This window comes from Amphiura filiformis, chromosome 2 (genome assembly GCF_039555335.1).
Source record: "Amphiura filiformis chromosome 2, Afil_fr2py, whole genome shotgun sequence".
Classification (NCBI taxonomy): domain Eukaryota; kingdom Metazoa; phylum Echinodermata; class Ophiuroidea; order Amphilepidida; family Amphiuridae; genus Amphiura; species Amphiura filiformis.
In genome coordinates this window covers 63885552-63955635 of record NC_092629.1, presented here as the reverse complement: position 1 = coordinate 63955635, position 70084 = coordinate 63885552, and the positions used below count along the sequence as shown (strand labels likewise).

General features: G+C 38.3%; 2 protein-coding genes across 2 annotated transcripts; one reads left to right on the top strand and one right to left on the bottom strand.

Annotated features, from left to right (window-relative positions):
* Positions 1-10089: 10089 nt before the first annotated feature.
* LOC140142078 (uncharacterized) lies at positions 10090-10506 on the bottom strand. Its single transcript, XM_072164032.1, has one exon. It carries the CDS (start codon positions 10504-10506, stop codon positions 10090-10092), a length of 417 nt encoding a protein of 138 aa, XP_072020133.1.
* A 21240-nt stretch (positions 10507-31746) lies between these two features.
* On the top strand, positions 31747-69309 carry LOC140142068 (uncharacterized). Its single transcript, XM_072164024.1, has 8 exons — positions 31747-31816; positions 38786-38911; positions 42278-42391; positions 42732-42845; positions 43873-43992; positions 46258-46371; positions 47713-47826; positions 69230-69309. The coding sequence occupies exons 1-8, from the start codon at positions 31747-31749 to the stop codon at positions 69307-69309; spliced, it is 852 nt and encodes a 283-aa protein (XP_072020125.1).
* The last annotated feature ends 775 nt before the right edge of the window (positions 69310-70084 follow it).

The following is a 70084-nucleotide window of genomic DNA, read 5'->3' as shown; positions in this document are numbered from 1 at the left end:
AAATCCATACATCAGGGGTTGTCATTATGGCCATACCTGATGAAGATTTGTATTGTTTGAATTGAATGACCACAGGAAGGATTAGATTCACCATGGTTGAAAAGAAATGTATATAAATTGGGGTCACAACATTGGATAGTGGCCAGTTCATAATATTTTGGCTGTTTCAGCAACTGCCTTGCCCCAAATGTAACAGTTTTCACAAAAATGCAATTTTCTGGAAAGCGGGTTAACATTTTTACAATTTTCTTTAGCATTTATTTTAAGGACATTACTCACACTATGATCAAATATATTTGGCACAATCAGGGAAAATTAACATGGCTTTTTTGTGTTGTAAAGAAAATGGCTCATAAATCCCATTGACTTTGTACAAAAGTTCATTGACCGGTAGCACCCCCTAACCTTTTTTTTTTTTTTTTCATATTTTGCAGGTATGATTTTATTATCAAAATGAACAAAATGAGGGGGTGTCCCGTTGAAAAATACCAATTTCATTTTTTGTGAATCACCCTAATGGGCGGACATAAAGTCATAATTTCTTGATTTATGACTTTATGTCAAACTTTGCTCTGTTTACCTACAAACACAACAAATTTGGCTGATTCCATTTAGGTGCAAGTTGTGACATGTGTAAACATTACAAATATGCCAAAAAATCAGGTTTGAAAAAAATTAACCAAATTCATATTATAAGATCGTACATTATGACTTTAATCTCCACCTGGCTGCCCAAAATTTTATAAAAATACTCCCCTGTATTAATCACTTAGGGAACAATCCAAAAGTTAGATGATGTCCTATAGATGAGGTGACCGGTGGCGTCACATATTTACATTCAGAGCGCCTCTGTTGAGTCCCACCTGTAGGGCAAAATAATACACAGTATCTTTGGCAAAATGTTTCCAAAACCGAACTTCCAAGAATTTAATTTAATTTTGTGATATTATATAGCTTGTGGTACCTGTAAGCACATTTTTACAAAAGTAAACTTTTTCCATGCTAACTATTTAGAAAATAATAGAATCAGATTTTTCATATTTGACATTTTAGTCAATGATGGAGGTTAAATAGATACCTATAACATGTAATTAATTGCATGAGGCTTTTTGTTAAGTACTATTCATTTAGTCTTCCTTTGTCATTTTTCTCATTGAGAATTTTGTAAACTTATTTATCCTTTATTCTTACAAGAAAGAATCGCTTGCCTTGTACAAGTCAATGGATTTAATTTGGCTATTTCTTTTGAAATCTATACACCCTTGTAGAAGACATGACCTTAATCTCCCTCACAGGGGGTGTAGATTTCAAGTGGAGATTTCAAATTCAGGGAACCCCATTTGAAATTCACACTCCCTGTGTGGGAGATTAATGTCATGTCTTCAATAGAGGGTGTATGGATTTCAGCTGGAATAGCCCATTACTTTGCTAAATAAAATTGCCCTAAAATATATGGGAGTTGGAATCACTGATCCATTTTATATTAGTAGAATTACAATGAAAGGTAGGAATGTGATTTTGTTTTGTTTTGTTTTGTTTTTAATTTGACCTTAAAATTTTAAAAAGAAAACTTGTTCTGTAAAAGAAAATCAGACCCACGTTTGATGTGGGTATTTTTTTTTTATCTCATTCGCCATTTCTTTTATCTCATTCACCATTTTGCCAGGAATGGACTACATGCTGTACTGGTTACTATTGCAAAACTAGATTACTCCCTATTCCAGAAAAATACAGTGCTCGCTAATTTTTTTGGATTAAAAAAATATTATCGGGTTTTGCCAAATAAAACATGGCTAAATCCGAATCCTTTACGTAGTCCTAACTGGCAATATACGACTAATTTTAATGTTTGGTTAATTTTTGGAAATAAGGGCCAAAAACATGCATTTTTAGGGTGTTTTTCGTATTCTGTGACAATGGCCCAAAGACTTGAACAAAGAATAATTTCAAGTTATTAATTCTAATTTTTGGAAAACACATTTTCCCAATCTTTTTCATAACAATTAAGCAAAAATAACATATATACAGTAATGTTCAAATTATGAGCTATAACTCTTAGCCTATACTCAAGATTTTGAATGCTTAGACTTGTGCCAAGTCTCACAATTTTGTCACTACAATTGTAAGAAAACATGCACAACTGCACATGTTTTTGGACCATTTTACCTCATTGCAAAAATATTAAAATTAATTTTTTTTAAATTGTCTTTTATTGCCAGTTAGGACTAACTAAAGGTTTAGGATTTAGCAATGTTTCATTTGGCAAAACAGGATTACAGTATTTTTTTAATTCCAAAAAATTAGTGCTGTATTTTCTGGAATAGGGAGTAGATTCAACATTTGCGTGAATCTCCCCTGGGAATCTCCATTGATTTGGTTATAGGAGGTTCAATATTGCAAAACCGAGAGCAATAATGTGTTCTTTTTTTGTTGGATGATGACTGGATTATTTTGCCCCAAACCTGCTGGTGTTTTTATCTCACTTATTTTGGGTTATACAGGGTGTCCCAGAAAAAATTACCGAGTGAATAAAATTGAACGTAAGTCGAGAAATAGATATCTGAATCAAAAAATTTAAAATGTAGCGCATAGCCTATTTTATTGTACATTACATACGAACATTTTATTTGATTCGGTTGACTAATTGCGAAGAAATTAACGATTAAATAATGCGTATCAATCCAGTTCATACCAAGTTTGATGAACAGGCACTTTTTCATACTCGCTCATCGCTTTCTAAAGTTTGTGTATCTCATTAAATTTAGTCAACATTATCTATTTTATAATCCGACTGTGTTATGTTTTTCATGCTTTCACTAATATAAATAACTGTTTGTCCGAGAAAACTTTGATTTCTGCAATTGGAAGCTTTCCAACTTTAATTCTTTAGGATGTGCAAATATGTTATATTTCAACATTCGAGCCAAGAATGACAATGATCAAGTGCTTCCAGTTTTAATGTGTGTGAGAATTTTTTAAGCCAGCTGGAATTCTTTTTACAATAATTCTTCATGCAACATTTATATCAACATTAACGAAAAAAATATATCTACAAGTACCGAGCATCATCTTACATGCAAGCTTTCATTTTCAATATCGTGCAGGTTTTCAAATTTGAACAAACCATAATTGGATGTTTTGAAAGAAACAGATTGTTTAAAAAGAACGAAAAGGATTTCACCGAACAAAATATGAAGCCCATTGACAGTTAACCACTAGTGCGCATTGTGTTGAATGATCTTTCTTTCAAACTTGGAATGAAGTGAATTGAGGCATGCGTTATGTAATCGCTCATTTCTTCGCAATCAGTCAACTGATTCCAGTAAAATTAGCTACAAGATACAGAATAAGATGGGCTACACGCCGATTTTTAGATTTTTGGATTCTGATGTCTATTTCTTGACTTACGTCCAAATTCATTCGCCCGGTAATTTTTTCTGGGACATCCTGTATTCCAGCAAGTGTTAACTTTTGGTGCTGTCCCCAAAGTAAGTTTTTTATTGTTGTATTTTTTGTTAATAGCATAATACTTGAACTAATTTATGTTTTGTTAAGGGGGTACTACACCCCTGTCCAATTTTGTGCCTATTTTTGCATTTTTCTCAAAAATTGTAGCACATTGGTAACAAAGTAAGATATGTATATTATAGGGGCAAGGACTACAACTACTGTACTGAAAATTCAGCAACTCAAAGCAAGTAGTTATTGATTTATTGATCAAATATTGGTTTTCCCTCATTTTTGACTGTAACTCCACAACTGTTGTCTGTGCTGAAAGTCATTGTCCCCTATAATATACATATCTTACTTGTCCCCAATGCGCTATAATTTTTGAGAAAAATGCAAAATGGGCAATAAAATTGGGCAGGGTGTAGTACCCCTTAACTTGACCTTATTTGAACTTGAACTAATTTTTTGTTATATTTGACTCTATTTAAACCCTGGATTTGAACTAGTTTTTTGTTAATTTTGCCCTGTTTGTATCAAACGTAAAATGAAAAGAAAATTGCACTATAGATGATACTTATTGGACCCAGTTGAGTGAACATGGTCAAGACAAGCAAAGGTATATAATAAATCTTGTCGAAAAAGCTATTGTTTCACAGATATTGGTCGTAGCTAAACTAATGCAAAGTTCACTTATAGCATGTATAGCGGAGTGTAGATAGACAGGAAATTTGGCATCACACCTACATTTTTGCATAGTTAGAGACTAGCATGGTGACATATCATATTGAAAAGCTAGGTTTTGCATTCATATGAATCCTTGTTGCTTTGGTTAGGAGGAGAAGGTCTTTAAACCAGGAGCAATATGTGTATTTTTCTTTTTCGGATGATGACTGGATTATTTTGCCCCAAATCTACTGGTGTTTTTATCGCACTGATTTTGGTTTGGACAAGTCTGCCAAGTGTTTACTCTTGTGAGTAAGATACAGATTTATGTGTTTTTTGTTTTTGTGTGCTTGGGGTGTATCCATTTGTATGTTCAGTCTGCAGGTTGCTACAACCGTAATCCCCAGCCTGTTAAGGGGACTCGATCTTTTGTGCGTAATTATATAGGGCCAGGGGATTCACGCTATCATTAAAAAAAATATGTGAAGAAGTCAAAGAGCCCTAGGAATAAAAACTGTAGTGTAATTCACACCAGATACAATTTCTTTATACGACAAAAAGTAATTTTTGTAATCGATTAAAAAACTATCGTTTTATATCAATTTTAAATTTAGCCTGAATCCGTAAATATGGTACCTCTCGCCCTTTTTTCGCTCAGGTACACCTGAGTGAATATATACATCCAGTTTAGACCTTGACCTTTGAACCTAAGTAGCTCCAAGTCAGGCTTCTTCTGCAAATGCTTTTGCTTTGTCTTCACTAGAAATATTTTATAGTATAATATTTGATAGGACAATGCCTTGTAATGGAAATACAGACTATAAATGCTAGCTACTAAATTAACCTCACTCCCTATGACATAGTTCATAATATATATGCAGCAATGAGATATCTAACTTGAGGTGGGCATAGAATATTAGCCTCATTTCCCACAAAATGATTTATAAAACTGTGTTATGTAGCCCATAGTGGAGGGGTTTTTTACCTGGGGATGATATTAGTTTCAATAATCATAGGTGTTGACAGATTGATAGCGGTCTGGAAGTTCAAGTTAGTAAATTACATACTGCTCATGAACTTATCAGATTTTGTTTGCCAGCTAGGTCAGTATGCATGACCAATACAATACCAAATATTAAATACCCATGAACTTTTTGCATTGAGAGGTATTAAAGAAGGCTTGCTCTGACCAGGGTATGGATTTGATATAATCAGCCCAGCATTTAACAACATTATTAACAACACTGAATTTTAAGGCCAAATGTTTATATCGTCTCCATTACATTCATACATTGCACACAGTATTTTGATGCACTACCTGAATAAGTTTAGTTTCATATTACCTTCAACTTTTACTCTCTAGTTGAAAGTAAGTGGCACTAATGAGGTTCTCAGCATTTTAATAGATCCAGTTTTAAACCTTTAACTTTTACCTCATATCCCTACTTTACCCTCTTTCAAGTTGAAGTCCAGTGCATAATGAATATCATCAAAATGTTGTTTCCCTGTTTATTCTTCTAGATATTATATTCATACATATTCTAAGCTAACTGTAGGGGAAGGTGGGGCATAACGGAACACTTAACTTCGAGGATGCTCTGTGACGTCACCATAAGTAATATGACTGTAAAAAGTATATGTTCAGTTGAAGTTTGTATTTACCTTTAATATACAATTAACCAATATAACTTGAATCTTACAATTTTTTATAAAAATGAAGAAATATTTTCAAAAAATAAATCCGTTTTGCCCCACTATCGGGCAAAACGGAACCCCTATGGGGCAAAACGGCACCCTGGTGTAAACTTATATCAGTAGTTCCATCGGTAGGCCCTAGGCCTAGTTATATGTAGGCCTATATTCAGTTACATTAAGTGGGCCTACCATCTCTGTGGAGTGAGTGGTTAACTTTTATAGACCTAGTAGGCCTATAATATGTATGACCAATATTTGATTAGAAAGAAATATTAAGTAGGCCTACCCATCTCTGTGGAGTAAGTTAACTTTTAATCATTAATTCTATCTGTAGGCCTAGTTTAATATGCCTATGTTTCAGCGAAGTGTTTACCATGCTCGAGTAGGCCCCTAGATAACGCCTACATTTCCTTGAGTGAATACGTATTATGTCCAATTGGGGCAAAACGGAACCCATCTGTGGGGCAAAACGCCGGGGCAAAACGGAACCCTGTTCCGTTATGCCCCTACACTAGGGGTTCCGCTTTTGCCCCATACCTGATTTTTTAGGAATAGGTTGCATGCATAATACATTGTAGCATATAGGCCATGCAGTTCATACAGCTCAAAGCTAGTACCTTAGTGTTTACAATATACACAATTATTTGGGAATCGATATTAATGAAGTAAAATTTCCCGCATTAAACATCTACATATCTTACGTCAGACAGGTTGTAATTTTTTGACTCGATCTTGCTCGGATGTCAGTAGATTGTTTCAGATCAAATTTTTGTTGTAAATCTGTGTTGCCATACTTGTGTTCCTCAATATAATTTGCATAGACGGCAGTATTGCCAAGGCCTATTTTTCCGTTGGGTCCGTTTTGCCCCGGGGGTCCGTTATGCCCCACCTTCCCCTATTCTAATTCAGTATTTTCTAAAATAACACATTGCCTTTTGAGTTATTCTAAAGACTATGGTAAGTTCTGATGTTAAAGCCACAATGTACCATCTTATACATGTAATATGAAATTGGTTAATATTTTTCAAACTTGATTTTTTTTGGCATATTTGTAATGTGTACACATGTCCCAAGTTGCACCTAAATGGAATCAGCCAAATTGGTTGTGTTTGTAGGTCAACAGAACAAAGTTTGTCATAATGTCATTTATATAATTCAAAGAATTGTGACACTATGTCCTCCTATAGAACTGCGTGTTAAATGGCCAAAATAACTAACCAGCAGGGTTTCTTTCATTTTACCTTGTTATTTCAGCTCAAATGGACAGAAACCCTTCCCGATAATTATTACTAGCATTATTTCAGCATTTTGAGTATAAAACAAATTTAAAATTTGAAGGAAATGATCTTTATATAATTAAAGCCTTGTTGTTTTCATACAATTTTAATTGAGTTTGTATTAAATTATACAAGTTTTTGGTTATTTCATGATCCCCTCCAGCTTCATCATATTTTGCACTTCCCTACCAAAAACAAAACAAAAATAACAAAACCAGACAAAATGGGATATTCTTATCATTTTGGACAATGCTATAATCAGCCTTCTGGAACGTTAAAATGTTACTGTATTTCCTAAAACTATTTATGAATCATCCAAATCATAAGAAACCTTATCATTATCTATCACACATCATATCCTATATAGGCCTATACATATCCCAACAGACTCTGTAGATATGCAGTCTCTAAATATTGAAGAGCTAATCACCCAGTGGAACGTTATATTTACCCTTTTAATCAAAATGCTTAAGGATCTTCACAATCTGATATCTCAATCTTATGTAGGCCTACATATAAAACAGTATCATTAGCCCTAATTATAAGAAACACGACCTTATTCAACACCAACGACCTACATTGCACAACCATGTGTTCCAATCATGCCTGAGCACTCCCTTTTAAAGGGGTTTTTATTTAGGTCAAGGCTATTTTTACCATTATGCAGCGAACCATTGTTGAAGCTATTTCACATACATGTACAAAACATTCTAGAGAGAGAATGAGGACATATAGTGTTGAAATATCTTTTATTGATTTCGAATGATAATGTCATGAAGTCGTAAATTTTAAGGTCAAATTCCTAAAACCAAAACAAAACATTGCGACGCAGATAATTCCCGACTTACGCAATTTCATCATCACATCAGTGTCTTTATTATTTGTTTGAAACCTTTCCCAAACGTTCGTGCTATTTATGCATAAAACGGCTAATCTATCTTTACAAAACGCGTCTTTTTTAGTAAATAAAAGGCTAAAGATGGCATTATGAGATTTATCTTTTATCATTACACACATCCGTTCAACTGCCACGGTGGCCGAGCGGTAACATGGGTAAAGCGCTAGACGCGCAATCGAAGGAAGTTTAGAATCGCTGGTTCGAGTCCCAACGAAGCCTGTGGAAACTTTGTTTTCTTCAAAATTCATGATCGCATTCCGAAATGAGTCACTTATCGGTAAATCATGTATCGTATCCTTAAAAAGCACATTAATACGTAAATGACCTGATCCTTTGACATATTTCACTGACGCTGGCAGACCCAGTGCAGTAAACAACCCATTTTGGGGGTTAAATTAAGGAATCGGATAGCAACGTTTGCACAGTATTTTCGGTAGGATCTGCACAGAGCACATCTGACGCACCAAATTTTATTCTGAATATGAGGAATGTTATCAGATAAATAATAATTTTGATTTTTGAAATTCGCGATACAAATTTCGTGGCAAACTATTAAAAATCGATTTATTTTTTTTTATTATTTTTTTTATTTAACAGTCCTCAAGTAAACTTTATATGTACTTGAAGTGTATGTAGCTGGGGGGATATAATAAGAGGAAGCTTCTGGAAAACCCCCTATGATGGCAATAACATCATTTATCAAGACTATTATGTCAAGGGGAAAATCCCCTGAGATCAGTATGTTGCAATAATGAAAACTAATGGCAATGTCTATTATTAGAACATTGGGAAAATCCCAGATGGTTTGCTATAAAACACAATGTTAACTAGACATGGCTGTGGTCTAATACCACAAACACAGCCGTGAGGCGACCCCTTAATGACGTTTGACCACAAAATCTCGGAACAATCCATATAGACATTGGCTAATGTCAATGCACGTGGCCACTCTGTTATTTGTGCCAGAAAAGGCATTTTGAAGGAATTTCGTTTCGGACCGGAAGTGACCCCTTAATGACATTTGACCCCAAATAAAAATAACACATAAACATTGGGTAACAACAATTACTGTGTTACCATACTGTTATAATCCTATGTTTTTCCTGGGTAATAAAAATTATTGACGGTATTTCGTTCTATACCAGAAGTGGCACCTTAATGGCCTTTGACCCCATATAAAATACCACGCATAGGCTAAGTAACAGTAATTCATGTGTGAACATACCATCTCTCTGCTATGTTTTTCTTGGTTAATAAAAATTTTGTGAAGGTTATTTTGTTTTATACCAGAAGTGACCCCTTAAAGGGCATATCTATTGCAAAAACAAGTTTAACTCCATTCGAACACATTAAAACAACGAAAGATAGAATAAACCATACCAATATCAAGAGTGGGATTACCCGCCGTTCCCTATGTTCACGATAACACATATGAGCCTAGTGCTCTTTTCATGTTCATTCATGTATAAATGCGCGGCCTTCAATGGTGGACAAAAGGTTAGCTACCGGGCCATTGAAATTGTTTATTTGCATAATAAATACCATATCGATCACACCCAAGTTCTAAGCTCAAAATATTTTTTGATTTTTTAGTCATGATGTTGATATACATATGAATTTTAAGTGAAATTCCATAGCCGTAGAGTGGCTGCTTCCTGGCTTTATCTGCTATCGACGTTTTTTAAGGACGTGTACAGATGAAGCAAGTTGTTGTTTGATGTATCAAGCCCAGGTAGACATATTATAAATCCTGTTCCATCAATCTAATATTCTGCTGCACTGCCCCTGACTTGGGACGGGCGGTGGTGGGTTGAGCGCTTTGTTCCCGGGAACCCTCCCTCTCCAGTGCAGCAACTGTTGACATCAGGGAATCACATTACAGTAGTGGCTACTCCTTTCTTTCAGACCAGGAACTGTCGGTATAAGGTGTTGAAACCAACGTGCCAAACTTAACCCCCAATACCAAGCAAATCCTTTGTCATGGGTCTGCAGGGCAGGACTTGCACTGCTGGAACATCTTGATGTGTGCAAGTTCCATTAGAGGTTAGGCTGGTCACAGGATCCTGGTCCTATGTAGGGAAGTAGAGCTTGGTCATTTATTCAACTTCAAGTAGGTCGAGTGGTGGCATATACGGACGGTTCACCAATTCCCAGTTTCCAAAGTGTCTTGTTGTTGCGTGCAAGCCATTGAGTGTATGTTGCTCTTAATGCTGTTCTCGCCACAGTATCCAGTGCCTGTTTGGTTTCTTTGTTTGTGAGGCCAAAGAACTTGAAGCAGGTTCGAAGTGTGTTGTTTATGAATCCTCTTGATCCCACCTCTACTGGGAAGTATTTCAGTTCCCATCCTGCTGCTTGTCCTTCCTGGATTAGATCTTCATACTTCATTTTCTTTCTGAGGTTGGCCTGTGCTAAGTTCTCCTCAGCAGGTACTGTGAGTTCAATTATGATGCCTTGCTTGTCTGATGGCGAGTAGACAGTTATGTCTGGCCTTTTCGATGTTGTCACTATCTCTGGAGGGAACATAGCTGGGCGATTGTCTTCATCCCACACTACTTGCCAGTCCTCACAGCTTTGGATGATGTTGTCTTTCTTTGTTCTGTGCCATGCTACATTTCTGTATTTCGTTCCAGTCTCAGTTCTGAATGAAATGCCGGTGACTTTCTGTTAATGTCCGTCGCCTACTGCCCCAAATCTAGCTTTCAAAACAGCAGGGACTAGTTGGTGGACTATCTCTCGGAGTACCATGTCATGTCTCCAGTTGTAACGGCCTGTTTTAAGAGAGTACTGGCAGCAGTTGAATATATGTGCAGCATTGTGCAGCAGTTGTAGCCACAGAGAGTACACTGACCTAGTGGGTGTTTGTTCCAGGTCTTCCAGTTGGCAGGTGAGGGTAGTGTGTCTTGGACTGAGTTGAGGTAAAATTTCAGCATCTCAGGTGACCAGGAGTAGAGGAGACTATTCCATCTTGTGTCCATGTGCATGGCTGTTTCCCATCCGAGGAAGCGACCTTGTTTTGCCATTCCATATAAGGAGACAATTAAGTAGGTGCTCTTCTGAGACATCTTTGGTAATGGATGATAGCGTGTTCCTTTGCTCTTGCTTAGACATCTGCTCTTGGCGCTTCTGACCCTTGATGAAGCCCAGGCCCTGGCGACCATGTTGCCCTCTGCATAGCTCGTTGATAGAAAGATTTCTTTCTCTTTCATGCAGCTCTTTCACACCATTCCACTGTTTCTTTCCTCTCTGTCTCTGCTCTATGTGACCATAGATGAACTATGTCTCCTCGTCCACAGAGTATTTCATGATGTGGCACTTCGCCAACTGCATAAATTTGAAATGCGTTGTTAAAGCTTTCAGTTGAGGGCCCTTGTTAACTCTCTTTCTGTAGAGAATAGAGGTGTTGGCGCATTTCGGCAGGCCTGCCCATCTCTTGAGGTAGCGTGTAGCCACAGCTTGAAGATTTTGGGCAAATGACACTGGGAAGCAGTAGATGATGAATTCCCAAGATATCCTGCTCACAATGTGGTTTTCATATATCCACATCTTAGCGATACTGTTGACTTGGTCATTGTTTACTCTCTCTCTCTCTAGGAGAGTCTTCAGTTTGGACTCGACACCATATCGTTCAGATCCTTGAATATCTCTTGCCCGAGAATTCTCATGGATGATTGGTGGATAAACGGGATGTCCTTCCCACTGATGTGAAGTTGTGGGTCATATGGTGCATAGGTTGTTGATGTCCTTCCATTTGTCCTGACAGTGTTTGACTTCTTCATGGTCAGACTTCTACATTTAGTAGGTTTAGCTTCCATCGTTCTGGTCCACTTCAGGAAGGTTTCAACCAGGGTGAGAAGTTCTCTACATCCATCAACACTTCCTGCTATAATTATTGTCAGGTCATCTGCGTATGCTTTCTGGGACTGTGTAGCCATTTTTTTGTCATATAGGACAACAGGTGATTTGCAAGCACTTGGAAGACCATCTTCCCGCTAACCATTGTCAAAGTTATGTTTCTAAACAGTTCTGGCCTTGATGTATCATCCTCTTTTGGTATCAGAACTGCTTCTCCAATTCTCCATGACAGGTGGATTTTGCCCTTCTTCCAAACTCTTCTTAGGATACCATGCAACATTTCGTTGACGGGTCCTTAAAGCGAGGGTGATTAATTTTGTTTCACTGGTTTCATTTTCTGATATTGGATTTCATAATTTGATCTTATATACCTCGATACCTGCTGATGTTTGACCTTTTGCATGTCAACACATTCCTGGTGCTCTGGAGGTCAGCTGGGCAGGGGAGTGAGTTTCAGGGCTGGAATTGCCAGAGGGAATATAGTATGGTGACCCAAGTGAAGTCCAGCTGGTTAGGATGACAGATTGACCACTGTGTTCTTAAGACTAACTTTCATGCTCATGGCAATTGCCATGGCGACTGGCTGTCAAAGCTGAAAACATTTGAAGAAAGCATGGATTCAAAAGGATATGTACATGAAATGATACTGAAAGGACTTTTGGACATTTCTTGTACACCAGGTATGAGATGGCATTAGTTCCTGGAGCGGATTTATTCCTCTTTCTCAGTATTGCTTCCTCAAGTTCTGCCATGGATGGCGGATCTTCCGATAGTTGAGTTGGTGCGTTTGTAAATAGGGAGTGATTCTAATGCTTCTGACAGTTCACTATCTAACTCATTCCATGCCCTTTTGTCACCAGCTTTGGGTAGATTTAATCTTGGTGTAGATTCCATCTTGCCACAGACTTTCTTGATGTCCAGCTGGTTCTTCTTCTGATGTAGGAAGTAATCATCCTTTAGGTTGGCTCTGTGGTTATGTACCTGCCCATTTCCTGATTGATTCGTCACAGTTTACTAAATATATAAAAAAGAATTTTATTGATTTTATCCAAATGTTTAAAACCATTAAATTTGTAATACTTGATTCGGAGTTTTTTTCTGAGAACAACAACAGTATATGCTCTGTGCATTGAGAGTGTTTAAAGTCCATTCTTTCAAAGCCGGCACATCTCATTTCATGACATCAAACTTTTTCTAGGTCAAATCTGTCTCGTTCGAAGTAGCTCACCGCTTACAGTTGGTTTTTGCGGAACATAAATTTTAAATGTCTTTTTTCTCAAAAAGGAGTCATTTTCATTGTCCTCATAATATTAGCTTGCCAATGATATGATGTAGTCCGAGCAATTTATAATTTTTTATGCCCTTTAATAACCTTTGATCCCAAATTTAGAATACTCCCTATAGACATTGGATAAAAATAATGCATGTGTGCAAGTGGCGTCACCGTCTTACATAATTTGTGGGAGAAGAAGCATTTTAAACGTATTTCGTTTTATACCGGAAGTGTCCCCTTAATGACCTTTGACCCAAAATAATAAATACCACATATATATTGGGTAACTACATTGCGAATATACCGTTACTGTCCTAACTTTTTCTTAGCTGATAAAAAACTTTTGAAAGTATTTCGTTTTAGACCGGAAGTGACCCCAAATCTTTGTACATCATATAAACACTGGGTAATAACAATGCATGTGTGCAAATGGCATCACTGTCCTACGTAATTTGTCACAGTGAAAGAAGCAGCATTTTAAAGGTATTTTGTTTTATACCGGAAGTGACCCCTTAATGACCTTTGACCCCAAGTCTGTGTACACCCTATAGACACTGGGTAATAACAATGCATGTGTGCATATAGCGTCACTGCCGTACGTAATTAGTAGAAGAAGATGCATTTTAAAGTTATTTCGTTTTATACCGGAAATGACCCCTTAATGACCTTTGACTCAAAATAAACCCATGGTAGCTTATCGGAGAAGTGCTAACATCAAGGACATGATTGTACGTTCATCCCTACCTCCAGCCCAACCTCCTCCTAGAGGCTCGATTGCATGTGGCTCATGTACTTTATGTAATCATGAGATCCACTCTAACGCTAAATGGGGTGGTGGCTCACCAGTCGCACACACCAAGAAAGGGTCGTCTTTCACTAGTTCTTCCACAGGTGAAAGTCATGTCATCCACAAACACCTCAGTTGTCAGAGTGAGAATGTGATCTATCTTATCACATGTGCTAGTTGTCAAGTGCAGTATGTGAGCTTATGTGGGAGGGACTGGTCGTAGCCTGGAAACCAGACTGACTGAGTATTGTGCTGATGCTCTTCTTAACAGAAATACACCAGTAGCTAAACATTTCAACCTCCCAGGACATTCTGCAAATCACATTACTGTCATGTGTATTGACAAACCCCCAAAGACTGACACTTTCATGCGAAAGAAACTTGAGAAAGACTGGATCTCTAAACTTCAGACAACCCAACCACTTGGCTTAAATGTTAAAGATTAACATGCCAGTGTATCTTTAGGCCTATGGATCTTGTTAGCATTTATTACTGGACCTACATGTAGGCCTATATGTTTGATGTATCAATTCACATTTGGCTTTCTTATTGTAGGCCTCCTTGCTTGCTAATATTTTCCAGCTTTTAGCAGTCCCTGTATCACTACCTATTTTGGCATATTTCATGTCAATTTGCAACAGTATTTCACTGTGCTTTGGTTTTAGTGATTTTGGCTTTATCACTTTCATCCGCAGGCCTATATCTGTACATGCACGGAAATTTAATTTTATCATGCATGGACCACATGCTTTCCCACTTTCTCTGTTTTTCTACCTCCCCTTCTTTTCAGTATGCATATTAGGCCTACACTTTAATATTTGAGACCTTCATTGACTTGTGTTTTATCCAGCAATTTTGGCTTATTTTTCACTTTTCTTGATACAAGTATTATGTAGGTCTATAAACATTATTTGTTCTTTATTTAATATGCATTACTTTTCTCATAATATTGAAGTTTGAGTGACATTTCTCCACTTATCTTATCTATTCATTCTCTACAACCTCTATTGATTGCGACCCCACTTGACATTTACTTCCTGTCAATTAGGACAATACCCTATTGTCCTGTGGTGGTGCTTATTTACATATTGCTTCCCAGTCTAACTTTGTAGTGAATTCAGTTCGGGGGCACTGCTAATTCAAAGACGTCTCTGATATCAAAGACTCTTCAGTGCCGAGTCACCTGACAGTATCATAATTCAAAGACGTCTCATAAATCACATACTCCCTAGTCTCAAAACCCAGCCGCAAACGATATTGTGAACGTGAACTGGCGCAACGGGAATAATTTTGCGAGTAGGCCTAATCAGCATGATCAGGGTTGTAGCTAGCCCAAGTGCCTGCTAGCTCATGCTAATTTTACTATCCAATTTATGAATTAAATCGCGGGCTCGGGATACACTCTTTCTAGTGAACGTGAGAATCGGAGAATGCTAAAAAAATGTTGCTCTTTTTCATAATTGAGCTTAAATGCTGCAGAATAACTTTGCTCCCTCGACGACATTTTGCAGACTTTCAATTCTCCGGACACATCAAAACTGTTTATTGGTTATTTTCGGAGCATATATTTTTTTAAAGATTTCCAACTGAGCCGCGAATTTTAGTTTTAGGCCTATATGAACACTCGTGCTCAATAATTCCTCCAATTCAGCGTAAGTTTAGGCTTTTCTGTTTTGCTCGAGGGGGATGTGCTATAATAGGCCTATAGTCATTATATCTATGAAAGATAGGCCTATAATTCCTAACAAATGTCCTGCGGACCTGACTTCTGCATGGGTATGAACCTGCTCAATTAGGCCTGTATGGATAAATGCAAGTTAGCCTTTTTTTTTTGACGGAGAAGGGTGCCTGAGGGGATGTGCTCCCTCAGAAGTTGGAAAATTATTTTCAAAAAGTTGTGAAAGGCACAATAAAGTCATTTGGTGTAAAAGTTTACACTTATTATTCGTATTATTTTGGGCATAACAGATTTCAACGGACCCGACTTGTGAGGGGGATATTATCCTCAAACTAAAAGCCAATTGGTGCATCATTTTGCATTAGGCCCCTATTATTAACTTATTTTTCCAACCATCATGATTAAGCATAGCCTATAGGCCATATAACCATGTCATGATAATGCATAAAATGTATTTTAGAATGGATTTCCAGTGGATGCGACTTCCGTGTCACAAATTTCAAGCATGAACATAATTATGATGCGCAATGACTCAGAACGTACTCTTCCTCGTTTCTTCTTGTTTTCTTCCTTGTTTTCTTTCCACTTTTCCCCTTTCGTTTGCCTAAAATCCCCGGATATTGAAATGAGCCTGGGTGGCTGTGGCACTAAATTTTCAACCCACTTTTGCTAATATTTTGTCCTGATTTTTGTAACATTTTCGTCCCGGTATTGGCAATTATTTTATATATGTTTTCAGTTGTCGGGATATTTCTTTCAATTTTTGGGAAATCAGACCGAAAAAGTAGACATTTTCCTTTTCCCTCCCTTTTCCGCCCTTCAATTTTTTAGAGGGCACTATACTGCCCCACTGGCTATGCCCAGGCCCGTACGCAGAGTGGGGCCGTGCGGTGGGGCAAAAGTCCTCAAAAAAAGGTCCAAAGTTTGTGAAGAAGGTCCACTTTTTACAAAATCGCCACCTGGAAAAAAGAACCACTTTTTCAAAATCAGCACCCCCCCTCCAAAAAAACAGGCCTGGCTATGCCACTGCTCTGTCACTCCCCTTCCTCTCCCTTCTCTCTTTCTCTCTTTCTCTCTCTGTCTCCCTCATTTTTTTTAAGACCCGGGGCTGCAGGCCCCAAAGCCCCACTCCCTGGGCAGTGGGCACACGGCTGGTTTACCGTAATTTGTTGATCTATTTTGAGCCACCTAATCATAACATAACCCTACCCCTATCAATAAAATACAAGTGTCCATATTTCTCCGAATTCATCCCATGCACGTGTGCAAGAGTCAGGCCACGAGGTTAGGCCTGAACGTCTCCTTAGGGGCCTACCAATTTTCAAGTCATTTTTGAATATATTTTTGAAAAGTTGCCGCCACAATGCGTGCCAAAAATCGCTCCCCTCCCCCTTCGTTGACTGGCCAAAAATTCATTGTTCCATCCTTTTTTGCCTTGCCAAAATATTCACTCCCCCGTGACTTGGGATTTTTGTTACTTCAAAACGTTGGATATGGCTCGATTTTGCCAATCTAAGTGTTTTCTGGGACCATTTGTCAGAATTTGCACAGATAGATATGATGTTTGCACAGGCAGATATTTGCTAAATATAGGAAAGCATATTCCGATACAGTCACCTTCTTTCCGATGTGCTGCATCTAGTCCCAAACTGTAAAAAAAGCACGACGTATGTGATATCACAGACCCCCGTATGTGAAATCACTGACCCGTCTTTGATATCAGAGACGTCTTTGAATTAGCAGTGCCCCCGAACTGAATTTGCTCTCAATGAGAGAAGACACAACTTATTTTGCTCTGAGTTTGCTGTCTTTGTTTGCTACTTATTTCAATTTGAACTTGCCTTCAATTTTTGACTTGAATTTGTTTTTAAACTACAGCATGTAGTTCTTGTTGTTTGCTTTATATTTTGTTGTCTGTCCCTGAAGAAGAGCAGTTTATCTGCTCGAAACGTCGGTTGTTTTTTGTCCGTTTAGTGTTTGACTGCTATGTACACAGGGATTTTCATCACTTCTAGTGTACTGTTTTCCTAACACTTTTGTGGGCTCTGGAATTGGCCATTTTTGGCCATCGAACTTTGCCTGTTTTGTGCCTACTCTGGCTGGATGTTTGGTTTAGCGTGTCTGTTTATATGCACAGTGATTTTCATCACTTGTTCTAGTGCAGTTTTGTATTACCATTGATCCTTGTTATTTTTGCAGGTTCAGCACTTACTTCTGTGGGCCTTTGAAGTGGTAATTTTTGGCTATCGAACTTTGCCTACTTCTTCATACTTTGTATACTATCTAGTCTGCATTTTACTTGTTTCCCCACATCAAGTTGGTGTACCTTGCTTTTTTTCTTTCCTGTTGTTATTATTCAAGGTATCCTCTTGTATCATTTATTGATCCTTGATGTGTTTTGTGTCCTCGTCCGTTGGATTCACCATTACCCACTTTTTCTGATTTTGCTGGTGATCCCCTGCAGCCGTCATGGTTCCGGACCTAGGACTCCTCTCGTTTGTCTCTCGTCTACATCCCCAAATCCGTCTTGTCTTCAATCAGCTTCGAAAATCAGCTTCATGATTTTCTTACTACCCTCAGATCCACCAAGCTCATCCCTAAAGGATTGTCAATTAGAGGCCACATCAATACAACAAGTAGGTTTTGTTCTGACCTTGTTGATGAAACTTTTCTTTCTACATCCAGCAAGCTTCTTGATATTCTCATTATAGATTCTGTCAATGCTGTTCAACAACAGTCTACTGAATTCTTGTCTCTTGTCGTGTTTTATCTTCTCTGGTTAACCCCGATATCTTTTCAGCCATCCTTATGAAACTCAAAGAAATGAGTTACCTCGACGCCAACAATCTCTATGGGCACGCGATGAGCAAGCGCTTGCCGACAGGAGGATTCAAGTGGATGAGCACCGACGAGCTGCAAAACTGGGGACTCTGGCCTTGTATTGTAGAGGTTGACCTCGAGTATCCGAACGAGCTGCACGATCTTCAAAACGACTACCCCCTCGCACCGGAGAGAGTTGCTACAAACAATGTCGAAAAGCTGATCCCAAATCTGCGGGACAAAAAAAGTATGTGATTCACTACACAACTCTGAAGCAGTCTCTCAAACTAGGCCTTCGGCTCAAAAAAATTCATCGTGGCGTCAGGTTTGAGGAAAGGGCGTTCATGAAGTAGTACATTGACTTGAACACTCGACTTCGCACGATTGCCGCGAACGATTTTGAGAAGGACTTCTTCAAGCTCATGAACAACTTTGTGTTTGGTAAGACGATGGAAAACATCCGGAAGAGGGTCGACATTCACCTGGTAAACTCAGTGAAAAGGGCTAAAAAGCTCGCGGCGAAGCCAAACTTTGAGCGGTGCACGATTTTGGACAAAAACTTGGTGGCCATTCACATGAAGAGGGCCAAGATAGTTTTTAACAAGCCGATCTACCTAGGCATGTGCATTCTCGACATTTCCAAGACGACGATGTACGATGTACGGCTACAGGGCGAAATTTTTGACGGACTCTTTAGCGTATGAAATTCAAACTGAAGACTTTTACCGAGACATTGCCCCGGATCTTGACGCTCAATTCGATACTTCGAACTACTCAGCTAACCATTTGTCCGGGATTCGAACCGGATTGAACAAGAAAGTGTTGGGTAAGTTTAAGGACGAGGCTGGTGGCAAGCAGTTTGTTGGTCTTCGAGCAAAGCTGTATGCCTATATGATGCATGAGGGCTCGGAAGAAAAAAATGCAAAGGTGTGAAGAAGGCCGTCATCAAAAAGAAAATTACTTTTGGCGATTACAAAAAAAGCCTCTTCAGTGGTGAGCCTCAGATGAGAAGAATGAACGTGATTCGAAGCTACGCCCACGAGGTTTACACAAGATCGCGCTCGCTGCGAATGATGATAAGAAGATCGTCCTGCCGGACAAAATCTGCACACTTGCGCACGGTCATTACAGAGAGCGAGAATAAGGGTGAGAAGGATGAGGAGAATGAAAACCAAAGCAAAAACAAGGGCTAGAGCAAGAATGCTGGAAAAAAACAAGGGTAAGGACCAGGGCAAGAGGAAGCAGCTGGAGGTCTTGGGGTACCCAGACAATATGTTCAATACCCCCTGTCATAACACCGAATCCGGAGGCAGCTGAGTACCTGGAGGAACAATTAATAATTCCTGTCGAACAAACCCTCTTTTTGGCGCTCCCTCGGATAAATAATACAGGATGGGGTCGTCAGGCGTTTCGACAACGCTGTCGATCCCGTACGTCTCGAGAGACCATATGGGATCAGTAGCTCTCCTTCGCTCTCCCCTCGAGCTCACCTGGCCTAAACAGGTACCTTACTTTTTACGTTAGATGGAACCCGGACTTCATTTTTCCAACGCTGCGGTGCTGAGTGCAAAGCCCAGATTTTTTTCCCCGATCGCGTCTGACGGTTTCATTTCGATGAGGCGCGTTTTTTCGTTGCTCGTATAACTTCTGGCAGCCTAGCTACACACTCTGTACTTCTTACATTCTTCCCATTTCGAGCTTCTATCAAGATTTCCTGAGCATATTGGTGTCCGAACAATCTTTCAGACAGAGTTCGATTGAATCTTTCTACGATGGCTTGAGCCCTATGCTGACCAGGCTCTCCTCTTCGCACGCTCACGTTATGCTTTTTCATGAGTTCGTTTTACTTTTCCCATGAACTCCTTTCCTAGATCGACTTGTAAAAGGGTTGGCCATTTGCCTCTTGTGTAAATTTTTTCGAAAGCTTTGACAACCTCCCCGACTCCTTCGAGCTCAGCGGTTCAGCCTCTTTGTACCTGCTTGCAACGCCCACCACAGTCAGAGCGTATTTGTAAAACTTAGTAGCTTACGTCCTTTACCTGGCCTGTCGTGAGGCAAAAAAGCAGGTCGGCCTGGTGAACCTCGTTGGGAGTGCTCACGCTGAATTTTGCCCTAGGGATGTAATTTGGAGGTGGAAGGTAGATTTGCCAGATAGTCTGCTTTTTCAAAAAGTCCGCAGCTTTTACTTTTGTCACCCCAGCTTCTTTTGCCAACTTGTCTATTGCTGAGACACCTTTCCAGTATCCTTTTGGACTGTAATAGATTTTTGAAGTTTGTCGTCCATTTTCTTTATTTTCACATTAGTTCACGAAATTTTTTTAGTAGTCCAAATTTGTTGACGTATTCTTCCAGCGCGTTCATATCTCGCTGATCGACCGAGTTTTTTTGAAGAAAATCGATCGTTTTTTCAAGAATCTGAATTTTTTCCGTTCTTTCTGGGATGATCCAAGGTGGTCTCAAGCACAGTCTCATTTTGTACTGATCCTTATACCACGCGGCAAAGCACAGTAGCAAGGCGTGCGCCTGAAATCTCACCTTACTTCCATTGTACCCGCTCGCGGCAACGAACAGGTTTCGAGACTCGTTCCGTTCCACTTGAAAAATCTCCCCGGATGTATCTTGAAGCTGTTCGAATATTTCATCATCAACCAGCTCAAAAGAAATTGAATCTGCCATTTTGTTGGTTTTATTTTAACTGTTGAAAAATAAACAACAATGTTAGTTACATTTTGGTTATACGCGGCGTGTTTTCTGGACACCCCAGAAAGGAGAATTAGGATGGAAGCTAGGCGCATAGCCGAAGCGCTGGAAAAGTACAACCTAGCCCGCGAGGCGAAAAAAAAATAGTTTATGAATTTTGTAAAATTGAGCAAAAAATAAAATGGATCCTGCAAAATTCAATAAACTGCGCGAGGAGCAAAAATCGACCATCCTGAAATGGCGAGGTTTGGAACAAGGCGAAATTTTTGAAATCAAGGACTTCAAATACATTGCAACCAAGTTCAACAAATTTACGTGTGTTATTGAGCTCGCGGATGGCCGTGAATTTTGGGCGCCGTCTACGCTGCAGAAAGAACTTGAAAAAAGTGGGGTAAATTTTCGGCATTTGCGTTGCTATATGAAGGCGAACGAACTTGTTATGTCACAAAAAAAATCAGGGCATACGTATTTTTCGGTTGACATTGTCTGGGAACCTATAGAAGAATATGAAAAATATAGAGCTGACTTTGGATCTGAAGAAGAAAATGCCTGAAAAACCAGATCTTCGTTGGTGCGATTGTGACATTTGTAAGAAGAGAAAAAAAACAGAGCAAAAAAACAGAGCCAAGCTGAACACTTGCTTAAGAGTCAAGCCTACAATGGAATTCAACGTCTGTTTGAGGAACTGTGCGCTTGCGATATTTGTAACAGAAAAAACAGAGCCAAAAAACGGAGCCAGGCTTGGAACTTGTTTAAGAGTCCAGCCTGCGATGGAATTCAACGTCTGTTTGAGGAACTACCAACAAAAATTCCCTCGAGTGCCGAGGGGGTTTTTTTTACGTAAAAAACGCCATTATGTGTAAGGGCTGCGTTTGTGCGAATCGAAACGACTGTTCGCTTTGTCGTAAATTGCGCATGGCGACCCTTCGTTTTGCGATTTTGAGAGAGATGGAGCGCCTTTGAAAAAATTCTATAAGCTCGCGTACGATCTTTTGAGCCAGGAGTGCTCCTTGAATGCGGAAAAATACCACCAGCTCGCGTACGCTCTTTCGAGCCCCTCAAAAGTTTGCAAAGACTGCGGCAGCTCGAGCAGCATTGTTCTTGTTGATGACCTGCCTACATGTCTGGACTGCGGTGTCCTTCAATCGGAATTATATTTTACGAAGGAGCCTTGATGGCTAAAATAAAAAAATCATTCGCACTTACGCGAAGGGTTTTTTTTATTACACAAAGTTATACGCGAGAACTCCAGTCGCGACCATGCCCACTCCGACCAAGGCCAATTCTCCATTTTTGATAGACTCAGTCTGCTCCTCGTCGAGATAATCGTATAAATGCGGCTCGAGTGGTAGGGGATCCAAGAGCGCCCCAGTGAGCTTGTAATATTGTCGCATCGCGTCGTCGACGTCCTCGAAAGTTTTTTCCGCGTGGCCCTGCCGTTTTAGTTGCTGGTTGATAAAGTCAATTCTTTGAAGACGAGACTGATTCCACGAATCTCGATCATGTTGGAGCTTCTCGGTGGCGAGGTTGTGCCTTTTTCTTTCCTCAGAGTTTGAGAGCGAGCTGAAGAGAAAGTTTGATCCGCTGAAGGCGAGGGCATTAACGACTGCTCCGCCAAAAAGCATTGCTAAAGATGCCATTTCTTTATTTAACCCATGACGATATTTTCTGGCAATATCCCTTGCTTGACTAGAAGGTCTCTCGCGTAGGTCTCCAACCCGACTGAGAGTGTGAGCTTTACAACATCTTCCACGTCGAGCTGTCCCAGAGTCGCGGGCTTGAATTTGAAGAATTTCTTCGCGGTCCAGCAGTTTGCTGTCATGAGTGCGCTTATCGTCAGCGCGTGATATGCGCTGTTGACTAACATGTCAACGTTTGTATTATTATTTTCCATTTTATTATATCCGTTTGCTCGTATATTTAATTCGTCATAATTTTTTTTTTTAAGCGGACGGTGATGCTGGCGCTGGTGTCTGGGGTGGAGATCACCGTCGATGCTGGCGCTGGTGCTTGGAGGGTTCGGGGGTAAGACCCCATGATGCGCCTACCCAGTACGCGACCCCTAAAAGACCCCTCCTCCGACGATAATTGGCCAGTTGGATTGTGATTGCTGCGGTTGCTGCACCTGTGGAGCTGCCTGCTCTGTCTTGTTGGGTTGTGGAAGGGACGCTTGTTGTTCTTCAAAAGCTTTTAATTTTGCCCTATTGTTTATCTCCGCCGCTTTTTTACGGCGGCAACCTTTTGGGTTTTTAACCCAGTACTCAGATCGAGCAGTTAAAGTGTCTTCCGGAAAAGTCAACTCCGAGAGCATCTGCCTTTTTTGTTATGGATTTGTCGGCGCTACAATCGTCGATCAAAAAAAGTACCTGCCCCTCTTGAGACATTTTTTCTTTATTTTCAAAGAAATTTTTTTATTCGTCATTCATCGGATCTTTTGAGTTAGGACACCAGTCAAGAGGGTCGACGAGAAAGATTTGCTCGGGGTCGTTTTCAATCCACTTTCTAGAGAGGTATGCCTTGTTATTTTTTCAGGTTGGGCAGACTATGACGATGTGCTCGAAGAAACCTAGGTAGACTGTCTCGAGGAGATCGAGAACGAACTCCGACTTTCCGCATCCAGTCGCTCCGCATACTATTGCGGAATGGGCATATTTTGGATAGCTCATTTATTGTATGGGTTTGGGGGTTGCCACCATTTATAAAACTTGTTTCAGCTTACCACCCTCAAGGATCATCTGGGCATCTTTGACGATGAACACATAGACGCCCAGCGCGCCAGCAGTCTCGGCATCCGTCTGCATCTCGATTTGAATGCTGTTGTTGTTTCCGTCAACATCTCTACCAGACCCGTAAAGGGTATTATCATCGGTAAAGTGCATGTCGATCCAGAGCCCGTATTGTGTGGCGAAGTATTTGGAGAGGGTCATGTCTGACAGCTCGGCTTCCTTAATGACGTACGGGATCGTGCGATGCTTACCATCTGCAAAATGCTTTTGAATTTCTTCGAAGTGTTGATGAGGAAGCATCCCACTGGCGAAGATTTGATTCGGGTTTCCATTAATCTTCACGGAAACTTTTTTGATCTTTGGGTTGTAAAATTTTTCCGAGTCTCGAGCGTAACTCGCTCCACCGTCGCCAGGATCCACAAAAAGAATGAGTATACCCTTCATGGAATTGGCTTGTGGTGATATGTTGATATTCCAAATGGTGTTCGATTTGTTCAGGCTTTCCGTGTTGTTCCTAACGACATTGTCGTACACGATGGTGCTTGTTCCACTGTACCGGGCTTTTATCTTACTGGCCAGCTCGGGAGATCTCACTACCTCGAACTCCAGATGGATGCTGTTCACCGAATACGAAGCCTCCGTGTCAGTGCTTATTACAACCCGTCCGTAGCTATTGAAAGTGAGATCGTAAGAAAGCTGTTCTTTCAATTCATGTTAAAAAGGGCAGTGTGAGGAGAGCATTTCAAAGTCAAGAGGAATGAAGAACATGTTGCCCATAGCGGTTCCGATCGCGACATCGGCAGCGTTTGTACCTTTGTCCCCCACGTTGATCCTGCTTTGTCGCACGGCCTCCGACTGGATGCCTTGGTAAGCCGCATTCTCCCGCTCTCTGGAAGTTTTCCAGAGGTCCTGGTAGCACATAAAGATATCCGCGTCGTCCAGAGAGATGATGCTTTGTCCCTCGAGATTCACTTCTATCTTGCTCACGATCGCTCTTCCGAGGTTGTTTACGATCGTCCTGTTGGCGGCGCGTCCGCGTTTCCGCCGGTTGAAAACAGGTTCACCTTGAAAGAGAGCTTGCTGGTCCCGGGCACGATAACACCATTGTCCCCAAGCTTTGGGAATCGCACGGTGATTTTTTTATTCTGATTGATCTTACAGGGAACGTGCGTATTTCGAAATGCGCTTCGAATTCCAATTCCCTCTTCGCTTAGCGTTTTGCGAAGCTGGCGAAACGGATCGAGTTTATATCCAAATTTTGTAGCCATCTTTATTTTATAAAGTTGCCAGAAAAGTTTTAAAAAAGTAATAATAAAATAAAGATGGCAGAAGGAGTAGTAGAATTTGAAAATCCTGTATATCGCGATGAAGAAGATCTTGGAAAATTGGAAGATGATTATTTGAAAATGTATCAACTAAAGGTCGTGAACGAATATCCCCTCGCTATATGGTGAAGCTACATTGTGGTACGCAAGAAATAAGATTGGACAGCAAAAAAGGGACAACAAGTTTCTATCTTTAAACTCACTTGCAAACGACGAAACTAACCTCGCTGCCACCGATACAATCAGAAATGTTATCGGAATTAAAAATTATAGAAGTGGTGGTGTTATAACCCCTCGTCATACGTATATACAAGGTCTAAAAACCGCTAAAACAATAACCTTAGCTGAAGATGAAATTCAACAACACCAAAATGGGCGACTTTCTTCGTATACAATGCTTGATATTGATACCACCATAACGGAAGAAGCAGACAGATCGGTTGACGCGGCTGAAGTATTAAATTCGTCTAATCAGTTAGCAACCTGGACAACCGATTCTTTTGTTATGCAAGGCTCACTCAGTCATTTAATGAGGCAATACAAACGATCGAATTTGGTGTTGAAATGAGCTAAATTTTGAGTTTTCAATGTAAAATTAATTTTCTCGGCCAAATGAAAAGCAATCATTTTTATTTTTTCAGTAAATGTCAGGAAAAATTGTAGTGCTTGATACTGTATTTTTTTTTCGAGTCCTAGTGTTAAACTTAGGCATGAAATTCAGTCATTTCGTGTAAGATTTTCGATTTTGATAGGCTTAACCTCTGCCCGCGAGCCTTTTTTTGGATCAACCTTTTAGCTTTTCAAAGTAATATAGTTCGCTAATGAAGGATTTTCCCCAACTTTCTAACGCACATCACCGTGAGCGATATATCATAGTTTTGTCAGAATTTCCGTTTTGATTTCACCATTTTTTACTGCCGGCTGAAAAATTTTCAAAATGCACGCGTGAAATCTAAGGCTAATACTAGCATTGTGGATCGATATCCCTGGGTTTAATACCGGCATGGCTACAGTGTTGCCAGAACTTCAATATAGCAAAGAAATTCCCAGGCCTATAATAGCGCTCCTACTGATCATGTTTATAGCACGATGAGGATCTTTCATCACGTGAGTGATTAATTATTTGATTTCATCATCACCGTGATCATCGGACCAATGTGTTGAAATTTGCTTCTCCTCAAAACAACTTTGCCCAACAATCTTGTAAACATGCAATTGGTCAATATTTTAAACAAAACCTTCATTTACAAAATATAAATATTACGTTGTATGTTTTATGATCAAGCAAACTGTTTGGAACACACTTCCAAATAACCTTCGTAACGCCCCCAGACTTTCGTTATTTAAACGCCAGCTTAAAACCAATCTTTGTAAATTTATTGCTCTGTTTCTGTTTACGTAACTTCCCTTGGGAAACTCAGTATAACAGACAAAGCTGCATCTTCACTAAGCTGGTTAGACTAGTTACATTTTTGATCAGTCATGCTGGCTGACCAGCTCTGACCATGTAGACGTCAGAATGATTTTTTACTCTTGGACCTATCAATTGTTGATTGAAGTGAATGCAGCGACAGAGGTGGGGGTTCGAACTCACAACCTTGTGATCACGAGTCCGGTGCTCTATCCACTACACCATAAGGCCCTTGTTTTTATGTTTGTTTGTAAATTTCGTGCTTTACTCGCTTTGAGTTCCTCATCAGAAGAGATTGTGCCTTATAAGAACCATTCATATCATTGTTAACTTAAACAGGTTTTTGTTTTTAAACAAAAACCTGTTCAAGAAATTATTTAAAATTGCTTGCCTAAAACAGAATAACTTGGATGTTAATACTTGACGTAGTGTTTCAATTGTCATGAAGGTGGCTGGGTATGGTGCCTTTTGTTTGTGTTTGTTTGAAACTGCTTTTGGAAACCCACCGAAAGTCATAGGCCCTAATGAAGCAGCCAAAAACAATACCAGGTTAAACATGGAAGTTAAACCTGAAAACCTATTAAATAACTTCAAGGAAACAAAAAACATTTGTGGCAACAATAAGCCTTGCATTGAAAGTCATGGTTAAAGTGTGTTGAGTACCACCCCAAAGTTTCCCTACATACACACCCATTACCCACCTCACACACCTCTGCACCCACCCCACCCCATAGGCCTACATGTACATACTGGTACAAAATAATATAAGCATAGCTATACATTTAGGTATAGCGCTTAATTATGACAAATATGGTTAGGCCTTACATGTCAAATTAAAAACAAACCCGAACAGAAGTCTGAAGGGTGTAATGAAAATAGCAACCCGCGATGGGGGGGTAGGTCATACAAAATTCACCTCCAAAGCCAAAAACTTTGTCGGGTTGGCTCAAAGCTCAGTTGCAAAAAATCGCGAATCTTCTCGCAAAACTCGGAGACAAAGCTTTAGGCGCGCTTCCAGGAATTATTGGAGGTGTGATCAGTTTAGTTTTAAAAGCAGTTGGATTTTTAGCCGAGCACCTTTGGGTATTTGCCTTAGCAGTTGGTGGAATTTTGTACGCTTCTGTGAAGGAAATTTACGACAAAAAAAATAAATAAACCCTAGTAATTCTACCGCGAGTGCATTTTTTTTTAAACCAGCTCAAAAAATTGTCTGGGTAACCCTACTTCAACCACCAAAGTTTTACCGCGATACAAGTCATCCACAAAAAAGTGAACGCAAGTTGAACTTTCTCATTGTACTCGGCCTTTTCTCTCTCTTTTACGAGCCTCTCCATTTTACTCGTAGCTATTTTAGTATTGTAAGCGATTTTTTGCTCTCTCTATTGCGAGCTTTTTCATTTCAATGTCAAAGGGTTCCGTAGCAAGGGGCTCCAATTTTAAGGTCTTCCTCCTTTTTATGAGATCTTCTTTGAGTTTTTTTCAAGCTTCTCATTTTCACTCACATATAGTTCAGCACTGCATGAAAGTAGTCCGGCTTGGGTTGCTGACTTTTAATCACGATTTGCTGGTCATTTATTTGTGAGTTATACCCAAGGGGTATATCGTCCGACGCGATCTGAATAAAATTGTTGTATCCGTTCAACGTTCCAACTTCGATCTCCATGTTGCTCGGAAGCATGTACAATCCGTGTCCAACAACGAAGTCAAGCTTGCTACTAGCGTACTGAAGAGTAAAGGTCGATTAAATTGGGAAGGTATACCGCTGAATTGATAGCGTCTTCGACATTCGCCAAAAATTGCTTTTGAGCGTCAAATGCCCTCCCAGAGGCGGCTCCGTCCCCCCGGTAGACAATGCTTGATCTTGTTTGGGCTTGAGCTCCGAGGATAGCCCAAACCAATGTTCGAACGCTGTCGTTAATTCTTGAAACACCAGCCCTGGTGAATTCCGTTCGAGCAGTCCAAAACAAAAGATCCTATCGCGGCCATAGCATCACCCCTTCGAATTGACACGTCGGTTATGCCCGGATCGTGATCGAATAACTGCTCGATATACTCGACATCGTCCGTTTGCTCGTCTACTCCCCAAATGCTTGCCCATCAAAATGCACTTGCCTGTTCATCGACTGATCGTAGCCACCTCCATTCGTAAGCTTGCTCCATTTTTTAGTCATGACTAACTTCCAATCGTAAAATTTCTTGTTAAAAAAATAACTACCAATCCCATTCGAAAGATCGAACTTCTGCCTCCAATTAGCTCTGGAAGAAATCCCGCGCAGATTCTTTCAAACGCATTTTTTTTACACCGTTGTTCAAAGGATTCCAAGAATCTTCGGCGGGTGTTGGGCAGCTCATTTCCGACAAAATTCTCCTGATTTGATAGTAGGCGTGAAACCTGAAGACCGACCTAATCATATGATCCTGGTGGTTAAGATGCTCCTTTGACACACCACAACCACTGGTAGCGCACCAAACTACAAAATTAAGTTGCATTTGCCAGTTGTCGTACACGGTTTTGTCAGTAATTTTGGGAAGCTTGTAGCTAGCCCAAATGTTCGGAAACCTCGCGTGAAAACTGCTCTTTTTGTTCACCCAAATCTCCTGGTTTACTAGACTGAACCTGTGAGTAGGCTCGAAGGAACCGCCAGTTCGCGCTTGAAAATCTTGATTATACTCCATTTATTATAAAGTGAACGTTGTTGCGCCAGCGTTAAAATAAAGAAAATGAATTTTTTAACAATTAAAGGCACCGGCAAAGGAAAACCTTATCGCCCGTTTCAAAGTATAGACAATAACGGCAAGAACTTGAAAATTGGAATCAAAAGGATTTCTGGTCGAGTAGGATGGTTCAATGTCGAAAAAGAACTCGAATGGAGGTACGCTCAAGAAGGACAGGGACCTTCAACAGGGATAAAAAATAATCCCAGGGCTGTAAAATTTTGACCGGCTCGTAAAAGAATTCACGAGTCAGATCGATGGACTCGAATTCAAAGTTGACGAACGCAATGGAAAACTCGACATGACAATTCCCGCGCAGTATGAGATTTGGTTCCAGACCGCGTTCGAGGAATGTTGGGATTGGAGGACGAAGGGTGGCTAGCGGCTGGTGAATACACGGGAGATCGAGCGATAGAATTTTCACCTCGAAGAATTCTAGTGTACCTAAATCAGCTATCAACCACGGGTAATTTCGAAAACAAGGACGATGTTCTGCAGGAAGGCCGAGTTCTTGGGTGGATAGATCTCTCAAACTCCGCATTCGGAGAATACTTCGTCATCAAATATGCGAATCCGAGTTTCAAAAAAATGCAAAATGGAACCATCCACGAGCTAGACTTCGACTTCAAAGTAGAATGGAAAAATTCTTCAAGAAAACTTGATAATCACGATCAACCGCTGGATTTGGAATTGGAAATACAATAGAATAAAAGAGAGAATGTCTATCTGGGGACCAATAATCAAAACGGAATCAACGCCAACAGCTGGCGAAGATGTGGATCTTTCAGCGTACGTAAAAAAAAAAATGGAGCGAGAATGACCGGAAGGATCAACATGGGCAAAAAATAACTGGCCTGATGGACCCAACCGAGCCGCAAGATGCAGCTACTATGGGGTCCGTGACCAGCCTAACCTCATGGTTAAACGACAGAAAAGTTTCGGAGGATGGCGACTCGATGACCGGCGAACTCGCTATGAGCGGCAATAGAGTCACGGGTCTCCCACTGAAAACGAAGATGCCACGACAAAAGAGTACGTCGATGCCCAAATTGGACACGAGCACGATACCAGCTTGCACGTTTTGGGGAGATTCATGGTATGGATGAACGAAGATGGAACGCACTACGTTTCCATCCGAGCCAAGAAAAACATCGACATGGAAACAGACAAGTTGATCGAGATCAAAACGGAATGAACAACACTTTCAACGCCAGACCTAATCAAATCGGCATCACTGCCGGTTTTACGAATTGCCAAATCCCAGAAAGATTTGTCCCCATGCAACTCACTAGGCTTTTAGAAAATTTCTTCAACAAGCCGCATTTTATTGGCCAGCCTTGGAACCTCTCTTTTTCGGTAAAATCGAGAGTGAGCCCACCAAACGCCCGGCCCATCGAATGCTTGCTCTTTGACGTTTGAGTCTAAACCGACTTTTTTCATGTACCTGAATGTTACTTGGGCCGACGACTCGATATCGTTCAAAGTGCTAAATAACGCGCGGAAACCGTCTTTTCCGCATCCGTTCAAATGGACACTACAATTATGCACCATGTCTCGATCGAGCACGTTGAAAATAAGCATTGCTTTTGGATCAACGGGGTTTCAAAAGATGTCTACAGAACTCAAGCTCTAACAAGTCTCCTTGGAATTTTCATGAATTTTGAGCAACTGGGAATATTGAGCTTCTACGAAAAAAATTTAACCAAGCAAGAAATCATACAGCATTTCGTTGAACATCACGTGTCAAATTTTACGGACCACGAAGTTTTGCTGGACTAGAAAATTTTACTAACGACAAAGTTTTAATATAAATAAAATAAGCATGAAGAAACCTAGCGCACACAAATGTATCCTGATCTTCCTCAGGGACCGAAGATCAAGGAGTCGAATTCCGACTATAAAATATCGAAGAGATTAGGAATTTCATGGACAACGTTAACGAGAGGGAAAAATTGCGACGAAAATATAAGGCAGCGTGGAACATGTTTTATAACACGGCTCATCGCGGTTGGATCTGGAACGGGGGCTGTGGGGACGCTGGCCAGTGGAATTGGCGCGATCGCGAGTATTCCCCTCGGTGGAATCGCCAGGCTACCATGAAAAACTTGGAGAAGCACGAAAGCATAAAACGAACGGCAGAGTCTAGTTTGAACACGGTGAATGATCTGGTGTCTAGAGCCCTTGAAGACGGACTGGTCAGCAACGAAGACTTCCACCACATCCGGCGGGAGTCGGAGAACTATAGAGGTCATAAGGCTGGTATAAAGCATAGTACTCGCGCAGCCCTGATCGAATTGTCGGCTGACAGAGATAGAGGGTTTCGTGCAGAAGCCGAAAAGGTCGGGATGGAGCGCGGGAACAACATGGGTTCGTGGGCTTCGGAGGCGGCCACCAAGGAGTAAACAAAAAGCTAGAATTTTATTTTATTGTGTGGAAGTAAAAAAAAATATTTTATTTTGTTGTGGAAATAAAGAAAATGGCGAATAAAAATCAAAACTCAGACAAAGATCTGAAAATGCAAAACCAAAATATGGCCGAGGTAAAAAGTAGGTTGAAACATGCTCTAAAGGCCCTTCAAAAAATGATCTGAAAGACTTTACCAAAATGGAAAATGATCTGGAAGCTCTCCAAGAAAACTTTAACAAAATGGAAAATGATCTGGAAAAACATGAACAACACATTAGTAATCTTATTTGGGATATTGATACAATCATTGGACCGTGCATTGTCTTGTACATGAGCATGTGCATTGGCACAATACTCTGGAAGGTGACCTAAGGTGTACACAAAAGTTAGTTTTAAAAAAGTATAAGCAAAAACTTTCCGAGCAATAGCGTTGCAAAAAAAAATTTCGACAAACTACCTCCAAGCCCACGAGTTAATAAAAAAAAAAGTCCTATGATGATCACCATAGGATTTTTTTAATGTTCAAAATTTGTTCAGAGGTTTTAATCGTATAGGTTGTCCACTGACCTCTTGGATTATAATCTTTGTAGCGTCCCTCGGCATTTTTACATCCATTTTTCTACCAACATGTAAAATATACCGGAAACCCCTCTTCTTCAAATTCTAATTCAGCTACTTTTTGCCCATTGTCATAGTACCACTTCCAAATACCGCTTGGATTACCATTTTTCCACGTTTCTTTTCGAAAATGTCCTCTTTTTCTCAATTCTTCTATAAAGACATCATACGTATCATTGCCAGCCCAGTGCCAACCTGGCAGATCTGGAAAATCTTTTTCTTCGATACCGCTTGACGTAGAACCCATTTTTGTCTCGCCTGATAAGGCAGGAGACTATATAATCACTTTTCCGTGCAGATGTGTAGGTGTGTGTGTGTGTATGTGACAAATTTGGTTAAAGTTTTGGTTAAAGTTTGCTTTCCGCCTATTTTCTCGGAGACTATGAGTCGCACGTTCCTCAAACTTGGTGGGTGTGTGCATCTTGACCCGAGACAGAACCGGTTTGTATTGGTTATTGGGGCAAGGTCACTGAGGTCATCTAGGGGTCATCTGAAGTCAAATTAGTAAAAACTGTCATATGTCCATGACACTTGGTGGGTCCATTCAACATTTAAAGCCAAATTTTTGGAAGGTCATTTCGAAGTCACCAGGGGTCATCTGAGGTCAAATTTGTAAAAAGTGTTGGATGGGAATGAAACTTGGTGGGCACAGTCAACATTTAAAGCCACATTTTGGAAGGTCATTTGAAGTCACCAGGGTCATCTGAGGTCAAATTAGTAAAAACTGTTGGATGGGCATGAAACTTGGTGGGTAGTCATCATTTAAAGCCAAATTTTTGGAAGGTCATTTCGAGGTCACCAGGGGTCATTTGGGGTCAAAGTAGTAAAACCTATCGTATGGGCATGAAACTTGGTTAGTACAGTCAACATTTTAAGCCTAATTTTTGGAAGGTCATTTCAGAGGTCACCAGGGGTCATCTGAGGTCAAATTAGTAAAAACTGTTGCATGGGCATGACATTTGGTGGGTACAGTCACCATCAGCCAGATAATCGTGCCCAGCCGATAACCGCCAAATTCATCTACCAAAAGTAATTGAAAAAGCAGGTGGTCGCAAAAGCAGGCGAGACTCGTGGTTCGAGAACCGCCTTGTTTATTTTATTTGTACACCGTAAATTTAAATTACTCCAAACAGTAGCAAAGAGCATTTAAGCAGACACAACAATATGCGAAAAGAAAAAAAATTTAGTCCCAAGTTCATAGAACGTCAAATACAGCAATTTTTCGACATTTCTCTAGACAAAATTTAAAAAAAAGTTCGTTGACCTTTTGACCTCTTAAAAATAATTCTTGATATTAATCTAGCATTTACTCCAAGTTTGGTTGTGATACCTCTTACAAAACGTCAGATACAACAATTTAACTAACAAATTTAGGATTTTTTTTTAATTTTAGAAACCCAAAATTTTTATTCTAGAAACACTGACCCAACCCTAAAAAAACAACCCCCTAAATTTTTAATTTCAACTCTCTACCACCTTCCCCGGTCAAATTAGCCCCAGTTGTCCATTTTATGCTAAAAAGTAGCACCCCGAGCCACCATTATTAACAAAAATAGAAATAAAAAAATGTCGCATTAAAATCAGAACTCAAACAAAGATCTGAAAATGCAAAGCCAAAATCTGGCTGAAGTAGAAAGAGTTTTTTAAAAAATTCCAAAAGCTCTGATATCAATTGGGATTGGGATACTTCAAAGATTGCTTGCTCGTATCCCAATTAAGAGGGATTTTTTTTCTCCGACCCCTTTACATTACCCCTCAGTCTGGAGAGTCAACTGGGGGCTCTGAGTACTTCCCAGAATAGTCCGCTAGATTGTCAGATTCTGGGATTGCTAACAATCATAATAGCGGGGTTAGCACAAATATATATTAACTTTTGATGATCAGTCAAATCGCTAATATATATATTTTTTTACTCGGGTCGGAGTCAAGGCTTGGACCTGGGGCCCTTGCATTTGGAGTCCAAGCCTTTACCGACTGAGCTATCGCGCTAACCAAGATTTCATCATCTTTTTTATAAATATATACCTTATAATCAAGAAGTGCGCATGTGCAAAGTACAAGCATGACACAGCTGTTTAGACAAAAAGGACGTTCACCTGGACTCTCTTTAACTAACAAAGCATCCCCGCAGGCTACAGTCCTTTGTTATTTTAACCTCGCGCTTATTACACACCAACTATAATGTACATTAGAGTCACGCGGTAGCCGTGACCAGCAAGTTTTTTAAAAAAAAGACTGATAAAGAAGACTACTAACAGATGCTCCCGCGAGACTATATTTACACCTAACATTAAAACACTTGACTTCTATTGTTCGATGTTATTTTTCGCTAGGTACAAAATGTATCTAAAACCATGCTAAATGTTATTTACAGTCCCAGGTGTAATATCGTGACAACTCATTAATTCCAAAAGGGCCACCAATCTTACAGTCAATCATTGTTCGTAATAAACAAATATTTTTGCTTCCATTTCACGCGGTATTTCATAGCGAAAATTAGTTGCAAATCATACTGATCCAGAATTTTTGGACACTGCTACAGGTCTACCTGGTTATCACCTTCACACTACTTTTTCAGATTCACTTCCAAATATACCCTAGCAGATTCCTGGATACCCTACATACAAATTCTGAGCCACATTCGCCAAAAAAATCAAGTTTTTCACCATTCTTTTGTTCATATCGGACGACGCATCCATTTATATAATAAATGCTGTATGTCGACACAGTAATTTATAGCAGAGGCCTAGCCCTAGAACTCTGGCCATAGTATCCGTTTTACTTCTACTAGGGCCAGAGGCACTTACATTGAAAAATTTGTTGGAGATGCTTGAACGATCCAGTACAAAAAATGACAGCATTTCAATGCTTGATCGAGGTCACTAATTAACATGATAAAACCCACTTGAGAACACACAATCGCCGGTCATTTCTAAAGATGCATTTATACTCAATCGCTTTTGGAGAAACCTGAATCGCACGCATGGTCAGTGTACTAAATCGCCATCGTATTTGCCTGCTGAGCATGCGCATGATTCGCTGTTTCCCTCTGTCGGTCAACGTTCTCTAAAATTGCACACATAACTTGTGTAGTTAGCGACAATGATTCAGTCTGGGTATAAACACAGCTTTACACAATGACTAATTTACATAGGCACAAAAGACCGTGTTCATGTACCGTTACTCAGCCAAACATGGCAGAGTAGGTCCCGGATCTTCTGTACATGTTCCTATCTCCTCAACGTTATACCTTTCCAACAAGGAAAGAGATACGAAAGGCGAACGTCTACAGAGGCCCGTGGTCTAATGGTTAGGGCGCTTGACTCCAGATACGCTATCCCGAGTTCGAAACCCGGTGACCAACTGATTTTTTTCTTCAATGTTTTATTAAACAATTTATTGTCATTAATCAAGGATAACATAATTTTAAACATCCAGTGCTATTGTGATATTATTTTTTTTATTAAAGCACGTTGTTTCATTCTCATGGAAATTGTTTATTGTGTTAAGGGCCTATTTAAAAACACAGCATAATGAGATACAACACCATCAAGGATCAAAAGAAATCTGAATAACCAAGAAACTAGATCAGGTATTATAGGGTATGCAATACGACGTTACTCATTGTTATTCTAATTTAAATATATTTTGTCCTACCACGGGCAAATTCGCATGATAATTGGACAATAAAACATGATTGTGAAATGTATGAATGGTTGTTGAATCGATTCAGAGACCTGACTCTCTGTCATCTTCAGCTATCGTAGAACATGACAATTGTCATACCGTCCCGGTAGGTTGATTACAAACACTCTGTAGGTGTGGAAAATTGTTCCGCTAGTATGGAAGGCCAGCAGGAAAAAAAATATCCAAATAACATTTATCAAGCATATATAGTACGGAAGCGTCTATGTGACACAACTTGACAAGATAATTATCTTGCCATGTCGACTTATTATCAACATTATGTCAACATGACGATATAAAATATCTCGCCAAGACAACTGAACAAACAAATCAACATGGCAAGATAAATTGTCATGCTAAGTCGACATACCAAAAATGGATATCGTCTTCGCGAAATAAATGATTATGCCAAGTCAATTTAGCAACAAATTAATGTCTACATAGCAGGATATTTTGTCACGTCCAGTTGACTTAACAAACAATATAAGTCAACATGGTAAGATTAAATTATCATACCAAGGAATAGTAATTTTTGACACCGTAGAATTTAAATTATTGAAAAGCATCCTCGGGATGTAGAGGAGGGGCGGCCCGAAATTAAAGGAAAATTAAATCTCAAAAGACCGCCGACAACCGCCGCTCAATCGGGATATCCAACTAGATTGCCCCGCAGGGCTACAAAGAACCACAAACCGCGAAATTTGGATATCCAGCTAGATTGCCCCGCAGGACTCAGGAACCACAAATCTTGAAATATGGATATCCTACAAATTAAAACCACAAACCGCGAAAAACCGCCAACAACTGCCGCTTAATAGAAATATTCAACTATATTGCCCCGCAGCGCTACAAAGAACCGCAAACCGTGAAATTTGGATATCCAACTAGATTGCCCCGCAGGGCTTTAAAGAACCATAAACCGCGAAATAGCGATGTCCAACAAGTTCTAACTATAAATTAGCCCTCGATAGAGGGCAAAGCTTGAAGGATTAGGGAAATTATAACCACAAACCGCGAAAGTTGCCTTAACAAACAATATAAGTCAACATAGTAAGATAAATTACCATACCAAGTAATAGTAATTTTTGACACCGTATAATTACAATTTTTGAAAAGCATCCTCGGGATGTAGAGGAGGGGCGGCCCGAAATTAAAGGGAAAATTAAATCTCAAAAGACCGCCAACAACCACCGCTCAATAGGGATATCCAACTAGATTGTCCCGCAGGGCTACAAAGAACCACAAACCGCGAAATTTGGATATCCAGCTAGATTGCCCCGCATGAATCAGGAACCACAAATCTTGAAATATGGATATCCTACCAATTAAAACCATAAACCGCGAAAAACCGCCAACAACTGCCGCTCAATAGAAATATCCAACTAGATTGCCCCGCAGGGCTATAAAGAACCCCACACCGCGAAATATGGATGTCCAACAAGTTTGAACTATAAATTAGCCCTCGATAAAGGGCAAGGCTTGAAGGATAAGGAACATTATAACCACGAACCGCGAAAGACCTCCAACAACCACCTCAATAGAGATATTCAATTAGAATGCCTGCAGGGCTACAAAGAACCACAAACGGCGAGATTTGGAAATCCAACTAGATTGCCCCGCAGGGCTACAAAGAACCACACACCGCGAAATATGGATATCCAACAAGCTTAAACAATAAATCAGCCACGATAGAGGACAGGGTTTGAAGAATAAAGGAATACCACGAACCGCGAAAGACCGCCAACAACCGCCGCTCAATAGAGATATCCAACTAGATTGCCTGCAGGGCTACAAAGAACCACAAACGGCGACATTTGGATATCCAACTAGATTGCCCCAGGGCTACAAAGAACCACTTACATTTTAGTTATAGGTATAGCTACATATACTCGTATTTTTATTATCATAAATCAAGGATAATATTATTCAAACTTCTATTTTTCGCTTTATTCGTCTTATGGAGTACTTCGTAACCGGATGACTTTTCAAGCTTGGAGCTACTCGGCTTCATTCATAAAAAGAAAGCAAATCTACCAAAAAAACGTTGACAACGTAAAGAAAGCAGCAAGTTTAAAAAGCCCCCACCTCGGCTCACTTTTTGAAACTTGGTCCCATTTGTAAAAGATACTGATTTAAACTTTGTCATAATTATCAACTTAAAACATTTGCAGAAGTGTTATGTATCTTTAATTTGCCGATGCGATATTAAGTTGTCAGCATTCTGGAACGATCAGAAAGGTTGTTCTTGGCCAATATCCTATATATGTTTTGTTTTATAATAATTATTAAGTTCATGATCAATGATTGAATTAAACGAATAACAAGTAGGCATGTTAATGGCAATGATGCTATTGCTGTTGATATTCAAAATGGGACCAAGTTTCAAAAAGTGAGCCGCGGTGGGGCTTTTTAAACTTGCTGCTTTCTTTACGTTGTCAACGTTTTTTTGGTAGATATACATTACACATAGTTGTTAACATCGTATCGTTTTGACTGCATGCTTTTTTTTTCGCGTACTTTTCTTTTGATTGACACAAAAAAAAATTCTTTGTTCTCTTGGTAATATTTATTAAAATACTCCTTTGAACAATGCTGTTTTGTAGCCAGACCCAACTCATGACAAAACTTAAAGCCGTGCTTGGATTGCAAAGACGTGTGCTTCTGACAGAAATTTTCCCGTTTGGTCGAGTTTAGGGAAAAATGAGCTGGAAGCCCCCCTCTATAGCTACTTATTAAAATACAAGTACCTCAAAATATGTGTTTTACCTAATAATTTCAGACTTATTTTATGCATTTTTGCACAGTTTTGACTGATGAATGTACTCTGGGTACTGATAACTGTGATGCAAATGCTGCTTGCACAGATGTACCTAGTAGCTTCACATGTACATGTAATGTCGGTTTCAGTGGAGATGGAGAATCATGCACAGGTTAGTGCCTATTTTGTGCCATTACCATAGAGGTTACCCACTTCACTCATGTGTGACTTATAACAAAATACGCTGATTCACGTAGTATTCCTCATTCAAACCAATTCAATGCACGACCGCGGAGTTACCTGCATGACTTTGGCGGGCTATTTTGAAACAATGATAGTTGCACATGCAGGGACTTCTTTTGAAAGTCCTAAACAAGGTATAGCAGTCGTTGATAGGATATGCAGCTCCCGTGTATGAATGGTGGTACATGTACAGATGGGGTCAATAGCTACACATGCGCATGTGTAACAGGCTACGCAGGGTCCGACTGTGGGACAAGTAAGTACTAATAAGCAAGTGGACCTGTCAAAATGTATGTTTTATTTAACATATCAAAATATTTCCTCGCAGCTAATTTACATTTCTCTAAGTTGTAGTTGAAAAAAAAAAAGGTTTAAATATCTAAACATCAACCTTCAGCCACGATTGATTCTTTCTTTGGAAAAAACATAATGAAACATTATACAGCCACTTAGAATTCCTTTAAAGGTAGTCAAACATTTGAGGATATTATTATCTTTTGTCTAATAAGAACTTCTAAACAAACAGAAAGAGAAATAAAGAAATTTTATGTACTGCTAAGCATTATTTTAGATTCTATGTTTATACAATCAAGATATCGACGACTGCGCCGGCAACCCGTGTATGAATGGTGGTACATGTACAGATGGAGTCAATAGCTACACATGCGCATGTGTAACAGGCTACGAAGGGTCCGACTGTGGGACAAGTAAGTACAAATAAGCAAGTGAACCTGTCAAAATGTATGGTTTTTATGTAACATATCAAATTATTTCTTCGCAGCTAATTTATATTTCTCTAGGTTCTAGTTGGGATAAATAAGAAATAAACACACAAAAAAGATTTAAATATCTACACATCAACCTTCAGTCACGATTGATTCTTTCTTTGAAACAAAAAACCATAATGAATCGTTCTACAGCCACTTAGAATTCCTTTAAAAGTAGTCAAACATTGCAGGGTATTGTTATCTTTTGTATAATAAGAATTTCTAAACAAACAGAAAGAGAAATAAAGAGATATTATGTACTGCTAAGCATTATTTTAGATTCTATGTTTATACAATCAAGATACCGACGACTGCGCCGGTAACCCGTGTATGAATGGTGGTACATGTACAGATGGGGTCAATAGCTACACATGCGCATGTGTAACAGGCTACGCAGGGTCCGACTGTGGGACAAGTAAGTACAAATAAGCAAGTGAACCTGTCAAAACCTGTTTTAGGAAGGGAGGTACCACTAGAATGTACCTCTTTTTCTTGACATATGAAATGGGCCGCTGGTCTTGAGTCGCTGGGTTTTCGGTGGGGAGATTGGGTTCCTTGCCCCTGTAGTGTGCATAATTTTTGTTGCCGGTGTGTGGTTTTTTCTTGGGAGGAGTGCGAAACTGGTCACTGGATTTGTCGGGGGTGTGGTACCACATTGATGTGTGTAATATCATATGTAAAGTGCAATCCAAATATTTCTTTATTCTTGTACCTTTAAGTCTTAGGCTCATCAAGGACCACAGTGGAAATAAATGTGCTTTTAAATGTATTCTTTTCTGTGTCTTTTATCCTTGGTTTGAATACTAAATAAAATGAAATGAAATGAAAATGTATGGTTTTTATGTAACATATCAAATTATTTCATCGCAGCTAATTTATATTCCTCTAGGTTGTAGTTGGGATAAATAAGAAATGAACACACAAAAAAGGTTTAAATATCTAAACATCAACATTTAGTCACGATTGATTCTTTCTTTGAAAAAAAAACCCCATAATGAATCGTTCTACAGCCATTTAGAATTCCTTTAAAAGTAGCCAAACATTGCAGGGTATTGTTATCTTTTGTATAATAAGAACTTCTAAACAAACAGAAAGAGAAATAAAGAGATATTATGTACTGCGAAGCATTATTTTAGATTCAATGTTTATACACGCCAGATATCGACGACTGCGCCGGTAACCCGTGTATGAATGGTGGTACATGTACAGATGGGGTCAATAGCTACACATGTACATGTGTAACAGGCTACGCAGGGTCCGACTGTGGGACAAGTAAGTACTAAAAAGCAAGTAAACCTGTCAAAATGTATGTTTTTATTTATCATATCAAAATATTTCATCGCAGCTAATTTATATTTCTCTTAGGTTGTAGTTGGGATAAATAAGAAATGAACACAAAAAAAAGGTTTTAATGTTTAAACATCAACCTTCAGTCACGATTGATTCTTTCTTTGGAAAAAACATAATGAAACATTTTACAGCCACTTAGAATTCCTTTAAAGGTAGTCAAACATTGGAGGATATTATCTTTTGTTTAATAAGAACTTCTAAACAAACAGAAAGAGAAATAAAGAGATATTATGTACTGCTAAGCATTATTTTAGATTCTATCTTTATACAATCAAGATATCGTCGACTGCGCCGGCAACCCGTGTATGAATGGTGGTACATGTACAGATGGGGTCAATACCTACACATGCGCATGTGTAACAGGCTACGCAGGGTCCGACTGTGGGACAAGTAAGTACTAATAAGCAAGTGAACCTGTCAAAATGTATGTTTTTATTTAACATATCAAAATATTTTTATCGCTGCTAATTTATATTTCTCTAGGTTGTAGTTGGGACACATAAAAGGTTTAAATATCTAAACATCAACCTTCAGCCACGATTGATTCTTTCTAACAAAAAAACATAATGCAACATTATACAGCCACTTAGAACTCCTTTAAAGGTAGTCAAACATTGGAGGATATTATTATCTTTTGTCTAATAAGAACTTCTAAACAAACAGAAAGAGAAATAAAGAAATATTTTGTACTGCTAAGAATTATTTTACATTCTATGTTTATACAATCAAGATATCGACGACTGCGCCGGTAACCCGTGTATGAATGGTGGTACATGTACAGATGGGGTCAATAGCTACACATGCGCATGTGTAACAGGCTACGCAGGGTCCGACTGTGGGACAAGTAAGTACAAAATGGTTTCTATGTAACATATCAAATTATTTCATCACACCTAATTTATATTTCTCTAGGTTGTAGTTGGGATAAATAAGAAATGAACACACAAAAAAAGGTTTTAATGTTTAAACATCAACATTCAGTCACCCTTGATTCTTTCTTTGGAAAAAAACGTAATGAATCGTTCTACAGCCACTTAGAATTCCTTTAAAAGTAGTCAAATATTGAAGGGTATTGTTATCTTGTGTCTGGTAAGAAGTTCTAAACAAACAGAAAGAAAAATAAAGAGATATTATGTACTGCTAAGCATTATTTTAGATTCTATGTTTATACAATCAAGATACCGACGACTGCGCCGGTAACCCGTGTATGAATGGTGGTACATGTACAGATGGGGTCAATAGCTACACATGCGCATGTGTAACAGGCTACGCAGGGTCCGACTGTGGGACAAGTAAGTACTAATAAGCAAGTGAATCTGTCAAAATGTATGGTTTTTATGTAACATGTCAATATATTTCATCGCAGCTAATTTACATTTCTCTAGGTTGTAGTTGGGACACAAAAAAGGTTTAAATATCTAAACATCAACCTTCAGCCCTTATCGATTCTTTCTTTGGAAAAACCATAATGAAACATTATACAGCCACTTAAAATTCCTTTAAAGGTAGTCAAACATTGGAGGATATTATTATATTTTGTCTAATAAGAACTTCTAAACAAACAGAAAGAGAAATAAAGAAATATTATGTACTGCTATGCATTATTTTAGATTCTATGTTTATACAATCAAGATATCGACGACTGCGCCGGTAACCCGTGTATGAATGGTGGTACATGTACAGATGGGGTCAATAGCTACACATGCGCATGTGTAACAGGCTACGCAGGGTCCGACTGTGGGACAAGTAAGTACAAATAAGCAAGTGAACCTGTCAAAATGTATGGTTTTTATGTAACATATCAAATTATTTCATCACGGCCAATTGATATTTCTCTAGGTTGTAGTTGGGATAAATAAGAAATGAACACAAAAAACAAGGTTTAAATATTTAAACATCAACTTTCAGTCACGCTTGATTCTTTCTTTGGGAAAAACAGAATGAAACATTTTACAACCCTTTAGAATTCCTTTGAAATTAGTCAAACATTGGAAGATATTGTTATCTTTTGTCTAATAAGTGAGACAAGTAAGTATTGTTAAACAAGCGACCCTGCAAAAAGTATGATTTGTACGTTAAATATCATACTGTTGCATCATAGCTCATCTATTTTCCTAAAGCCATAGTTGGGATATCCTAATAATTATTCAAGACTAAGTTTTTAATTTTCAAATCCATCGTGTTGTCTGACTCAAGATTCAGACTTTTTGCTAGATTGTGTTTGATTATGATGTTTCTTTTAACTTTTTTTTTTTATATAAGAGACAAATAAGCCAATCAAATTACTTATTGGGAAATTTTTGTAAATTTGTAACTCGAATGAAATTCAGAATATTAACTATTCAAGTTTGCGAATATATATTTAAATTACAAAAGAAAGTTTTCAGAATAAATTTCGATAGTGAGAATAGGTCATTCAGCACGCATCTTCAAAATATACATTCAGTTAAATATATATAATATTCATAAATAAGAAATTAACACAATTATGTTTAGATCTTTTAATCATCAACTTCCACTTGCGTATATTTATTTCTTTGTCAGGAACTATGTGGTATATCAAACCATAAACGTTTAACAACACAGGTCCAAACCACTTAAATTTGTTCTGAAAAGATATGAAAGATGCTAAAATAGTAATAAAATTTATAAACCCGGTAAAAATAGTAAACATTTGATATCGTTTTTCATGTGTAATAATAACTTCTAAATGACCAAATATTGCGTCCATGCTAATAATAGTATTATGTTCAATATTTATACACTCCTCCAGATATCAACGAGTGCGCAGTTTCCCCATCCCCATGTATGAATGGGGGTACCTGTACAGATGGAATCAATGACTACACATGTGTCTGTGTAACAGGTTATGAAGGAGATAACTGTGAGACAAGTAAGTATGAAGTTCACACAATTATGTTTAAATATTTAAGTCGTCAATTTTCAGTCGCGTTTATTTGCTTCTTTTCTAGGTCCAAACCAATCGAATTTGTTCCAAAAAGATATGAAATGTGCAAAAATAGTTAAAGCATTTAGATAACCGTTAAGCGCTTGTCACACTACACCGAATCGGTCTTCCGTACAAGAAACGGATGGTATTTTAGTAAATCCGTTGTTGTTCGTCAATGTCCGTTATATGTCCTGCTATCATCCGCCAAGTGCGTTTCGTGTAAGGTTATGTTCGTTAAGTCCTTCGGCAACTTTTGTGCATGGACAGGTGGAAAAAACATGATACGCCTCACCGGATTGGCCCTACGTACAAGAAACGGATGGTATTTTAGCAAATTCGTTAGTGTTCGTCAATGTTCGTTTTATGTTCTTTTAATGTCCTGCTGTTATCCGCCAAATGCGTTTCGTGTTAGGTGATGTTTGTTTAGTCCGTCGGCAAGTTTTGTGAAACGAAGTGTGCCGGATACACATGTTCGGAAGTTGTCCGATGCGTATTCGTACTGTCCTGTATATATTTCCTGAGTTTGTTCGTTATTCTTTCGTTTATATCCCGGGGTTTATATACCGCAGGTGTTCGGGAGGTTTCGCTGGTGCTTGTGCCGGATGTAAGCCTATTACTGGAGAACATGTACAATGATCATGGGGGGGTTAGATTGCACGTAATTTAGTAGACCCATGTCAGTATTGGGGGAGAGGGCACTTTCTGAAGGGTAGAGGACGCGATATCAAATTCCTCCCAGTTTTAGTGACTGACATGAAAGAAAAAAAGGGGGAAATGAGAGAAAAGAGAAGAGAACGTTAGAAAAAGAGAAGAGAAAAGGGAGAATAGGAGAAGAGAAACCGGAGAAAAAGAGAATAGAAAAGGTTAAATTGCACATTATTGAGTAGGCCCAGGACAGTAGTAAGCCTAAGTATAGGCCTGTGATTATTATAGGCAGTGCTTAAAGGTGGGTCCTTGGTTCAAAAGCCTGTGAAAATTACGGCCGGCCCGTCGATATGCAGGGCCCGTGATATTTTTGTATTTAAGACGGACTATTACTGACTTTAACATATCAATGTTTTACCTGAAATTGCGAGTTTGAAGTGTTATATCTAAGTATCAGTGGACCAGTGTAACATTTTAAATTTTGCAAATTCAGTTCGGGCCTTTTAGGTTTTGTTTAAGGCAATAATAGTGTAAAAATGATGCACCAAAAAATGGTGTAAAAATGATGCACCAAAAAAACATTTTTCAAATTTTTCCAACTAAAATGGCTTCAATTTGGTCTTCATTTTCACACATTTTAAACTAAATTGTTACACAATAGGCCTAATAATGTAAAAACCATCCCCATGCAAATGGCTTCAATTGGACCTTCATTTTGAAAAGTGGACAAAGTCTTCCTTTTTGCTTCTACTTTGGTCATCCACGCGTTATGTTTAAAACAATCGTTTATATATACAATAATGGTGAAAACTTTTCAATGGCTTCAATTAGGCTTTCATTTCACCAATTTGCGGCTTTTTCAAACTAAAATAGTATCCAATAATAGTGCTAACATTGATCCACAAATGGCTTCAATTGAGCCTTCATTGTCCAAAGGTTTCTCACCTCTATTGCCCCCGGACGCTGGTTGCCCTGATATGTAAGATTTGTAGCCGTTTTTGTACTTTTTAGCCCATTTTGACCATTTTCCCTTAAAAGTTGGCTTTCTCTACTTTGTCCACCCTTCGCCGGTCATTTATCGGACGTTGAACGATCGGATATAAGACGCCTGCAGGATTATTAGCGGCCACAACGCATAGAGAGACGAACGGAATCGGACCCCCAAATTCAGTCATTTGTCGGACGTTGAACGATCGGATATAAGACGCCTACAGGATTATTAGCGGCCACAACGCATAGATGACGAACGGGAATCGAACCCCAAATCCGGTCATTTGTCGGACGTTGAACGATCGGATATAAGACGCCTACAGGATTATTAGCGGCCACAACGCATAGAGAGACGAACGGGAATCGGACCCCCAATCCCACCGAATCTTCTGCCGGACTGGTGATTTGTCCACCAAATAAAATATTTGTGTATACGGTGATATTCGTCGTAGTGTGACAGCGCCATTAAAAGCAGTACAAATTCGATATCGTTTTTCTCTAAACTTCTAAATCAATAAATATTTTGTCCCTGCCAAGAATGGTATAAGGTTAAATGTATATACACTCCTCCAGATATTGACGATTGCGCAGATTCACCATGTGTAAATGGTGGTACATGTATAGATGGGATCAATGACTACACATGCGCCTGTGCAACGGGATATGGAGGAGAAAACTGTGAGATAAGTAAGTACTCTTAAGCATGTGACCGAGCAAAATATATGATTATGTAACGAATTAAACTATTTCATCGTAGCTCATTAATTATCTTTAATCCTTAGTTTCGATAGCCAAATAATTTTGCAAGTTTTCTCTTTTCAAGTGTGTAGTTTTGTAAGGAGCATTTCGTGATCCTAGCATCCTCTATTTATGTCATTTTTCATTAGATATCCACGAAAAAAACCTATTCCCAAAATTTCAGTTGATTCCGATTTTGCGTTCGCGAGTTATGCATGATTATGTGTATTACACTGCTCCATACACAATGCGTTGTAATTTCGTTCTGGTGCACCAGAACGAAATTCAAATTTCACGATATCTTTGCTAAACGAATTAATCGGCAAGAAATATTTTGTACATAAACATTATGTAGCCAGAGGTTTCCAGTGATATAAAAATCTCAACTTTTTTGAGAAAAGTGGGGGGGTGAACACGCCAGGCCGCACACGTTAGAAGAGGACGTAATAAGTACCGGAAAAGAAATAATTAAAATGTTTGTTAAAAAGTATAAACATTGATTAATGAACACACAGAATGAGATGTTCCATGTCTGTAAGCGTATATTCAGCCGACGCCGGTACAGCGTACCTGGCGACATTGTTAATCTAAGCGTACACGGGGCGTGTACCTTGAAGAAGCACTAGCAATAAAAAACAAAACAAAAAGAAGAAAATAAGGACAAAAAAGTACGAGTATACGGGTAATGGTCAGAGTAACAAAATAAAAATGGGAACAAAATAAAAGAAGGAAAGAAATAACTTATCAGCGAATGTAGGACATAAAGTTAAAGATAGGAAACTAATCAAGAAATATAAGAAAACAGGAAGCTAAAATAATGAAAACAAATGGAAGCGGGAAATCACAAGCAAAGCAGCAAATATGGGAACAAAATATGTAGAAAAAAGACGAAAAAAAAACCACAATAAAGGAAATGACATAAATGACCGATTAAAAACATGGGAACGTGAAATCACAAGCAGCGCAGCAAATAATGGGAACAAAATATGTAGAAAAAAGACACAAAAAAAACACTAAAAATCACAAGCAAAGCAGTAAATACAAAAAAATGGAAACAAAATATGTAACAGAAAAAAAGCTAAATGTAAAATGTAAGAAGGATCAAATTTAGATAAATAAAATTTACCTTTTCAATGATTCTACCTGTTCAGTATTTCATCATGTTTTATTGAACGCTCCCATTTACTCATCTAGTGGGGACCCGTGCGAAGCGCGAGTATCCCGATAGTAACTTCTAAATGAAGAAATATAGGCCCTAGTGGTATTCAATTCAATGTTTATACACTGCAGGTATCGTCGATTGCGCAGGTTCCCCATGTATAAATGGGGGTACATGTACAGATGGGATCAATACTTACACATGCGTCTGTGTAGTGGGCTATGAAGGAGAAAATTGTGAGATAAGTAAGTACTATTACGAAAGTAACACTGGAAAATGTATTATTTGTACGTAACATATCGATATATTTCGTGGTAGCTCATTTGTTTTTCTATAGGCCGTAGTTTTGTCTTTTCATATGCATTGTTTTGTTTGGCTCGGAGTTCAGTGCTTATGGTAGATTTTATTTGCCTATGATTCATTCATTCAATTCATTTATTCACACATGATTTCACATTTATATAATTACAATATTTTCAAAATCATATTACAACAACAAAACAAATTTAATTAAGTAGGTACATAAATGAAATGTATCTGAAGCATAATATAAAATTGTATGATTATATTGTAAATCACAATCGCAATTACCGAATTATATTATAACAAATTAATATTAAATATTTACACTGAAAAACAATGAATTTATAGCAGTTTACTGCTAAAACATAACATCCAAGGTTTAATTTAAATTAAACCTTCACAAAGAAGACTAGTTGAAACATGTTTCTTAATTTTATGACTAAAAGGTAATTAAAAGGAAAGCTTTGAGAATAATTTTCGACAGTGAGAATATAGGTCATTTAGCAGCCATCTTCAAAATGTATAGTTACTGTCTGTTCAATTAGCTTAGATTCTTGTATTTTTAAGATATTTGAAAAAATTAAAAAAATGTGGTCAAACTCATCAAAGAAAAGTGTTAGCACAGCTTTAGACCCAACGTGATTTACACTTTTCAAATTCCAAAGTTCAATTTAAAACCCCATTTCAGAGAAGATCTGATTTAATCAGTTGAGCTGCTTCAATGAGTGTTATCTTGGTTTAATAGCTTTTAATGGGGTTTAATCCTGCAAAGGTCGAGATGAGTTCTACTGTAGACATGACTGCATCATGCCCAGCGAGCTTGTATGATCTTTAATGCTCGGAGCTCATACGAGTTTGTAAAATTACACCGTGCAGCGCTCAATATAGGCTACAAGAATCGGCAAATTCCTGCACAAATCTTGCACTGCAATGTAAGCTATACCCTAAATAAAAGGGTGTGTAATTTAATCTGTATGTCCAAGCCTAAATTAGAGGTTGATAGCACGATGTCACAAAATGGCTGTGCCTGTTTTAGCTGGACATCATTCTAGCTGTTTATGAATGAAATGACCGTCCACCACTTCAAAGTACAAACATAAAAAAATTCAACATAGCACACCAATCCACAAAACAAAACTCTTCCAATATATGAAGAGCTTTGTTTCAAAACCCCTTACATCCACTTTAGAAATTTTGAGAAAACATTAATAAATCATTTAAAAAAATCATTGATATAAGGGGGTCTGCAACAAAAGCAGTTTTTGGCGGGATGCCTGGGTAGGATGAGCATCCCGCAAAAAACTGCTTTTGTTGCAAACCCTCTTTATATCAGTGATTTTTTTGATGATTTTTTGATGTTTTCTCAAAATTGCTCAAGTGGATGTAAGGGGTTTTGAAACAAAGCTCTTCATATGCTGACGGAAAGCTCAGAACATGCTCGTACTAGCACATAATATGATCACATTTTCGTGAGGGATACCACACTGGCCGGTGATACGACACTGACTCATGATGCAGTCATGTCTACAGTAGAATTCATCTCGACCTTTGCAGGACTTAAACCACATTAAAAGCTATTAAACCAAGATAACACTCATTGAAACAGCTCAACTGATTAAATCGGATCTTCTCTGGTTGTGCACATGTGTCTGTTTTCATGTGCGATATCGCAATAAAGCTGGTATTATAGCTTCAGTTGGGTAACCGATTATAAAGGAAACGAAAGGAAACAATGGTATGTGTACCTTTGTTCACGAAATGAGACAATGGCCTGCTTTTTGTAAACCAGCATTCTTGAAAATGAGCAACATAATGATTGTTGACTTAACACGGTTTGGAAATAATTTCTTCATATTTTTGGTGTTATCTGTCGTTTACATATCCTTCCTAAAACACACAAGTGCGACCCTCTCCAAACACCTAAATTAGCTACAAATTTAGGACATGTTACAAAACTATATTGTCTAGCATTTTAGAAGAGTACTTTTAATATTGGCCGGTTATTTTTCACACAGCGAAGTTAACTAGGTAATGTACTATTACCTATACCATTAACTAAAACACCAAAGTACGAATATTTCCAAACATCTAAATTAGCTAAAAATTTAGGACATGTTAAAAACTATATTTTCTAGAACTTTAGAAGAGTACTTTTAATATTGGCCGGTTATTTTTCACACAGCGACGTTAACTAGTCATATCCCCATACTTTTAACGTAGGGCTATTTGTAGAGGTCACGCGTCAATGGGAAAGAGCACTGTGTATTGTGTATAGGAAAACGGACAGTAACTGCAGTATGTGGTGTGCAGAGTTTCACTAAATATAGCCTGTGATACGACACTGCATAATGTACTGCTTTCATGCTATAGTAAGAATTTCAATTGAATGAACGCAGCTTTCAACAGCTGTACTCGATCCAACCGCGATTGTATATCGCGTATTTCAAACTACAACGCGAACGCACCACCTTGGATACAATGCTAACCAATCACGAGTGCTTTGGCATGGTTGGATTCACTTTCGCGTTACTCACACGCTGGCGTACATCGCACAGTGTACGCAAATGGTCGTCAAGCTATTAAAAGCTGCGTTCATTCAATTGGAATTCCCACTATAGGAATGGACTACAATCAAGACAAAAATAGCTGGCACTCCTTAAAAATAATTTGAAACTCTTTTGATTGCCGCTCTGATAGTTCGGTGAAATTATTATGGCTTTGTTTGATGAGCAATGCAAACCTTCCCTTTCCCTTCCTCTCCCCTTCCCCTTAATCAATGTTTGCGAGATTGGAGAGCCCAATAGCTCCCAATGGCAAAAGTACTTTCATCGGCATTGAATTGGGGGAGAGGCGTGACGATTTACTTAAAGGATTCTCCGGCAATCACAACATTATGCCTTATTATGAAAAATAATTATCAAGCACGAATCACGTGGTTTTATTTAAAACAAACTCATAGTGACCATAAAAACGAATAAAAACATCGCTCTAGCCTATGATGCAATTCGTACCCCTGTAAGTATCTCCGTTTTCAAGTTATGAAACTTAATTAGTTAAATAGTTAACAGTTGACAGTTGTGGATTTTTGTGTTATTTTTGATAATTAAGTAAGAATTACCTTGGAGGCCATTTTTTGCTAAAAGGGGCCTGAAAACGCTAGAATCCAGGAGCTTCAGGGTTAAGGTTATTCCTTCATGTAATTTTACACGAAATTAGGGTTAGGGTTAAGGTTAGGGTTACTTTAGGGTTAGGATTAGGGTTAGGATTAGGGTTAGGATTAGCTTACACGAAATAATTACATGAAGGATCGACCCAGGGTTAGGACTCAGTGTTTACTCTAATGATGTGATAATTGCCTGATGTAATAATTTTTGGTGTTGTTCCCAAAGTTAGTTGTTGTTTTTTTTTTTTTTTTTTGTTTTTTCTTTTTTTTTTTTTCTTCTTTTTTGTTAATACATGTTTTTGTTTAAGATGACCTGATTTAAACTGGGTTGTGTGTTTTTTGTTGAACCCTGGATTGGAAATAGTTTTCATTGTTGATTTGTCAGGTTTGCATCAAAGGTAAAATGAAAAGAAAATTGCACTATAGACATGATAGATGATAATTATTGGACCCAGTTGGATGAACATGGTCAAGGCAAGCTCGATGACCAAAGCTATATAATTAAATCTTGTCCAAAAGGGTGCAGACAAGAAAGATGACATATCTCATCCATCCACCTTTTTACTACAGATAGAGACTAGCTTGGTCTATCATATTGCAAAGCTAATTTATACATTGATATGAATCCTTGTTGCTTTGGTTAGGAGGAGCAGGTCTTAAACCAGGAGAAATATGTGTGATTGAACATAATAGCTACTGTAGTTCCTGCTTCTGGTAGCAGTTGATCAATGATTAGGGTATAAATATCTGTATACAAATGGCTAAAATGTTTTAAAATCATTTCATGAATATACAAGCTGTATCAAAATGATTGGTATCTGTCAGTTTTCATTTATGGACATTAAAATTCAACACTGATACAATGTAGATCCAAATAATTTGTAGTTTGATTGTATAACAATTAACAATTTCTAAATTACTTAAAAGTAATGTACTAAGTACATTCTGGACATTCCAAGAGGATCCAATGTTGCATTTGGCGGAGGCAGGCCTAGTTGTCAACGTCCAACTTAGTTTCATCAGCACAGATATTTACTGTTATCATACTGACACTTTTAACGGAACAAGACTCTCCACTAAGTTGGACAATAAATAGCCCTGAAACACGTAGTGGAAGAATGTTGTGGTCTCCAGTAAGTTTGCTTGGAGATTGGGAGCCAACATGACACGGCAAACTGCAGGAAGATTTTTACCCACAGTAATTGAATTTGTGTGGCGGTACTTGCTATCTAGGAAATGTACACATCAAATTCCCACCGTAACGAGATAGACACCCATATGATAAAGGACGCGACGGTGGGATGTTTCTCACTAGGCAGGCCTGTCAATATACATCAAAATTGATGAGTACCAATCATTTTAACACAACCTGTACTGTCATGGCCTGACACTGTCAAAATCAATATGTATGATTCCATGATTATAGTGCTGTGACCTTAAACTGCCCAAATTAGCATGCTGGGGAGGGGGTCACTCCCATACACAGTACTACCCATGCTAGTCCAAGCATCTCTGAATTGCACTCTAAATAGTGTATTCTGTTGTAGCCAATTTTACCCCTTAATGGTTTAAGACTTATTGTACCCTATAATTACCATAATGCAAATTGCACCTCTAAATGGTGCAATACATGCTGAGTGCACTCAAAATTTCCCCCTGTTGAACAAAACACGAGCCACAATTAAATCGTGCTCTCCTATGTAGAAATACATATTAAAAATTGAATACATGAATACAAAAGCCACCTAAGTCCATGGGAAGTGATTTTGAGAGAAAAACCTGTGTATCATTTTAAATCCTTCAGTTAGATTTACCTGGTCAATATGGTAAGTTGTACGTGCAAATGAGTGGATTAACCTGTATTAGGTATGACGATTAGCATTTCAGGGACTTCGTGGGGTTCATTTTAAATTTTGGACTTAGGTGGTTTTTGAATCATATACAAAGACAACAATGTTAGAATGAGATTACCACTAGTAAGATAATACAAAATAAAGCGCACAGGTATGTATAATGTTGATAAGCATTCTGCCATGTAATATAAACCACACACTTTCTTTTATTAAACCCATTTTTTTTCAAAAGTCACTCTCTAGCAATGAATGTGTTACAAGTGGACTTTTATACATACTGGATTTTAATCAATGTGTTACAAGACTCAAATCATGGAATTGGGTGATTCTTTCATACATGCTATTTTTCACATGCTCAATAGACACAGAGGATGAATTTGAGTTGTTCTTTCATACATATGACAGGCCTATGTAAAGCAACACTTTCCCATGCTTAACTCAATTTGGTTTAAGTATGGACTTAGGTGGCTTTTGTATTCATATATTCAATTGACTAACTAGCTTTAAAATTCACAAAAATAAAAACATCATAAAAATATTCTATTATACAGCAGTTGGTCAGTCAATTGAAAAAAAAAAAATGTTTTACATGAGTTGACTTTTTTTTCTTTGTTCCCCACAGAAATAAAAAAAAACTTGACTGATCCTAAATAAGTTTGTTAAAGAGGCATTGCATGATTCTAGCATCCTCCTTTTAGGGCATAGTTCAATAGATATCCCGAAAAAAGGCTTATTTCCAAAATTTCAGCTGATTTGGACATTGAATTTTGCGCTTAATTTCATGTTTTACAATGCCCCATGGGTTAATGTGTTGTCATTTCTGTCAGTCGTCAGCTGGAAAATACAAATTGGATGTTGTCTTGTCAAACAACAAAATCTGCAAAAAAAAGTAACGCACACAAACAGTGTTTGTTTGTTTAAATGGTCGCTCCGTGTGGAGGCACGCTTGGGTAGTCCTAGGTTACTGATGGTATAAAAAGCTTAAAGTTTGTTTTGAGTTCAATGTTAGTGAGGGGACCAGTGAATCATGAAATGCCCCTTTAAAAGTAAAATATATATTAAACATGTACATAACTTACTGTATCGAATGATAATAAAGTTGTTGAAGTTTTCATAATTGTTGTACAGAATAGTATTTTATCATCAAGTGTTACTGCTTAACTAGGTAGAGGGTTAGGTGTCATGAATGATGGATTTTGCATTTTTCTCCAACAGCAATCGGTATGCCTAGAAATTTGTGACGGTGCACATGAAGTTCCGAACCCAATTTCAGGATTGCTACGATTTGCATTAAGGCTTAATGTACGATTTCCTACAAATTTTAAATTTGTTAATATATACTCAAAATGCTGAAATAATACTAGTAATAATGCTGGGGAATGGTTTCTGTCCATTTTGAGCTGAAATAACGAGGTAACATGAAAGAAACACTGCTTGTTATTTTGGCCGTTTAACACGCAGTTCTATGGGCGGACATAAAGTCATAATTTCTTGAATTATGACTTTATGTCAAACTTTGCTCTGTTTACCTACAAACACAACAAATTTGGCTGATTCCATTTAGGTGCAAGTTGTGACATGTGTAAACATTACAAATATGCCAAAAAATCAGGTTTTTAAAAAATTAACCAAATTCATATTATAAGATCGTACATTATGACTTTAATCTCCACCTGGCTGCCCAAAATTGTATAAAAATACTCCCCTGTATTAATCACTTAGGGAACAATCCAAAAGTTAGATGATGTCCTATAGATGAGGTGACCGGTGACGTCACATATTTACATTCAGAGCGCCTCTGTTGAGTCCCACCTGTAGGGCAAAATAATACACAGTATCTTTGGCAAAATGTTTCCAAAACCAAACTTCCAAGAATTTAATTTAATTTTGTGATATTATATAGCTTGTGGTACCTGTAAGCAAATTTTTACAAAAATAAACTTTTTCCATGCTAACTATTTAGAAAATAATAAAAATCAGATTTTTCATATTTGACATTTAAGTCAATGATGGAGGTTTGATAGATACCTATAACATGTAATTGAATGGGGCTTTTTGTTAAGTACTATTAAGGGATCTAAAATGAGCGTTTATTGCGTTTCGACAGTATTTTTTGTGGGATATGAGAGCACCTCAGACCATCTGATATCAAATAATTTTCATTTTTTTAAATCACAATATAATACAAATTTTATGACAAATTATAAAAATTTGATATTTTTCAAATTTTGATATATAACAGTCCTCGAAGTAAATTATATAAATCTAATGACATATTCTTAAAGTGTATGTAGCAGGGAGGAAAAGCCGACAGTCAATTGAAAATTTTGACCTTTCATATTGAAGATATGGATTTTTTTTTTTTTTTTTTCAAAAAAAATTAGGTCTTTTTGGGAAAAAAATCCATATCTTCAATACGAAAGGTCAAAATTTTCAATTGATCGTCGGCTTTTCATCCCATCTACATACACTTTAAGTATAAATCATCAAATTTATAAAGTTTACTTCAAGTACTGTTAAATATCAAAAATATCAATTTTAATGATTTGCCATAAAATGTGTATTAAATTGCGAATTTCAAAAATCAAAATTATTTGATATCAGAATGACATTCTTCGTATTCAGAATGCAATTCGATAGGTCTGATGTGCTCTAATGTCCCACAATAAATACTGTCCAAACGTTCATACCCCAGCCCTTAATAGTCTTCCTTTGTCAATTTTTTCAATGAGAATTTTGTAAACTTATTTATCCTTTATTCTAAGAATCACTTGCCTTGTACAAGTCAATGGATTTGATTTGGCTATTTCTTTTGAAATCTATACACCCTTAGCTTGTAGAATACATGACCTTAATCTCCCTCACAGGGGGTGTAGATTTCAAATGGAGATTTCAAATTAAGGGAACCCCATTTGAAATTCACACTCCCTGTGTGGGAAGATTAATGTCATGTCTTCAATAGAGGGTGTATCGATTTCAGCTGGAATAGCCCATTGCTTTGCTAAATAAAATTGCCCTAAAATATATGGGAGTTGGAATCACTGATCCATTTTATATTAGTAGAATTACAATGAAAGATAGGAATGTGATGTATATAATTTTTTGTTTTGTTTTGTTTTGTTTTTTAATTTGACCTTAAAATTTTGAAAAGAAAACTGTTCTGTAAAAGAAAATCAGACCCACGTTTGATGGACATGGTTTGGGTGGTTTTTTTTGTCTCATTCGCCATTTTTTTTCTCATTCACCATTTTGCCAGGAATGGACTAGCATGCTGTACTGGTTAATATTGCAAAACTAGACTACTCCCCATTCCAGAAAAATACAGTGCTCGCTAATTTTTTTGGATTAAATAAAATATTATCCGGGTTTGCTAAATAAAGCCTAGCTAAATCCGAATCCTTTAGGTAGTCCTAACTGGCAATAAAAGTCAAATTTTTAATATTTGGTCAATTTTTGGAAATAAGGACCAAAAACATGCGTTTTTAGGGTGTTTTCGTATTCTGTGACAATGGCCCGAAGACTTGAACAAAGAGTAATTTTAAGTTATGCATTCTAATTTTTGGAAAACACATTTTCCCAAACTTTTTCATAACCAGTTAGCAAAAATAACATATACAGTTATGTTAAAATTATGAGCTATAACTCTTAGCCTATACTCAAGATTTTGAATGCTTAGACTTGTGCCAAGTCTCACAATGTTGTCACTACAATTGTAAGAAAACATGCAAAACTGGCATGTTTTGGACCATTTTACCTCATTGCAAAAATATTAAAATTGGACTTTTATTGCCATTTAGGACTAACTAAAGGATTAGGATTTAGCTCGGTTTCGTTTGACAAAACAGGATTATTTTTTAATTCCACAAAATTAGTGCTGTATTTTCTGGAATAGGGAGTAGTTTAAACATGTGTGAATCTCTATTGCTTTGGTTATAGGAGGTGCAATATTGCAAAACCAAGAGCAATAATGTGTTCTTTTTTTGTTGGATGATGACTGGATTATTTTGCCCCAAACCTGCTGGTGCTTTTATCTCATTGAATTTGGGTTATATTCCAGCAAGTGATTACTCTAGTGATGCAACTCGTGGTGTTGTCATGTCCCCAAAGTAAGTGTTTTGGTGCTGTATTTTTTGTTAATAGCCTAATACTTGAACTAATTTATGTTTTGTTAACTTGACCTTATTTGAACTAGTTTATTGTTATATTTGACTCTATTTAAACTTTTTTCTATTCCAAAGTTGTGTCTGTGGTGCGCGGCTTCCTCTGAATATAAACCCACTGATGTGTATGATTTTGTTTTGGATAAGAGTGCTATATATCATTTCACCGAGATCAAATCATTTTGGTTTGGACTATTACACCAAGGGTTTACTCTTTGATCTGATGCCTGGTGATCACGTCCCCGAAATTAGTTCTTTAGTGTTGTCCTTCAATTTATTTTATTTTTAGTTAATATAACCTTTTGATTTGATTTTTGTTGGTAGGCCTATCTTGACCTTATTTGAACTAGGTTTTATTTATTATTATATTTGACTCTATTTGAACCCGGGATTTGAACTCAGGCCAAATAAAAAAATAAACATGTATCACGTCCCCTCCCGCTTCCTTTTTTGAGGTTTCATCAATTTTATTTTTATTTTTGGAATTCAGTTATAACTTTTCAAAAAATATGTCTAGGAAGTAGAGATGCTTTCTATAGCCTTGCTCATATACAAGAAACACTTTTATACGGTTTTGTGATAGTTAGAGGGGCCTATCTCTCAGAACAACAAATAAAAAGAGGCCTCCTCCTTTTTCCACTTTCAGACCAGACATTATTGTATACGCTAAAACAGCTCTAATTATGGTATTTACACCGATTTTGAGATAAAAAATAAAAAGGCCCCTCTTCCTCCTTTTTTTCAAAAACCCTGACGTGAAACATGTGTTTTATTTTACTTGGCCTAATCTTTTTGTTAATTTTGCTCTATTTGCATCAAACTTAAAAAGAAAAGAAAATAGTATAATTATTGGACACAGTTGGATGGCCAAGGCAAGCTCATTCACCAAAGCTATAATAAATCTTGTTCAAAAACGGTACTATTAAATGACAGGAAAGTTGGCATCACATCTCCAATTTTGCTATAATATGTAGGTAGCGAAAAGAGACTGGCATGGCGTATCATATCCATCATATTGCAAAGCTAGTTGTGAAATTTATGTGAATCCTTGTTGCTTTGGTTTGGAGGAGCAATTCTTTAAACCAGGAACAATTATGTGTACTTTTCTCTGCCGGTTGATGACTGGATTATTTTGCGCCAAATCTACTGGTGTTTTTATCTCACTGATTTTGGTTTGGACTAGTCCACCAAGTGTTTACTCGAATTTAATGGTGCCTGGTGCCGCTGAAAGTGAGTAAAGTACAGATTTTATATTTCGTATGTGTGTTCATTTGTATATTTGTTTGATTACAAGGCATTTGGATCACGAAAAGTAATAGTTGTCTTTTACTTTTTGAACTTATAACAGAGAATTATCTTACCAGCTAGCACAGCTGCATTTTGAAGAATGCCAAGTTTGGATAAATAAGTCATAATAATCGAAATGAGGGACAATAAGTGATTCAAAAAGCAAATTTAATGTGTGATAAGAGCGTTATCATTTCACTGAGAATCTTTAGCTAAATCCTTTTGGTTTGGACTATTGCATCAAGGGTTTACTCTTTGATCTGATGCCTGGTGCGCTTGTTTTTTGTTGATACTAGCACTAGCAGTCGCCCGTCTTTCGCGGTCACCGTCATTCACGGTCACTGTCTTTGGCGGTACTGATATTTTGTGTTGATATGCCTATCATGACCTTATTTGAACTAGGTTTTGTTATTATTACTAGCAGTCATTTAGAATTACAATTGAGAAGGTCAGGTGCAATTTCAATGTTTGAGTTAATTTATTTGCCTTGGGGTGCACCCCATTTTGAAAGTTGTGGTGCAATTTTACCTGATGCAGCGCAATTTGAAGTGCAGTCTCAGAACAATCAAAATAAATTTATAATTTTGTAGGACACTCACGTTCAACATGGACATGCACAGACACAGATTACCCGTCAGCTGCTCCTATGAGTGACCCAATATCGGACAAACCCTCTCCGACCCAGCGTCTGAGCAGCAGTTCCTAAGTTGAATAAATGTAAGCCTTCAAGACATCCAAATGCTTAGCCTTACCAGACTTGCACCTGCATTGCTGAAAAGTAAACCTTTTTTTCTTAACCATCTGTTCCTATGAGACAAGAAATTGTCAAAAGTCTGAGGGAAAATCTTGAAAAGTCACCCATTTGGGCTACCAAACCGCAGGTTTGGCAACCCTGATTAATTTGTCCTTCAACACAAAAGCATCAAACACTTGAACTAATTCAATAAACAAACACTCTACTGTTGACAATAGGTTAAACATTAAAAAAACCAGTTGAACGCTGATGTTGATAAATTAGTTGATACACGTTAATGAGTTTCTACTGTGTGATGTAATAGTTGATGCAGTGACCGGAGTCCGGGGGGGGGGGGCACTCCAACTTTGGAGGTGACGCGTATGTAGGGCTGTTAAGACCCCCTTTTTCAGCGTCGCTGTCACCCAAAGACCCCATATTTTTTAAGAACACATGCTCTGTCACCCGAAGACCCCTTATTTTTCCATTTGATTTGTCACCCAAAGACCCTTACAAGTTCAATTTGAACAGCAACTTTCATTAATCACTGATTTTGTTACTTATTTTGAAAAAACAATGAAATTTGAAGCCATTTAGAACTAGAAATTCGATTTTCGAGGTTTCTGTGGCGCTGTTTCGGTTCTCACCCATAGATTCCATTTAAAAAAAGGACATGTTCTCACCCAACGACCCCATATTTTTTACATTTTGCTCTCACCGAATTCCCCTTAGTGCGAAAGTGCCAGCCCTACACCTATATCCATTTCAAATTGAAGTGCCCCCCCCCCCCGGGACCGGAGTATGGGATAAAAAAAAGAAGTTGCGAGTGAAAAATATGGCATTGTTATTTTAGTCTGAAAGGCCCTTTCAGTGCTTTTGCAACTAATTAACTTAATATAACCCCCTCAACGTAAACAAAAACCAAAATTCAATGTTTTATTGGGGTGCGCACGACCTTATTCTTCGCATTGCAAAAAAATTCGCCAGTTTCAGTAATTTATTATAGATATTTGACTCTATTTAAACTCTGGATTTGAACTTTTTGTTAATTTTGCTCTATTTGCATCTTATAGTACATGGTGTTACGTAACCCAGTGCAAAATTTGCTACACTAGTGGAACCAATGCTTTTTAGCTTCTGAATACCCCTACGAACCAAACCTGAGTTGGTTCCATTTTTTTCGAATGTGTCTTCGGCGGCCATTTTGAAATTCAAAATGGCCACTATTTTTAGCCTTTTTTAAGCCGTATTTGTCCCGAAAGCGCACAAAGTCATATTTTTCTTAATGATTATTTATACTTTTGATTGTCAATATCCACTAAGAACATAATTAGGATCATTTTCTAGAATCCAAGATGGCTGCCAAATCCAAAATGGCCGCCAATTTGTCTAAAATGGTCTGCCAGTTATAAGGATATTGATTTCTTTCCTTTTTCCTGATTATTTTCGCTACTAATGTTTCTGAGAATCAACTGAGAACTAACAACTTAATTTGGTCCATTTCCTCTAATCCAAGATGGCCTCTAAATCCAAAATGGCCGCCTTTTATTAAAATATTGCATACCGCTTTTGGCAATTACTATCATCGAGAGTAAAATACATGTATCTCATTTCTGTCAGATATGGAAATTAAAATTATTCTAAACATCTTAAAGTAGTGCAACAACATTGCTTAAGGAGAAAACATGTGTATTTCACTTTCAAAATGGCCGCCAAAGTGTTTGAAATTGGCTATAATTAATTTTCAGCATTTATACAATGAAAAGCAGAAAATCATGTTTTTAAAAGTTGAAATATATTGTAATTCAACTTTAGACATTTATGATAGAGCTGACCTTGAGGCATCTAAATGCCTAGTTGCCATCAATACTCATCATCTATGTTATCAGTATTTTCAAGTTCCTCAGTTTGGTGCACAGAGCTGTATTGGTACACTCTTCATCGGCTCCACAAGCACATGCTTCTGAACAAGTCAGCTTAGATAGTGTCGTCTGCAGGAACATCTTCTGGAGCATTTGCTTATTCCACATCCGCACCTAACAAGCTCGACAATAGACTCGACAGGATAGGTACTGGAATGTTATCTGCATCACTCGACCATCCTAGCTTGAATGGGTCTGGAATATTTGGATGAACCACAAGGTCTTGAGTTCAAACATTCTGCATATGCGCCCGCAGAATGTGTTGATGCCACGCACAGAAGTTTGGTTGGCTCTTGAAGCGTTTCCGTCTCAGTTTTTCAGCTGTGTTTGCCTGTAGGTCATTTTCACAGCCTGAAACAACACTTTGAGAAGGCATTTCTGCATCACCAAGTTGACTCAGTGCTGTGAGTTCCTCAGGTGTTGCTTCAGTGAAGGCCTTGAAAGCCGTCTTCTTGCCTGTACCTCTTTGTGCCCATGAGCCTGCAAAAAACCCTCTCACAGCGTGAAACAACACTTTAAGAAGGCATTTCTGCATCACCAAGTTGACTCAGTGCTGTAAGTTCTTCAGGTGTTGCTTCAGTGAAGGCCTTGAAGGCAGTCTTCTTGCCTATACTTCTGATATGTCCACATGTGTCGCATCCTGTTAAACAATGAAATCCCGGAAGCGCGGCTGCTTTTGATGTCCCAAGACGGATATGTATTGGTTTCAGCAAGATTTTCCTTCTGTTGCCACCTGTTCCCATAAGCATGGTTGATTTGAGTTTTCTCTTCCATAATTATCAAATATGACACGGCAACCCTCATTGTCACTGTAACACGTCTGCATGTGAAAAGTAACACGAATGATGTTCAGACATCGACAGGAATGTGTTGATGCCACGCACCAGAAGTTGGAGGATTTTATCAATCCCCCTGGTTGGCTCTTGAAGCGTTTCCATCTCAGTGTTTCAGCTGTGTTGGCCTATAGGTCATTTTTTGTGCCCATGAGTCTGCACAAAAACCTCTCACAGCCTGAAACAACACTTGGAGAAGGCATTTCTGCATCACCAAGCTGACTCGGTGCTGTGAGTTCTTCAGGTGTTGCTTCAGTGAAGGCCTTGAAAGCAGTCTTCTTGCCTATACCTCTGATATGTCCACATGTGTCGCATCGTGTGAAACAATGAAATCCTGGAAGCGCTGCTGCTTTTGATGTCCCAAGACGGATATGTATTGGTTTCAGCAAGAGTTTCCTTCTGTTGTCACCTGTTCCCATAAGTATGGTTGTCTGAATGATGTTCGTCTGATTATATCTTTGATTGAGTTTTCTCTTCCATAATTATCAAATATGACACGGCAACCTTCATAAATACTGTAACACGTCTGCATGTGAAAAGCAACATGAATTATATTCAGCCATCGACAGGTGTTAGTACACAAGAGGAAGCAGACACTCTAACCATGCTACATGCAGCTAGCAGAGCTCTCTCAAGCTGGAAAGAATGTCCATATTATAACCCAAGATACAGATGTTATGGTCCTTGCTCTTCGAAGACTCACGGTTCTTGGTCTTCAGACAACCATGCTTATGGGAACAGATGACAACAGAAGGAAAGTCTTGCTGAAACAAATAAATATCCGTCTTGGGACATCAAAAGCAGCAGCGCTTCCGGGATTTCATTGTTTCACACGATGCGACACATGTGGACATATCAGAGGTATAGGCAAGCTTTCAAGGCCTTCACTGAAGCAACACCTGAAGAACTCACAGCACCGAGTCAACTTGGTGATGCGGAAATGCCCTCTTAAAGTGTTGTTTCACGGTGTGAGAAGGTTTTTTGCAGGCTCATGGGCAAAAAAAATGACCTACAGGCCAACACAGCTAAAAAACTGAGATGGAAAGGCTTCAAGAGCCAAGCAGGGAGGATTGATAAAATTCCTTCAACTTCTAGTGCGTGGCATCAACACATTCTGTGGGCGCATATGCAAGCATATATTTGGAGTCAAGACCTTGTGGTAAATCCAAATATTCCAGACCCGTTCAAGCTAGGATGGTCGAGTGATGTAGATAACATTCCAGTACATATCCTGTCAGACATTGCAAAAGCTCCCGAGTCTGTTGTCAAGCTTGTTAGGTGCGGATGTGGAATAAGCAATGCTCCAGAAGATGTTCCTGCAGACGACACAATCTGACTTTATACAGAAGCATTTGATTGTAGAGCAGATGAAGAGTGTACCAATATGATAGACCTACAGCTGTGCACCAAACTGGAACTTATGATGACAACTTGGCATTTAAATGCCTCAAGGTCAGCTCTATCATAAATGTTTGAAGTTGAATTACAATATTGAAATTTTAACTTTTAAAAACAAGATTTTCTGCATTTCATTGCATAAATGCTGAAAAATTAATCTTAGCCAATTTCAAGACACTTTGGCAGCCATTTTGAAAGGGTAAATGCACCTATATTCTCCTTAAACAATGTTGTTGCACTACTTTAAGATGTTTAGAATCATTTTCTTATCCATATCTGACAGAAATAAGATAGATGTATTTTACTCTCAATGATAGTAATTGTTCAAAGCGGTATGCCATATTTTAATAAAAGGCGGCCATTTTGGATTTAGAGGCCATCTTGGATTGGAGAAAATGGGCCAAATTAAGTTTTTTTTGTTCTCAGTGAATTCTCAGAAACATAAGCAGTGAAAATAATCAGGAAAAAGGAAAGAAATCAATGTCCTTATAGCTGGCAGACCATTTTAGACAAATTGGCGGCCATTTTGGATTTGGCAGCCATCTTCGATTCTAGAAAATTATCCTAATTATGTTCTTAGTACATTTTGACAATCAAAAGTATAAATAATCATTAAGAAAAATATGACTTCGTGCGCTTTAGGGACAAATACGGCTTTAAAAAAGGCTAAATATAGTGGCCATTTTGAATTTCAAAATGGCCGCCGAAGACACACTCGAAAAAAATGGAACCAACTCAGGTGTTGTTACCTAGGGTATAAGGAAGCAAAATAACCTTGGTTCCACTGGTATAGCAAATTTTGCACTGACTTATGATAATTCTACGTAACACCATGTACTATTAAAATGAAAAGTAAATGGCACAGGTATAATAATTATTGGATACAGTTGGATGGACAAGGCAAGCTCATTCATCAATCTTGTTCAAAACGGTACTAATGCTAGTTCAGTTGCTTTCAGTGAGGGTGCATGCAGACAGGAAAGTTGGCATCACATCCACCGTTTTTCTATTATCATTTACCTAGATAGTGTATCATATTGAAAAGCTAGTTCCTTTGGTTAGGATTAGCAAATCTTAAACCAGGAGCAATATGTGTACCTTTCTCTGCCGGTTGATGACTGGAGTATTTTGCGCCAATTCTACTGGTGTTTTTATCTCACTGATTTTGGTTTGGACTAGTCCACCAAGTGTTTACTCTAATTTTATGGTGTCTGGTCCCGCTGAAAGTGAGTAAAGTACAGATTTTATGTTTCGTATGTGTGTTCATTTGTATATTTGTTTGATTACAAGGCATTTAATTCAAGATCCAAAATAAATATCTTCTCATTAACATGAAAAGGCTGTTCATTTATTATTTTCTAATTTGGACCTTATTGGCCATTTTGACCCTGAAAAGTGGATTTTAATAGCAAAAAAATACAATTGAGGGTATAGACGAATCCAATTTCGCATTCCTACTCCTCAATGGCAGCCATAGCTGGGTACCCCTAGGGTATATTCCACCTAAAATATGAAATGATGCGATCTTGGCGGGGATTTAAGACTGGATTTTATCACCCGTGTTACATGTAGACAATAGAATGATGAAAATACAACATAATATCGATTTTAAGCGGCTTTAATCCACCTAATTGGGCAGTCACAATAGCAGTTTGGTGCGCTGGGGGCCAGTCATGGCTGACTAAATTCTGACCAGCACTTGGCTCGTTGGATTCGTCTCTACGTAGGAAAGTTGGCATCACATTTTTGCTATTGAGCATGTTGACTAGCATGGTCTATCATATTGCATAGCTAGTTTTAAGGGGCACTGTGGCGCAAAGGTACGGGCTCTGCCTTGCAATCGGTGGATTGCGAGTTCGAGCGGTGCCATATCGTGCTGTGCTCTTGCTGTTAGGAATATTGACCATTTAATCCCAAGAGAGTATGCCCCCCCCCCCTCACATTGGTGACAATGGTATGCCACAATATTGTCGAAGTCCCATGGTTAAGTTATGGTGAGGTAACCGCTCCAGTTTTATTTATTTTTGGTGGATTTCATTGTGACTAACGCAGTTAAACTGCGTCGAAAACCGCGGAACCCGTAGACTTCTTCGTAGCCCACTTGCCCATTTTGCATACTCTGGCTATTACATTTAAGCATAAAACGCTGATTTGTATTCATTTGTGTGCAATTGATAGATTTTCACATCTGATATTTTCTGTCACCGTACTCTGTTTGTTAGCTTCCCAAGTGGACTACTTACTTTGGATTGTGGTTAACATTCTTAACACGTGACTCTATGTAAAGATAAGCCAATTTCTGGCTTAACTAAAATTGGTCATGATGTAATGCGTCTTTAAATGGATCTGGCTTGTGATTGGTCGCCCAGATCTCGCTATGGTTTAATTTCTCGGGGCACGTACTATTTCCATTAAAGGAGGATTTCGTGATCCTAGCATCCTCTTTTTATGACATTTTTCAGTAGATATCCACAAACAAAGCTTATTTCCAAAATTTCAGTTGATTCCGATTTTGCGTTTGCGAGTTATGCATGATTATGTGTATTACACTGCTCCATAGACAATGTGTTGTAATTTCGTTTTGGTGCACCAGAACGAATTTCAAATTTGGCGATATTTTTGCTGAACGAATTTATCTGCAAGAAATATTTGGTACATAAACATTATGTAGCCAGACGTATCCAGTGGTGTAAAAATCTCACCTTTTTTTTTGGGAAAAGTGTGGGGATGAGGCTGTGGATCACGAAATGCCCCTTTAACTACATCGTACACAACAATCTGTGGAATTTACGGCACGCTTGTGTTGGCGCGAAAGTTTAAATTTTCACTTGGTGCATGGACGTACGTTTAGCGTATTTTGTACTTCCATGCTATGTGCTTGCGGTTGCGAGCTGGTTACGTGCTTGTGAGCTAGTTTTGTGCTCATTAGGAACCATTACGATCACGTGCGAAACAACCCGCTCGCAGTTATCTCATGTGAGCTTACAAACATCACTTGATAAGCTCGCAATGAGCTCATACGAGCTCGCATGTGTGAGCTTGCAAGAGCAATAAATTATGATCACACACGAGCTTGCAAATGTGAGCTAGCAAATACGAGCGCATTTTTGGAAAACAGAACGCGATCGCTGTTTATAGCTCACGCAAGCTTAACTTGCATGCACCACTTTATAAGCTCCCGGGATAAGCTCCCAGCGAGCTTGTATGATCTTTAATGCTCGGAGCTCATACGAGTTTGTAAAATTAGTAATTACACCGTGCAGCGCTCAATGTAGGCTACAAGAATCGGCAAATTCCTGCACAAATCTTGCACTGCAATGCAAGTCCATACTCTAAATAAAAGGGTGTGTAATTTAATCTGTATGTCCAAGCCTAAATTAGAGGTTGCTAGCACGATGTCACACAATGGCTGTGCCTGTTTCAGCTGGACATCATTCTAGCTGTTTATGAATGAAATGACCGTCCACCACTTCAAAGTACAAACATAAAAAAATTCAACATAGCACACCAATCCACAAAACAAAACTCTTCCAATTATGCTGACGGAAAGCTCAGAACATGCTCGTACTAGCACATAATATGATCACATTTTCGTGAGGGATACCACACTGGCCGGTGCTAGAGTTTCACAAAATATAGCCTGTGATACGACACTGACTCATGATGCAGTCATGTCTACAGTAGAATTCATCTCGACCTTTGCAGGACTTAAACCACATTAAAAGCTATTAAACCAAGATAACACTCATTGAAACAGCTCAACTGATTAAATCGGATCTTCTCTGGTTGTGCACATGTGTCTGTTTTCATGTGCGATATCGCAATAAAGCTGGTATTATAGCTTCAGTTGGGTAACCGATTATAAAGGAAACGAAAGGAAACAATGGTATGTGTACCTTTGTTCACGAAATGAGACAATGGCCTGCTTTTTGTAAACCAGCATTCTTGAAAATGAGCAACATAATGATTGTTGACTTAACACGGTTTGGAAATAATTTCTTCATATTTTTAGTGTTATCTGTCGTTTACATATCCTTCCTAAAACACAAAAGTGCGACCCTCTCCAAACACCTAAATTAGCTACAAATTTAGGACATATATTGTCTAGAATACTATATTGTACTATAGAAAACTATATTGTCTAGAATTTTAGAAGAGTACTTTTAATATTGGCCGGTTATTTTTCACACAGCGAAGTTAACTAGGTAATGTACTATTACCTATAACATTAACTAAAACACCAAAGTACGAATATTTCCAAACATCTAAATTAGCTAAAAATTTAGGACATGTTAAAAACTATATTTTCTAGAACTTTAGAAGAGTACTTTTAATATTGGCCGGTTATTTTTCACACAGCGACGTTAACTAGTCATATCCCCATACTTTTAACGTAGGGCTATTTGTGTGAGGTCACGCGTCAATGGGAAAGAGCACTGTGTATTGTGTATAGGAAAACGGACAGTAACTGCAGTATGTGGTGTGCAGAGTTTCACTAAATATAGCCTGTGATACGACACTGCATAATGTACTGCTTTCATGCTATAGTAAGAATTTCAATTGAATGAACGCAGCTTTCAACAGCTGTACTCGATCCAACCGCGATTGTATATCTCGTATTTCAAACTACAACGCGAACGCACCACCTTGGATACAATGCTAACCAATCACGAGTGCTTTGGCATGGTTGGATTCACTTTCGCGTTACTCACACGCTGGCGTACATCGCACAGTGTACGCAAATGTTCGTCACGCTATTAAAAGCTGCGTTCATTCAATTGGAATTCCCACTATAGGAATGGACTACAATCAAGACAGAAATAGCTGGCACTCCTTAAAAATAATTTGAAACTCTTTTGATTGCCGCTCTGATAGTTCGGTGAAATTATTATGGCTTTGTTTGATGAGCAATGCAAACCTTCCCCTTTCCCCTTCCCTCTCCCCTTACCCCTTAATCAATGTTTGCGAGATTGGAGAGCCCAATAGCTCCCAATGGCAAAAGTACTTTCATCGGCATTGAATTGGGGGAGAGGCGTGACGATTTACTTAAAGGAGTCTCCGGCAATCACAACATTATGCCTTATTATGAAAAATAATTATCAAGCACGAAACACGTGGTTTTATTTTAAACAAACTCATAGTGACCATAAAAACGAATAAAAACATCGCTCTAGCCTATGATGCAGTTCGTACCCCTGTAAGTATCTCCGTTTTCAAGTTATGAAACTTAATTAGTTAAATAATTAACAGTTGATAGTTGTGGATGTTTGTGTAATTTTTGATAATTAAGTAAGAATTACCTTGGAGGCCATTTTTTTGCTAAAAGGGGCCTGAAAACGCTAGAATCCAGGAGCTTCAGGGTTAAGGTTATTCCTTCATGTAATTTTACACGAAATTAGGGTTAGGGTTAAGGTTAGGGTTACTTTAGGGTTAGGATTATGATTAGGGTTATGATTAGGGTTAGGATTAGCTTACACGAAATAATTACATGAAGGATCGACCCAGGGTTAGGATTCAGTGTTTACTCTAATGATGTGATAATTGCCTGATGTAATAATTTATAATTTTTGGTGTTGTTCCCAAAGTTAGTTGTTTTTTTGTTGTTTTTTTGTTTTTTTTTTTTTTTTTTTTTTTTTTGTTAATACATGTTTTTGTTTAAGATGACCTGATTTAAACTGGGTTGTGTGTTTTTTTTTGTACTCTGGATTGGAAATAGTTTTCATTGTTGATTTGTCAGGTTTGCATCAAAGGTAAAATGAAAAGAAAATTGCACTATAGACATGATAGATGATAATTATTGGACCCAGTTGGATGAACATGGTCAAGGCAAGCTCGATGACCAAAGCTATATAATTAAATCTTGTCCAAAAGGGTGCAGACAAGAAAGATGACATATCACATCCATCCACCTTTTTACTACAGATAGAGACTAGCTTGGTCTATCATATTGCAAAGCTAATTTATACATTGATATTAATCCTTGTTGCTTTGGTTAGGAGGAGCCGGTCTTAAACCAGGAGAAATATGTGTGATTGAACATATAGCTACTGTAGTTCCTGCTTCTGGTAGCAGTTGATCAATGATTAGGGTATAAATATCTGTATAAAAATGGCTAAAATGTTTTAAAATCATTTCATGAATATACAAGCTGTATCAAAATGATCGGTATCTGTCATGTTTTCATTTTCATTTATGGATAAGTCTGACACATTAAAATTCAACACTGATACAATGTAGATCCAAATAATTTGTAGTTTAATTGTATAACAATTAACAATTTCTAAATTACTTAAAAGTAATGTACTAAGTACATTCTGGACATTCCAAGAGTATCCAATGTTGCATTTGGCGGAGGCAGGCCTAGTTGTCCATGTCCAACATAGTTTCATCAGCACAGATATTGACTGTTATCATACTGACTTTTTTAACGGAACAAGACTCTCCACTAAGTTGGACAATAAATAGCCCTGAAACACGTAGCGGAAGATCGTTGTGGTCTCCAGTAAGTTTGCTTGGAGATTGGGAGCCAACATGACACGGCAAGCTGCAGGAAGATTTTTACCCACAGTAATTTAATTTGTGTGGCGGTACTTGCTATCTGGGAAATGTACACAACAAATTCCCACCGTAGCGAGATAGACACCCATATGATAAAGTACGCGACGGTCATGTTTCTCACTAGGCAGGCCTGTCAATATACATCAAAATTGATGAGTACCAATCATTTTAACACAACATGTACTGTCATGGCCTGACACTGTCAAAATCAATATGTATGATTCCATGATTATAGTGCTGTGACCTTAAACTGCCCAAATTAGCATGCTGGGGAGGGGGTCACTCCCATACAC

Bases quoted from the DNA above. Each gene is read 5' to 3' on its own strand.
- LOC140142078 (XM_072164032.1), bottom strand. From the start codon at position 10,506: ATGTTCCCTCCAGAGATAGTGACAACATCGAAAAGGCCAGACATAACT.
- LOC140142068 (XM_072164024.1), top strand. From the start codon at position 31,747: ATGGCGAATAAAAATCAAAACTCAGACAAAGATCTGAAAATGCAAAAC. The intron at 42,392-42,731 runs GTAAGTACTAAT...TATACAATCAAG, and splicing joins AGGGTCCGACTGTGGGACAA to ATATCGACGACTGCGCCGGT. The intron at 46,372-47,712 runs GTAAGTACTCTT...TATACACTGCAG, and splicing joins AGGAGAAAACTGTGAGATAA to GTATCGTCGATTGCGCAGGT.